Source organism: Rattus rattus, chromosome 10 (genome assembly GCF_011064425.1).
Source record: "Rattus rattus isolate New Zealand chromosome 10, Rrattus_CSIRO_v1, whole genome shotgun sequence".
Lineage (NCBI taxonomy): Eukaryota > Metazoa > Chordata > Mammalia > Rodentia > Muridae > Rattus > Rattus rattus.
The window spans coordinates 40411582-40483069 of NC_046163.1; the positions used below are offsets into that span (position 1 = coordinate 40411582).

The 71488-nt window shown below is 42.1% G+C and overlaps 5 protein-coding genes across 7 annotated transcripts in view; 2 read left to right on the forward strand and 3 right to left on the reverse strand.

Annotated features, from left to right (window-relative positions):
- Klhl20 (kelch like family member 20) overlaps window positions 1-17199 on the reverse strand; it is a 44327-nt gene extending 27128 nt beyond the window's left edge. For all 3 annotated transcript variants that reach the window (XR_004389315.1, XM_032914966.1, XM_032914967.1), the window contains exons 1-2: window positions 17081-17199; window positions 16110-16173 (exon numbers count right to left, since the gene is read on the reverse strand). Coding sequence is in view for 2 of the 3 variants with exons in the window: in XM_032914966.1 (XP_032770857.1) it covers window positions 16110-16132 (23 nt within the window). In the remaining variant the exon portion in view is untranslated. The remainder of the gene's footprint in view (window positions 1-16109; window positions 16174-17080) is intronic.
- Window positions 17200-34424: 17225 nt separating this feature from the next.
- Ankrd45 (ankyrin repeat domain 45) lies at window positions 34425-50368 on the forward strand. Its single transcript, XM_032915176.1, has 5 exons — window positions 34425-34635; window positions 37413-37752; window positions 41291-41458; window positions 47511-47605; window positions 50185-50368. Exons 2-5 carry the CDS (start codon window positions 37428-37430, stop codon window positions 50338-50340), a joined length of 744 nt encoding a protein of 247 aa, XP_032771067.1. The 5' UTR covers window positions 34425-34635; window positions 37413-37427; the 3' UTR covers window positions 50341-50368.
- Window positions 39514-39753, reverse strand: LOC116911274 (cytochrome c oxidase subunit 7C, mitochondrial-like). The gene has a single exon (XM_032915179.1). The coding sequence runs from the start codon at window positions 39751-39753 to the stop codon at window positions 39562-39564; it is 192 nt and encodes a 63-aa protein (XP_032771070.1). The 3' UTR covers window positions 39514-39561.
- On the reverse strand, window positions 43291-45833 carry Tex50 (testis expressed 50). Its single transcript, XM_032915178.1, has 2 exons — window positions 45510-45833; window positions 43291-43573 (listed from the first exon to the last, which is right to left on the reverse strand). The coding sequence occupies exons 1-2, from the start codon at window positions 45831-45833 to the stop codon at window positions 43328-43330; spliced, it is 570 nt and encodes a 189-aa protein (XP_032771069.1). The 3' UTR covers window positions 43291-43327.
- A 9540-nt stretch (window positions 50369-59908) lies between the features above and the next one.
- The window catches only part of Slc9c2 (solute carrier family 9 member C2 (putative)), a 64134-nt gene continuing 52554 nt past the window's right edge, over window positions 59909-71488 (forward strand). Inside the window, exons 1-4 of the mRNA XM_032914660.1 lie at window positions 59909-60044; window positions 62007-62107; window positions 64622-64750; window positions 65894-66059. Of these exons, the coding sequence (XP_032770551.1) occupies window positions 59909-60044; window positions 62007-62107; window positions 64622-64750; window positions 65894-66059 (532 nt within the window). The remainder of the gene's footprint in view (window positions 60045-62006; window positions 62108-64621; window positions 64751-65893; window positions 66060-71488) is intronic.

The following is a 71488-nucleotide window of genomic DNA, read 5'->3' on the forward strand; positions in this document are numbered from 1 at the left end:
GCTGGGACTTGGGAACGGTACTTGTATATAAATAACTACTGTTGAAGTCTATAAGCTGGGTATTTCCTGTATATTAAGTATGTGGTCCAAGCTGTAATTCAAGGACATCTGACATGCTCTTCTATCCTTGAGGACACTGCACACACAGTGTATATACAAGCAAAATACCCATACCAGAAAATAAAATAAATAAACCTTAAAAAAAAAAAAAAAGACAAGCTCAAGACTACAAAAATTACTTTTCTTTAAGATCTGAAAAAGCAAAAACAAAACCAACAAAAGCCCACCCCAAATCCACAACCTAAGTGGAGTGGGTCACATTTCCACCATTTGAAATAAAACACACCAGAGGCTCATCTAGAATAATACCCTCCTCTACAGATAAAGAAGCCACTTTGATTACTGGTGACTTTCCTTCTGAGCAGGTCTCCTGCTACCTTGGAATAAAGCCTAGTTTCCTTCTCAAGTCAGTTCAAGAGAGTGCCACCAGAAGGGCAAAGTTTGTAGGCTTATTTGCAATTCAAAATAAAGGAATAGTTATTTGTTATGCAGAGTTTGGCATCACTCTCTTTAAAAGCCCAGGAAACTGTACCACATCCAGATTGTTTTGATTCAGTCAAGGAGACCTGCACTAGTAAATATGGGAAGAGTCAAGAAAGCTGGAGAAAGAGTCCTACAGACGGATTTTAGACTCCGCCTAACAAACTGAGCTTAAGCTCTTCCTTTCCAGCTAAAAGTGAGGGAGATGATGTAAGATGATTTTTTAAAAAAATTTTTTTCATTAGTGTTATCTGTGTGCACACATGCACATGAACTGAACATTTATGTTTGGAGATCAGGGGATAACTTTCTGAAGCTGGTTTTCTCCTTCTACAGTGGATTCTGGGGAATAAACTTAGTTCATCAGGCTTAAGTGTCAAATGCTGGTAAGCTAAGCCATCTTGCCAGCCCCCACATTTCTTAGTTTCTGAAACATAGTTAAGGTTTTATTATCTTTAAAAATGTTACTTCAGTTAATATATGAGAAGCAAATTACATCTTATGACCTAGAAATAGAGGTATGAGTCTGGTAGATAAACAGTAGTTTAAATAACTGGCAAATAAATAGAATTAAAAATTTGGGTTTCATAATCATTATATTGTGAACACACAGAGAAACAGAAACTATCTCAGTTCTATAATACACAAAGCTTTTTGTGTGAACTGAAGAAAATTCAAACGTGTATCAAGAAGCAATTGAATTATTTAAGGTGGAAATGCATGAATGACCAGAAAGAGGGCAAAGAACCAGGGTTGGTAGGTTTGCGCTGTTCCCTAGCACTTGGAAGGCTGAGGTAGCAAACTGAGTTTGAGGCCAACTCAGTGACATAGTTCTGATTTCAAAACAAACAACCCAAACCAAGCAGACAGAACTCCAACCAAAAACATTTAACAGCCATCAACAAAACAAACATAACCCCAGCAAGAGGGGAAAGGGAAGGAATAAACCCAGATAAAAACGAGGCCCACACAAAAGCACTTTAGCTTAATAAACTATTATTTTATTATTTGTTTTCTGGGGGATAAGGCAAATGCTCTACCATGAACTACATTTAAAACAAAGTACCTTTTGGAGGTGATGGGACATAGGTAATGTGGTGATGGTAACCATGGGTGTGGTGGCTAAAATCTCGACTTACCGAGGAGACTCAGCCCCACCTGTGAACAATTATCTAGAAGAGGGTAACTAAGGTAGGCAATGCCAGTCCCTCGGCTGGGGTCCTGGGCTGAATTAAAAGGAGAAAGCAAGCTGAGAGTCAGCGTTCTTCACTCTATGCCTGACTGAATGCAATGTGACTGATAAACTTACCTTCAACTATGAGTCAAAGAACCCCCTTAGTTGTGTTTGCAGGGATTTTGTCATACCCATGAGGAAGCTAATACAATGGGTGTGTTCATATGTCCAGATCCATCAAAATGTATACATTAAATAAATGTGGAATGTCTGTATATTATACATCAGTAAATCTTATAGTTTGCAAAGGCAAAATATTGAAGTATTTGTTTCACATCACCCTTAGCAGTTTGGATGTGATAGATAGAAACTAATTACTTTAAGGATTTGTTTTGCTGCATAATAGGGATATTACATTGGGGTTTCCCATAATTTAAGTGAATTAGATCACTGCATTTCTTTTCTGGCACTATATGCATTTAGCCGTTCTTTGGTATTCCAAAGGTATTGTGCTACTTAAAAGGGGGATGGGAACCAGAGAGATGGCTCAGCAGTTAAGAGCATGTATTGCTCTTCCAGAGGACATGAGTAATGTTCACAGTACCCATACCATGAAGCTCACAACTACCAGTAACTCCAGCTCCAGGAAATTCATACCTCTGACTTCTGAGGGTGCCCTCATTAATGTGCACATACCTGCATATAGACACAAACAAATACTGAATTTTAAAGAGGGGGATAGGTAACTTGAGCATTCTGTTCACTGGGTCAGCCCTATTTAAGTCACAGACACCAATTATCTGTGACTATACTGAGAGTGTCTATTATCTGGTCTGAAAAAGATAGTCTAGCTATCAGTTTCTTTCCCACAAAGCTACAGTGCTGCTACAGCTCTAGTTAAATAAAGCAGAGGGTCACAAGAGTCTCCAGGAAGGAGAGGAGACAAACAGGGCACTCTAGGAAGCATAAGCTACAGTCCATGACAAAGGCAAGATACTGAGAGCATAGAACACGCTTCTTTCTTTCTCCACTAGCAATGATTGTTAAAATTAAGTAACTTTTCAGCTCGATCTTAATATTTTTGGTTGGCCTCAGTCCATAGGTGATTCAATACAAGCTGTTCATAAATATAAACCTTTCATAATTTCCAACCCCCGGTAGAAGCAACATTGTATATGCCTGACAACTTAAAAACTGATACTTAAAGCTGAGTGGTTAAAGGGGAATCTTGATGCACCAGGGTGGGGGTGGGGTGGGGAAGGGAGGCTCGGGAGGAGATTGCCCTCTCAGAGAGGAAGGGAATGGGGGAGGGACTCTTTGAGGGGGGACCAGGAGGGGGACAGCATTTGGGATATAAACAAACAAATAAACAATTTAATAATAAAAAGGATAACATGGCAACATAACAGTAGATTCAGAATTTCAAATCTGTTCTCCTGAAAACAAATCAAATTTTAATTATATAGTACCCTGATACTCCAAGGCCAGACATTATATACTACCACGTGGCTATATTCTAGGATGAACTGAGTCAAGTGATTCTCATGATCCCAAACAGTTGACAGTTATATCATTATAATATATCAACTCTTTTCTATCTGTATATAGTATATGCCATTAATATTTTGTATTAACTCTTCTTTTATTAAAATCTAGAAAATGTGTTTTATCAGATGGACTGAAACATCATATAGTCCATCTCCATGTCCTAAAATCAAAAATGTATGGTTAATAAGCAGAGACTTTAAAATAGGTCCTTATGATTTTTTTAAAATTTCATTTTTACATGTTGTAGTATCTCCTTTGTGTTTCTAATTATACTAATTTGGGTCTTCTATTTGCTTTTATTAAATTGGTTTATTAATTAAGATTGGTTTGTCAATCTCCCTAGGATATCAAATTCCTAATGATACTCTGCTTTAACTATAGATTAATGGGTTGGGGATTTAGCTCAGTGGTAGAGCGCTTGTCTAGGAAGCGCAAGGCCCTGGGTTCGATCCCCAGCTCTGAAAAAAAGAACCAAAAAAAAAAAAAAAAAACTATAGATTGATGCCTAGCCCAATTGTCATCAGAGAGGCTTTATAAAGCACTTGATAGAAACAGATGCAGAGACTCACAGCCAAACAGCAGCCAGAGCCTTAGCTCTGTGGAATCCTGTGGAAAAGGGAAGCTACAAAGGTCAAGGGTCTAGGGTCAAGGACACCACAAGAACATGCCCACAGAACCAACTATGCAGGACTCGCAGATCTCACTGAGACTAAACCAACAACCAGGAAGCCTCAATGGGACTGACCTAGGCTCTCTACATATATGCTACAGTTCTGTAGCTTAGTCTTCTTGTGAGAATCCTAATAGTGGGAATAGGGGCTGTCTCTGACTCTTCTGCCTGCTTTGGGGACTCTTTTCCTCCTACTGGGTCACCCTGTCCAGCCTCAACATGAGGAGAGGTGCCCAGTCTTACTGCCAACTTGATATGCCATGGTTGGTTGATATCCCTGAAAGGCATGCCCTTTCCTGAAGTGAAATGGAGGGGGATACAGAGGGGAGGTAGGAGAGGGGCTGGGAGGAGAGAAGGGAGGGGAAAGTGTGGTAGAAATGTAAAAGAAGAAAAAAAAGTTTGTCAATCTTGTTTATCATAAAACACTAGGGAGGGTCAGAGAAGAGTTGAGAGAAGAGAAAGAATACGATCAACCTAAACTGTATGTCAAGTAGCATACAGAGTAAACAGATTATATTTAGGAATACGTATGCATATACATGTACATATACATGTATGCATACAATAACAATTAGTGAGAAAAGGCCACGAACCTGAAGAAAAGCAGGGAGAGCAACATGGGAGGGTTTGGAGAAAAGGGAAGGAAAAATATTATTATATTATAATCTCAAAAATATTAGTAAAGAATGTATAAGTCAAAAGCCCAAGGAAAATAAATGAAAAAAAATAAAGACCTAGTTTTTGCATCACTTAAAAAAAAAAGGATAATCTCATCACCCATATAAACCATCAAAGAAGCTTCTAAAATATTTATTTATTTAATGTATATGGGTATTTGGCCTACATGTATGTCTGTGTACCATGTGTATGCCTATTTCCTGCAGAGACCAGAAGGAATCAGATCCCCTGGGACTGAAGAAATGGGAAGTTCTGAGCTGCCAGGTGGTTACTGAGAACCAAACTCTGGACCTAAGGAAGAGCAGCCAGTGCTCGTAACCACTGAGTATCCCTAGTATCCTCAACGGTCTTGTGTGTAGGAGGTGATGGGGAGAATAAGTGACATAGTTAACATTGGTACAAAGCAAGCTTCTAAAAGAAAAACCAAATCAACGTTAAAGAAGGAAGACTAACTGGAATTTCCCATACCACTGATATTAAATGTTAAAACCAAAGTGTTACTGTCCCAATTTTAATTATGTAAAATTAGGATTAAATTAATTAAATAAGATAGTTTTGTTGAACAAGTAAATATATTTTATTTCATCTAGGCATAATGTGGATAAGCTAATTTTTGCATAACTACTTTGTTCTATTAAAAGTATAGCATTAAGGTGTGGTGGTGCACACCTGTAATTGCTGCCTGAAGTACATAGCAAGGCCCAATCAACAAAATACATAACACCTGGCACAGTCTATCATGGTGTCATATATCCACACATACACTTTGTGTTCTGAGTACTGCATAACAGTACTTTTTTCTACAGTTTAAATGCTTTTCAAATTTAGAAAGTAATTCTTTGTTTTATTTTTTGAAACATGTTTTGCTGTGTAGCCCAGGCTGACCTCCACCTTATAATCCTCTTGCTTTAGCCTTCTACTACTGAAATCAAAGACATGCACCACCATACCTGAGTGAAAGAAACTCCTGAATGAAGTCATTCTCCAAAGTCCTATTCCTTAAATCTCTACTTTAGATAAACGTTTTTTGGGGAATTAATCTAACATAATAGTTCTTTCTTATCACCCACAAACAAATGTCTAAAGGGCTCCTATTTCCTACCTAGGTAATATCCCACTATTACTAAAATCAATTGATTCCCCCCTTTAAACTTCCCCAGATTAACAGAGAAAATTTTCATTCTTCCAGTTGCTCCATCCAAAATTCCTAGTCTCTTCCTGTCACACCCTCAAACCCAACCATCAGCAAACCCCACTAACATACCTTCAAATGGGACCCCACAGTTTCCCTCACTCTTCCTGGCCTGGCTTTCACCATATGGTTGGCTCTCCCCATTGTCTTCTCAACTAGATTATTACAACATCCTCATGAGTGTTGGCCTTGATTCTCCTTTTGTGGATTATGTTCCCTTTACCAAACAACAATCAAAGGTTCCTTTGGGAAAGTAAATCACATCTTTAGAGCCACTCCTGCACTCAAAATCCTTTTAGAAATGTTCAACAGAGGGGAAATGAAGCTCAGCAAGCTTTCTGGAACCTTTCTCCACTAATTCTTGGAACCTATCTCCTAATTTCTCCTTGTTCTCCAGCCACAGAATTTCTTGCTGGTTTGGGGACAAGTCAAGGCTTCTTTTGCTTTAGACCATTATTCATTCTTCCTGAAAGTTCTTTCCCCAAGTATATGTAGAGCTCATTCCCTCACTCCTTTTATACATTTGCTTGATCACCAGCTTCTCAGACCATCACATATGGAAAAATTCATATTACTCAGAACCATTCACCTTGTTTAATGTTTCTTCATAACTACATAATATATTGGCCCTCTCCTGCAACTAGATAAAAGCTTGTAGAAAGCAAGTGCCCCTGTTCTTATCTGCATGTGCTACACCCCATCTCTTTGATCAAGGGTCCATTAAAGAGCTGCTAATAAATGAACCTTTCTTGTCAAAATAAAGCATACCCTCCAAACATTCTCATCTAGTTCTCACCCAAGAACGCCGGGTTTGTAATTAGGCAAACACTAGTCAAAACTAGGCTCTTCACTTACTAGGCTTGAAAAATTACTTAACCTGTCCTTTCTTGGTGAAAGTTTCTGTGGCTGTGATGAAACCCCATAACCTAAGTGACTTGGGAAGGAAAGGGTTAACTGGCTCACACTTCCACATTGTACTCCATCATTGAAGGAAGCCAGGACAGGACTCAAATAGAACAAGAACCTGGAGGCAGGAGCTGATGCACAGGCCATGGAGGGGTGCTGCCTATTGGTTTGCTCCCCATGGCTTCCTCAGCCTGCTTTCTTAGAGACTCTAGGACCACCAGCCCAGGGATGGCATTACCCGCAATGGGCTGATATCTCCCCCAGCCCCATCAATCACTAATTAAGAAAATGCCCTACAGGCTTGTCTACAGCCTGACTTTATGAAGGCAATTTGTTAACTGAGGTTCCTTTCTCTCAGATGACTGTAGCTTCTATCAAGTTGACATAAAAGTAGCTAGTGGATGTCTCATCTCTATGTCCATCATATGTGAATGGGACAACTGTGCTTACTTCATAAAGACTGATGGCATTGAAATCTGTCTGAAGCAAACATATAGCTACATGACTGTATTATCTCGTTCTTCTAGAATAGGAGGGCATAAGAACAGGGCTCACTGGTCGGCTGAGCTATTATGTTTAAATATTCTGGAAAGTTGTACTTAACTCTACAAGTATTTAGCTCTAGAAGTTGATTTTCTTTTTCTTTTTCTTTTTTTCGGAGCTGGGGACCGAACCCAGGGCCTTGCATTTGCTAGGCAAGCGCTCTACCACTGAGCTAAATCCCCAACCCCCGATTTTAGTTTTACATAGTAGATCTGTTTCTCCTGTCTCTGCTATTTATTTCTGTAAATGTATTTAAAAATCTAATATCCTTCCTTAGTTTCATTTTCTCCAAAGAGTTTTATGGAAGAAAGCACTTTTTCCCTGTATATTTTAATGTTTTCTTAGGTACCTATGATGAGAAATTAGAAGAGACCTGGAAACAGATCGTGTTTATACCTTGCTCATCTATGCCCATGGCTTCTCTGTGGTGGGATAAATGTTCTAAACATCTGAGAGGTAAGGTGGCTCACTGGAGAGTAATAAGGTGTAGAGTTAAAACACAGAAGTGGGTCTTAGGCAGAGGGAAGAATTTTCTTTGGAGATTAATGTGTGTGTCACTTGTGGGCAGTCAGGAGGCGAGGTAACAGATCATGGGAGGAATGGATAAGGAGTGAAATATTTGCTGTGTAGAATGATGAAGCAATGACAAAGGATTTACAGAACTATTGTTGGATAACACTGTCAGCTAACTGACATTATATATCATCAACAGAGTAGCATGGGCTCTCTGTGGCTGGTTTTATTTGACAATAGCCACTACCCTAGATCAGAGAATACAAATTCCTGGATTAATCTAGAGTTGGGAAAAACATAACTACACTAACAACAATATCAATTAAGTAATCATTTTCTGTAAATGGCTAATTTTAAAAATAATTACAATAAAAATGTTAGAAAAAATATCTTTTCATTCTAAAGCACTTATAATCAAAGATCTATGGAGTGAAATGTTTTCTTAGACGTGTATACCTCTTCTTTATGCCATTGCTTAGCAGTGTAAAGTCCTGAGTTCAATCCCCAAGACTTCATTTTTATTTTTAACAATTTTTTTTTCCTTTTTTTCGGAGCTGGGGACCGAACCCAGGGCCTTGCGCTTGCTAGGCAAGTGCTCTACCACTGAGCCAAATCTCCAACCCCATTTTTATTTTTTAAACTTGGAAACAACCTGTATTTTAAGATTTGTTTGAGCTAACACTCACAGTTTTTAAATACACTTAAAAACACATCTGAACAGAGATTTGAATAAACAAATTCTTGCAGCATAAATAATATCTCACAGTGCTGGTTCTGCATAACAGGACACCTACTAAACACTAGGTTTCATATCTAATTTCAGGAAGCCTGGCTTCCTGTTTTAAAAAGATTTGTTTTTATTATGTTTATTAGGCCTACTGGTGTGTGTTGTGTATGTGCATGCATGCAGGTGCCTGCAGAGGCCACGCCATCCGATTCTCTTGGTGCTGGAGTTACAGGTGGGTGTGAGCTGCTTGACCTGGGTGCCGGGACCCACACCTGGGCTCTCTACAGTCCTCTACACACAGAGCAGAATGAACTGCTAAGCCACCTCTCCAGCCCCGGCCTGTCTTTTAAATTAGAACTAGGTTATGAATGTTTTAATCCCAAGACATCTTATCACTACTTACTGGATGACAGGAGCCGGGCAAGTAAACGGCCCTCCCTGTAAGTCAGCTCTAGGGCCCCTCAACCCTTTGTCCTAACCCTCATTAGAAGAAACCTGGGAAACAGCAATCTGCAAATGAAATAAGACTAAGAAACGAAGCACAATATCCACCTTTCCTGTGCTCCAGAAAGGGAAGAAGAGGTGTCTGTGAGCACGATACTGTGCAGTCCGTGCATGCCACCCCGGGACCAGTCTAATAAAGTACATCTGTCTGCTACTGCTTGTTTTTTCTAGTATAGCAAATTTTACTTTTAGCGCTCTGATCTATACACCTTAGCCACCAGAAACTTTTTTTTGGGGTGGGTCTCAAGGATCTATTTTATTTTATCTTTTTTTTAAAATTGGATATAATTCTTTATTTACATTTCAAATGTTATTCCCTTTCCCGGTTTCCTGTCCATAAGCCCCCTTTTAAGCAGACGTGCTAGAATACACATGAAATTGCAGCTAAAGACCTTTCTGTTTTAGAGTGTTTCCGTGTTTCCCTTTAAGTCCCACTTAACCCCATGGCACCCAGGGCTCCGCCCTTGCCGATACTCCTTTCCATTCCTCACGTGTACCCACAGCTTGAAGAACCTCCTGCATGCTGGCTGACTTGTGATTGATTATGTCCCAGCATAAATCTCTTTTCTCTCCACTCACAAGCCAGCTAGCTCTACTTGGCTCCTTCTTTGACACAAACTCCTAAAGTGTACAGGACCCTGCTGGAGGCTTATGAAACCGCTCATCTATCTCTGTATTCCTTCCTAACAGGGCGGCACTCAACTTTCTAAGCTGAAACCTTTGGAGCTGATGGTTCTCCTCAGCATAGATCTCCCCCAGTGAATCTTTCAGATAAACTACCAGAACTCTTTCATGTGCATTTACTACTATTTTCTCCTTTTTCCTGCCTAACTACCACATGCCTAAAAATCAGCCCAAACAATTCTGATCTGTAGGCTAGAGCTGGCTCCTCAAGTAACAAAATGAAGTCTCAGTTTCCAAAGTTTTTGTTTGTCTTTCTTTCTTCATATATCACACACTTAAGTTTAAGATGTACTTACCATGCATGTAACTCAGACCCTAATTCTTACTATCTCCTCCCTACAAGCCTTTCCTTCTGCATTCCTCCCTCATTAGTGTCCTTAATTACCCCTGCTCACCTCCATCCCACCATTTGCACCCCCACCCCTTTGTCTGCAAAGCTGGACTGAACCAAGGGCCTCACATATGCAAGGCACATGCTGCACCGTGGAGTGGAGCTATGTCTCCAGTTCTAGCGCCCTCTTTTTAAAATGTAAAACTGTACTTGTGGTGCCATAGTGCATCTGCAGAAGTCAGAAGATAACTTTTGGGGTTTGTTCTTGCTTTCCACCTCAAGGAAGGGTCTCTAGTCTCTGCTTTGCTGCATACGAGAAGCTATCAGGACTCTCCCATCTGCTTACCATCTCAGTAGGAATCTGGAGTTAAAGATGTGTGTCATAGCATCTAGCTTTTTGTGGGTTCTGAGGATTAAATTCAGATGTCAGGATGTACAGAGTGAGCACTTTTACCCACTGACCATCCTGCCTGTCCCCAATCCCCTCTTTAGAGTTCTTGGGGCAGGCAGATGGTTCAGCATGTGCCAGCCAGCCTGGTTCACTGGAAAGAGTTCTTTTGTATAGGTCCAGAAACTTGAGTTTGATCCTGGGAACCCATGTAAAAGTGGAAGAAGTACATGCTATGCTCATAGATTTGAGCAGAGATTACTCACATGGATGTTCACTATAGAATTTATTTAAATGGTGTGCATGAATGTATGTGAACTACATAAAAATAGAGAGGTTTATATGTACTGCTCACCTAAAAAGAAATAGAAACAAGGTCTTGCTGTATAGCCCAGGTTAGCCTCAAACTCAGAATGTTCTTGCCTCAGCTTCTGATTTTAAGGATTATAGGATGTGTGTTATCATAGTGGCTCACAGGTTAATTTGTAAAGTGGCAAAGAATTATAATAGTGTGCATGATATGTTGACCTTTTTTAAAACCAAATTCTTCCTTTCAGAACCATTTAGAATCCAGCGTCATCTCTAGTCAGTGCTACATATCAAGCTCTCAGAGTCTGCTCCATATACCCTGTACTCCTAAGGGGATAATAAAGGCCAAACCATTTCATGATTACAGTCTTGATTCCCACCATTTTGCTCTGCAGCTAAAGGAGGAGGAAGCTCAGATATTTGTTGTTGTTGTTTGTTGTTTTTTTGAGGCAGCATCTCATATAGCACAGGCTTCAAATTTCCTATATAGTTCAGTCACTTTATAATCACGTGCCACCTGAACTGGCTTATTCAGTGTGTTGGATTAAACAGGGCTTACCTATCAAACCTGATAGGTAAGAATTCTACCAACTGAGCCAATATCTCAGCCCTAATGTGTGTAATTTTATATATATATATATATATATATATATATATATATACATATATATATATTATTGTATTATATGTAACTATTATTTTACATAATATTATATATATTTTTAAGAGAATATACTGTACATATGCTTGTACATCAATTGCAAGGCCTTACAAATAATGCAGAAACTACATATGCCTTGGGAAAACCACTGGGGCCTGGGATCTGTCCTGGGAGACTTATGTTTCATTGCTTTTGTTGTTTTGAGACAAGATCTTGTATAGCCCAGGCTAGTCTTGTTCTGTAGCACAGGGTGGACCTTGACTTTCTGATTATTCTACCTCCATTTCTCACATGCTGAGATTGCAGGCATGCACTGCTATGTCAAATTTGAATATGCTATTGTTTATTTTTAATGTTATGTCATATACACATAAAAACACACAGGTAAAACTTTTGCTAATAAAGTACCAGTTGATTTTATAAAACTGAATTATGCATTATAATACCTTAAATATTTATATTTATCATTTCTTTGTGCTGGAAAGCTTTGAATTTGAAAAACCTCTTTTCTGGTTTTTATAAAATATTTGATAATTGTATAAACTTTAGTTAACCTATTGTGCTGTAAAACATTAGATCTTATTTTTCCTATCTAACTATATTTGGCAACCTATTATTCAGTCTTCTTATACACCATCGTCTTGCTTTCCCTAGTCAATATTCTATTTTCTATTTATCTGAAATCAGTTTCATTTCGTTTCTATATCTGAGAATATGTAGTTTTGTTTGTTTTTTAAAACTTTTTATTAGTTCTTTGTAACTTTCACATCATTTGACTCCTCTCCCTGTCCCTGTGTATCTGCCTTTGCACTTGCAAACTACCCCACCCCAAACCAAACTTCATGGAAGCTGTGGTGTGTCCCACAGTATACCCCTTTGTCCATACATCTTTATTTGTAAATGTTCATTGCAATGAGTCACTGCTCTGGTTTGAAGCATCTAGCTTCTGCTACATCATCAATACCTCATCAGGATATCCTGTTGTTGCCCTGTGTCAGGGAGATCCTGCAGCTTTGGATCTGCAGGACCAGCCCTTTTACACGCTCTAGCAGTTCATAGATGAGGTAATTTTGGGGTGAGCCAACTCAAAGCCCTGGATCTGGGCCTAGGTGATAGCTGAGTTGGTCAATGTACCAGCTCCCCCACACCTATACCACCAGGGCAAGCTCCCCAGTACTGCCGCAGCTAGTTCATCCAATGCTTCAGGTGGCAAGGGGCAGGTCAGCTCTCCTGCTCTCATGCTCTCAGGGCTGGCTCCCCTGAGTCCCCCCACCAGGCCCAGCTCTGTGTTACCTAGTCAAGGTGAGGAGTCCACTCTCCTGAGGTGCTGCAGCAGCAAGAGGCAGAGACAGCTCTCCTGCTCTCACACCTTCAGGACTGGCTCACCCTTGCCTAGCTGATGCTCCCCCAAGTGCTGCAGCCAGTGAGGGGCAGGATGAGCTCTCCTGTTCTCATGACCTGAGGTCTAGCTCTCCCTACAGCAGCAGGGGGCAAAGGACAAGGGGGCAGAGAACATCATCCCTGCTCCCATTCTGTCTACCTCATGGCAGATGAATGGTGGGGCTAGCTCTCCTTTGGACTACACCCTCAGGACTGGCTCACCTGCCCCAGAGTCACCCAAGTCCATTCTCTACTGCACACCACTACTACCTCTAGGTGGAGTACATCAACTCTGCTGTGTTGCCCAGGTGAGGTGCAGGGCTTGTTGTTCCGAGTAGAACAGCTGGTGCGGGGCAGGGTCTAGCTTTGTCTTTTTAAATCTGACTTATTTCACTTAACATAGTGATAACATACTTTAATCTAGGTTGCTGCAACTTATCTTAGTTTTTTTTTTTTTGAATGGCTAAATATTGGAGTGTGTGTGTGCTCTTCTAATTCCTGTATTCAATGGATACTTCAGGTGATTATATATCATGTCTGTGTGCTGCAATAAACATGGAAAGACAGGATCTCTCTGATACAATGATGATACACACACACACACACACACACACACACAAAAACATATGTCAATGCAGTAATGGGTTAGCAGTCAAGTGATAGACTTTGTTTCGTTTTTAGGAATTTTTTAGTATTTTCCATAATGGGTTAAAAAAAGAAACCCTTGTATTAAAAGATGAGTGAGTAGATTAATTACTTTGATTTGATCATTACATATTATACACATATATTGAATTATCACACCTTACTGCATAAATACATACAATTAAAAATAATGTTAAGGGTTGGAGAGATGGCTCAATAGCTAAGAACACTGGCTGCTCTTCTGAAGGACCCACATGGCAGCTCACAACTGTCTGAAACTCTAGTTCCAACACATATAACACCCTCACCCAGACACAAATGCAGACAAAACACTGATGCACGTAGTAATAATAATACTAAAATAAAATCATTTCAAAAAAGAAAAAACAATCAATTCTCTCTTTAAAAAGAAAAACATTAAAACTACAAAGGAATGCCTTTAATGAAAGCTTTCAATCTTTTCTTGTCTTAGAGCCTGCACCCCTGACCAAGGGAAAAATCTGGAGGAGCTGCTCATTCAGACAATTATTCAGTAGTCATCAGGTGCTACGCTGTTATGGTGCTATGCATTAGGTGCTATGGGTGAACTTACATCTGTGAGAGAGAATGAGCATGCATCCAAAAAGCCACAATAAAGACATACTTTCACTCAAAGTTTCTTCAGCAGCAGCTGAGGATAGATCCAGCATTGCCTTGGAGAGTTTACTTCCTGGGTTTTAGCAGCAGAAGGAATGGATAGGGAAATGTGACCATAGCTTAGTGTAGGCAGCATTAAGACAAAGGAGGACCAAAGAATAGTGGGTAGGCTGACCTCTGGCCAAGTATGATAATAAGAAACTATAACTCAACAACTGATGGCATTAGAATTATCAATATCATTTTAAAAAGCTGACACCATTATGTAATAAAAATAAAGAAAAAAAGCTCCTTGGATTGAGTGGTTGAGTGCATATTTTATATAGAAATTACCAATAAATAAAAACACTGCCACAATCCGACTTTCCTTTATAAAATCCCAGTACGGAGAAGGGGAACTAGGCACAAAGTCTCACTCCAACCAAGAACTTATTTGCAACCGAGAGTTGCTGAGAGAGGAGAATTCGGGTTTCACTGAGTATATCAACCACAGTCTAGGGCAGGCCCCAGGCCCAAGAGTGGCTAGCCAATACAAAACATACTCCATGTTTTTGTTGTCGTGTGGGTGTGTGGGGGATGTGTTTAAGAGGAAGAAAGAACAGGAACTCGAATGAGTGAGAAGTAGGGAGGAGCTGGGAGGAGTTGGGTGGAAGGAAAGAACATGATCACTCTATTATAAAATTAAAAATAAAATTTAATTTAAAAAAATTAAGTTCTTATTTTAGCAATTACATAAGACATGGCATTTATGGCAACCAAGGATGAGACAAAATCTGTAGCTTTTATAATCATTTTAGAGAATGAAGTGGTGAAGCACTTAATAAATGTGTGGTTAGTTTCTTGTAGTATGTTACAATCTAATACTTTCTACTATGGGGTAAGACAGAAGTAAGATGACAGAATGCGTCACCTCTATGACGTCTTCTCACGTGGCCATCTTAAAGCATCATTGAACACGTACTAATGCTGTATCATGGACACATACACTGGCAAAGTTAACAGGACAAGAGAGAGCGGAAGAGTTCAAAGCCGGTTGACGTATCAATAACAAATCTGGAAAAGGATCCTCAGATTCTCACTTGTGACCTTGATCTTGGGATCCTGCTGCCTCTGCCTTAAGGTGCTGGGGATGTGCAGGTTTGCTGGTCATAGCAGCTCCACTCCCAGTTCTCAGTCCTGTCCTTATGGTGGACTGCATGCCTCTTTCTATAGGGTCTCTGTGTTCTTTATCTCCCATGTTAAGTAACATACGACAAAACAGAGTTTGATAACCATAATACAAGTTTAAACACTGACTGAATAGAATTGACTTGTTTCAATAAAGATTCTAGTACAATTTCTCAGACAGATTGAGAAAAGGCGTTAGTAAATTCTAGAGGCTAGAGAGCCTACATACTTTTTCACACTTCTATTTTTCTACATCTATTTTAGTCCTTAATCTTCACTGTAATGCAGCTATTTTAGTAAACATATTATTGAACACCAGTAAAAATAATCAAACCATAACTAGGAATGCAGCACAGCGTCTTACAATATTTACTTTTACTTGGCAACAGAATCTTCTATATTGCACAAGGTACTAAATTTATAGTAAGCTCACAAAGTATTATAGTACACTTGACGGTTAAGTGTAACAAAAATTACTACGCAAAAAGTTAGATTTAAATATTAAGAACCAGAAAACCCAAACTCTTTAGAAATCTAACTCCTACATTCCATTATCAAGCTGTGGAATATGGTGGTGTACACCTTTAACTCAGCATTTGAAAGATAGAGGCAGGTGGATCTCTGTGAGTTCGAGGACAACTTGGTTTACAGAGCATGCTCCAAAACAGCTGAGACCACACAATAAGTTCTTGTTTCAAAACAAACAAGCAAACAATCCCCCCAAAACAAAAACGATACAAAACAACACCAACCAACCAAAGTTGCTAATTTCTGACATTACTAGTTTTGATTTACTTGAAACGAGAATGATAAATTCCAAGCAGGGTTTGTGACTAACTTTAAATGACGCACTGTCGGTAGACGCTAAATTCCAACCGCTGACATTAATGTATCTTATTCTTAAAAGGCTTACCTGCGCATTGGCTTTCCTTCCATGCACCATGAAAAGTATCCTTCACCGTATTCTAAAGCCGTACCTTCAACAAGAGAAAAGTAGTAGCTTACTAAAAACTGTTCGATTTCTCCAGCAACTTATATAAATCGTTTCGCTCATTTCGTCTGTAATCAAGAATCTCACATCCTAATATAATTTTCGCATCGATGCACAATCATAATGTAATGCCTTTAAGACGGCTATCGCTAACTAAAGATGCTAAGGTGAGAGATTATATGTGAATGTGAGGGTAAGTGGAAAAGCAGTCAGGATCATAGTAGTCATGATCGCTAGTCGGTGTTGTCTGTTCAAGATGCACTTGGGAGTTTTTTTTGGTTTTTTGTTTAACTTCACCATCAAGTATATTTGCAGAGTAATCACTTCTCACCCACAGCAGTACTAATTTAATGACTCGGATAGGAAACGCATTGTTTTAGCACTGGATCTGAAGGTTGTTAACTTATTCTGAAGTGACAGGCAGGCCGAGGCATTTGCCTTTAAAAACAACTCTACTTCCGACTAGCCCGGGCAGCTTGAACAAGGGCGGGGAAAGTACTTCTAGACTACAACTCTCACAAGCTCTCGTCTTAGTCGCAGAAATACTGTTCACCATCAGGATCCTACTGGCTTCCAAAGGTAAAATGGGAGGCTTAGTGCTCACTCCCTTGGAATTCCAAGTGAAGCTGTCCAGGATGCGGAGCCCTAGCGTCCCCAGAAAGCATGGCACAGGCTTCCCCTGGCTTCAAGACACCTTGACCGACCGGCAGTAGCGCAGTCTGGAGCCCTGCAAGGCCCGACCAAGGAGCCCCACAGTCCCTTTGAGGCGCTCACTGACAGGCAATCTAGAAAGCACTGACCCCACTGGGCAGTTCGGCAAGTTGAGATCATAGATCTGCAAAGCGAGACCTGGGACTCTGTTCTCCATCCCCTGCTCTAAGGCTCTCACTTACTGGCTTTGACACTTTTTTCTCTGCGGCACCCTTCTCTGCCTTCTCCACCCTCTCTGCCTCCACCTCAGGAGCCGATAGCGCAGGCAGGATGCGGCTCCCGCAGCTATTTCCTTTCCCTATACCCGCCCCCATCCAGAAACAGGAAGTGGTCCTATCACTAAATCCTTCCCATGGAACTGCACACGTTCCAGCAAGTGGTTCCGGTGTGGCTCCGGAAGTAGCTGCTCCTTTCGCTGAGCGTTTCCCAGGACTAGTAGTACTATTAGTCTAACTGATTTTTACAATATATTTAGAAAGCAAGCAAATTCTAGTTCTATGATAAACTTTGTCTTTTGGGCCAGTTTTTTTCTGCATATGTACCTGTGATATAGAAGTAATATGTGTACTAGTAACAGCAATGGATATTCCATTATCAAATACTTAATATATAACGTTGTGTATTAGTTTTTCAGTTCTAACGTCTCTCCTATTGAAGAAGGATTTATTACCATTTTTCCAAGTGGTGGTACCAAAGCATTATATTTCAGATAGTACCATTCCAGTTGATACCAAAGCACTATGTAACCTGCAAAAGGGCAAAGGGACCTGCAGAGCACCTTTTTAGGATGCATAGCATGTAAGGGTTAGAGCCACGACTTGATGCCACGTACAATGGTTCTAGAATCTGGCCACAATTATGTTGTGTCTTCCTCCAGAATGGTTCAAGGATTCTTGCTGGTCTATATTATTGGTACTTTCAACTTCAATATTTTTCCAGTCTGATGGTTATAAAATGATTTAGTTCCATTGAAATGGCATCTTATACGTGCACCTCTCAGGTTTCTTTTGTGTGGATTGTCTAAAAGTCATCATCAAAGCGACTCAGATTCTTCCAAAATATGAGTTATGATTTTAATTCTTTATCACTATACATCTCAATAACAAGGGCGTTATAAAAACATTAAGGACTGGTAGTGACTAAAGATGGGCTTTTAAGCCTATAGCCAGGGTAAAAGTGATATTGCCTATTTTTATCAACCCATTGATTCATTCTTAACCTACTATCTAGGTTAAGATAATCTGGATTGTGCTTCAACTACTCTGTTTCTTTTTAAAAGGGAGGAGTTTAATGTGAATCAGCTCTTCATAATTATGTCAAGACCTATCAAGCTATACCTAAAAACAAGTACATGGAAAACCTGACATTTCCAATTATTATAGAATTCCTACAGTCCCACTAAATCTTCATCTTAGGGGATCCTGAATTTCTAGTTGACAATATACTTAAGATTGGTTTTATAATGTATGAGACCGAGGCAATAAACAATATTCTAGGGGCCAATGAGTTTAACTATTAGACTTTCAATTAGAAATAGCATCCTATTTGTCATATATAAAATACATAGACCCCAAGGTTTAGTTGTAAACAAGACCCACGAGACTCTTTTTGCTTTGTCAAATCTTCATTCCTGAGGAAATAGACATTATAAAATTAAACCACACATTACATGGTTGTTTAATTACAATATCAGTACAACTGAGAGTGATGTACAGGATTAGCATTAAGGAAATATGTAGTAGGGAACCCATATCTGGTCTCAGTGATAGGGGAAAGTATGGTTGTCAGCACTTAAAATATTCCTCAGGGTTCTTTGTCCTCAGTAATTGGTACCCTATGCACGTAAGCCATCTCCTTTTTTGCCATTGTGATGTATTATAATATTATTTAGAAGATGGGGTGTGGTTTTCCAACATGAGATGCTATTTTGTTTGGACATTCCAATCACCAGAATGAGATCAACAAACTGTGCTTTATGAAGTATCTAGTCTTAACTATTTTGTTATAATAACACATAGATGTCTACGATGGAGAAACAGAAGGTCTTTGTCCTGGTGCTAACTCATGGTATCAAGCAAATACTTTATTCTAACCCCAGTTTTCCTACCTATATGTCGATATTTCACTCCTTACAACTTTCTGAGTAAAGAGTTATTTGTAGAAGTTGGGAATATAACTCAACTTTTAAAATGCTCATCTTGCATACATGAGTCCTGGTTTCAATCCCCAGCAAATTCCTATTGGAAGTTCTGAGGTTGTGTTGTGTAACAAAACTTTTCCTGGGGAGCTGTAACACATGTTATCTAATCACCCTAGACAGAGAACCCACAACAGACCATAGTATGGTTACCACCAAAGTCCGACTTGGTGAACCAATGAATTTTACTGGAATTACTTACAAGAACAGGGGTAAGGGGATACTTACAGGAACAGAAACAACAGCTGCACCACCAAGATCTACTCCAGTGTATAGTGCATGAGTGACAGCTCATAAATTTGGGAACCTAGAGCATACTACATAACCTACAGGCAGATCAACAAGTTGGAAAGTATTCTTTCCTAGGTGCCTCAATGATCTAAACCTTTTCCAGGCAACTAGGTTGATTTCTGCTGCTTCCAGACAGCTGGTTTGGTTTGGAGCACTTCTTTATAGCTTTTCTCCTCTGAGAGTCTTCTTTGCAACTTAGCTTGTCTAAGTTTTCTTAGCAGCTAGACTCATGTAAGGGTCTTCTTTGTAGTTCTGTATTCTTCAGTCTGAGCAGAACTCTCAGCTTTTTCCCTTCCTCTGGCAATGAAGGCCCTGGTGAATCTAGTCAGTTTCAGGGACTTCCTTAAGCTATGTTGAGTTGTTTACCTTCCTGCTTATGGAGCTTCTCTGCAGGATGGGATTTTTTTCAATCCTGGAGGAAACTGTTACACAACAGGTTGTAATGAACCTGTTAGAGGCCTCACATTGACATACTAAGGCTAGGTTATTATATCCTACAACATCAAATGTATTTGGAATATAAATAATGGAAGTGTACAAATAGAATAACAAAGGTAGATATATTTCTTGAGTAGAAAGACACCTCCTTGACCATAACTAAGTTTTTTAAAGGCTTGGAGAATGGGTAGATGGATCAGTGGGTAAAGTGTTCATGGTACAAGCATGAAAATCTAAGATATTGGAATGGATACTTATTCTAGGTATGAATTTACCTTTTCTGGACGCAATGCTGCTGCCAAACCTCCCATCCATGGCCATGCAAAGTTCTTCACTCATCGCCATAGTATTCCACCTAGAATTATTTCTTACCAAGGATTTCACTTGACAAAGAGGTATAGCAGTGTACTCATCAAATTCACTGTTGTTACCTTGTACTCCACCGTCCTGAAGCAACTGGCTTGATAGAGTGATGGAATGGCCTTTTAAAAACACAGTTACAGTGACTATGTGATAGCAGTAGCCTGAGAGCAGAGGGGGCAGTATTATCTAGAAGGCTGTGTATACACCAAGTCAGCATCCAATTTATGGTACTTTTCCTCCCATAGTCAGAATTCATAGGTCCAGGAATCAAGAAGAAGAAATGCCAATGACAGCACAGTCTGCATTAGTCAGGATTCTCTAGGGGAAGAGGAGTAACAAAATAAATATATATTACAAATCAGGAAGCAGATAGAGACTTGGTTATAATGACCACATCCGACCCCTGAGTAAGAAAGGACTGTCCTACCAACTTTATGTCTACAGTATAATTCATCCTGATAGAATCTTACAGTTCTAGAAGTTGCAGAGGTCCTTACTTTCCCCTCATTCATCAACACAGAATCCGAAGCATGTTTGGACAACTAGGTTATTCTTTGCCAAACCTCTGGTACCCAGTGGGAGGGGAAAAAGAGGACCTTGTTCAAAATCTAGGCATTGTCCAGCAGCTGCTGAAAATGCAGGACAATTAGAAAAGAAGTGGTTTTGAACTTTTCTTGCAAATAAAGGCACTGAGCTTCCTACTGAGTTCAACTAGGTGTTGGTATGTTAGTGTCTTAGTCAGGATTTCTTTCTTTTTTTTAAATTTTATTAATGAGTACACTGTTGCTGTTTTCAGACACACCAGAAGAGGGCATCAGACCTCATTATAGATGGTTGCGAGCCACCATGTGATTGCTAGGAATTGAACTTAGGACCTCTGGAAGAGCAGTCAGTGCTCTTAACCACTGAGCCATCTCACCAGCCCAAGGTTTCTATTCAGTACAATTGACCCCTTGTCAACTTGACACACAAATACATCATTATTAAGCCTCAACCCTTACTTTCCTATTCATCCCCAAGATCTAAATAACTTTAAGAGTCATATAGTCTTTACATATTAAAAGTTCAATCCATTTAAAATATCCAATATCTTTTAAATTTCAAAGTCTCTTAACTGTGGACTTCACTAAAATACTTTCTTGTAGAGGGAAAAATATCGGGGCACAGTCACAACAAAAGTGAAATCAAACTGTCCAATGTCTGGGATCCACCCATGATCTAGGCTCCTCCAAGGGCTTTGGTCACTTCTTCAGCTCTGCCCTTTGTAGCACATATCTTGTCTTCTATGCTCCAGATGCCTATTTTCCACTGTAGCTGCTGTTCTTGGTGGTCATCTCATGGTACTGGCATCTCCAAAACACTGCTGTCTTCCATTGCAGCTAGGCTTCACCAATAGCCTCTCACAGGCTCTCTTCATGGTGTCAAGCCTCAACTCCTTTGCATCATCCCTTCAGTCCTGAGCCATCGATTGCAACTGAGGGTGCACCTTCACCAATGGCCTTCCATGGCTTCTCACAGTGCCCAGCCTCAGCTGTTCTTCATGACCCCTTCATGCCTTCAAAACCAGTACCACCTGGGTGACTCTTACTCATTACCAAATCCAGCCACAGCACAAGGTACAACCTTGGCTATCTCTGAAACACAGCCTCTCTGTGCTCTCAGAAACATTTCCGAGAAGATTTCACCTCAATGATGCTGGTCTCTTCTTACTCACCACTAATGTCTTAGCTCCAGTTGACCAGCATCAGTAGTCCTAGTAATGCAAAGGATTTGATTGGTAGTTCTGGTATCTTGTTAATCACAGCTGATTCTTTAGCCCCAGCCAACCAAAACCACAGAATCTTCACAATCAAAACAACATGGCCCTGATAATGGTCTTTAATCTTCCCTCTGAAATTTCACAAGCCAGGCCTCCATCTTCTGCACTGTTCTCAACATTATTTTCCAAGCTCCTACAGAATCTTTTAACACCCAATAGCTCTTCTAGGTCAAAGTTCCAAAGTCCTTCCACAGTCTTCCCCAAAACATGGTCAGTTTGTCACAGGAATACCCCACTGTGCTGGTACCAATTTGTCTTATTCAAGGTTTTTATTCCTGCACAAACATGACCAAGAAACAAGTTGGGGAGGAAAAGGTTTATTCAGCTTACACTTCCACATTGCTGTTCATCACCAAAGGAAGTCAGGACTGGAACTCAGGCAGGTCAGGAAGCAGGAGCTGATGTAGAGGCCATGGAGGGATGTTACTTACTGGCTTGCTTCCTCTGGCTTGCTCAGCTTGCTTTCTTATAGAACCCAAGACCACCAGCCCAGGGATGGCACCACTCACAAGGGAGGCTGCGTCCTCCCACCTTGATCACTAATTGAGAAAATGCCTTACAGCTGGATCTCATGAAGGCATTTCCACAACTGAGGCTCCTTTTCTGTGGTAACTCCAGCTCGTGTCAAGTTGACACACAAAACTAGATTGATTTTCATTGTATCAAAGAGGCCCTTGACATCAAGCACATGGACAGTGCTAAGCACCACAGGATTTTATGTGCCATATACACAAGTACTCATCTGTTCATGAGGGCAGTACACGGATCTTGTGCAGCTCCGGGTGTGTTTAAAGCAACACACATTACATGACCAGGCGCTGTGTCTTCTATCCAGGCTTTCAGAATTGGTCTCGGCTATTCTTTCAAAAGATCCAGAATTCCTAAACTTGTTCTGGGTGAATTTTTAAATGCTGTGATCTTTAAGGGAAGTTAGACTTTTGTCTGATTTTTTTAAAAAATTTAGCCTAGTTCTAAGCCAAGGGCCCAGTGTATATTACTGTTCTGGTAGCTGCCAGACTCTCTTATTCTGTCTATTGGAATGCTGGATGTGAACAGAGCAGGCTGATCCCAGATCCTCTGAGAAAGCAGAGAGACAAGGCAGCATATTGTTTTGTTTTTAATTAGCTTAACACCTAAATCCTTCATGCCATGGGTCTCTGAGAACTCCAGATAGAACTCCACAATGAAGATCCAATGACCCTCAAAGTGAAATCTCAAACAAGAATCTATCAGGTGTACACAGAGCTCCTGAGTGACGGTCTCTTACTTGCTAGCATCAATTGACCAAGAAAATTTTCTTCAATTGAATTTGTAGATAGTGCACTTGTTTTACCAGTGTGATGTTTTGTATATGCTTGGTCCAGGGAGTGGCACTATTAGGAGGTGTGGTCTTGTTGAAGGAAGTGTGTCACTGTGGGGATGGGCTTTGAGACCTTTCTCCTAGTTGCCTGGGGGAGAGTCTTTTCCTGTTGGCCTTCAGATCAAGGTGTAGAACCCTCAGCTCCTCCAGCGCCATGCCTGCCTGGATGCTGCCATGCTTCCTGCCATGATGATAATGGACAGAACCTCAGAACTTGTAATCCATCCCCAATGAAGTGCTGTCCTTTATAAGAATTGCTTGGTCGTGGTGTCTCTTCCCCTAACTAACAACCAGCAATAATCCAGATTCCACACCCAAGCCTAGAGGACTCTCAAGTGTGCAGAACCTTTCTCTGCCACAGAAGAATGGCAGTGGTGAATGTTCACTTTGTTTTAGTGACTACCGGTTTGTTTTTGATTTTTGAGCTGTGTGCTTCTGGGTTCCTAACTTAGAAATGATCTTGGTGCCTCGTCCAGTTGTTTATATTCCTTCGCGCACAGGCTTCTCAGTCTTGTTTCTGATAAATTAAATGATTATAGCTATATTGGTACCTACCTATCACCTATCCAATAGATGTCTGGAATTGGGCAACTTGCTTTGCTGACATAACTGTGGGGATCTAGCAAAATTGCATTTGCTTTCCTTTTGATCTCATGATTCTGTTACACCATGGAATTAGTTGCAGAAAGAAAAGGTGAATGTGAAAAGAAGTGGGAATAAAAGATTAGGCATAAGGTTATTCACTATAGGACTCTAAGAGATAGCAAAAATAGTAGAAACAGCAAATACAAGCAGCCTCTCAATAGGGGACTGATTAAATAAACTGTGGGATATCTCTGCCATGACCAGGTACCATAAAATAAGAAAAGAGAAAGATCTATTAATACTTTTCAGGTGTATTGTGAAAACCAAACACTGTGCTCAATTAACCTCATTTTGGAGGCTGGGGTGAGGGAGCCTATCACGGTGATGTGACTTGCTAGTGTGACACTTCTCACCTCATGGCTTGGAAACAATCGGCAGGTCTGAGCAGGCAGAGTACCCTCTTCAGGAGTTTGACCCCCTCCCTCCCCGACCTAATCATCTCCATTATAATTAGTGAACTCCATTGTGTAGATGTACCACATTTTCTGTATCCATTCCTCTGTTGAAGGGCATCTGGGTTCTTTCCAGCTTCTGGCTATTATAAATAAGGCTGCTATGAACATAGTGGAGCATGTGTCCTTGTTATATGTTGGAGCATCTTTTGGGTATATGTCCAGGAGTAGGATGATGTCATCATGCAGCAAGCTAGGTCCAGCCTATCATTGGATGAGAAGGACGAGTAGGCGGGGAAAAGCCTAAGAAGGAGGAGGAGGAGGGAGAAGGGAGGAGGGAGGAGGAAGGAGGAGGTGGGGGGAAGGCAGGGCGTGGTGGGGGGAGGAATCAAGATGTGGAGACAACGGAGGAAGATGATTCCGATTCAGGTGGACTAGGTCAATTTTATCTTGTCTAGGTGGGCGATTTCTACTTTAATTGGCAGTGAATTTATTCTGTGGATGTATTGTGGATTGGGAATTTAGCACGTAAATCTAATTGCTAAATTACAAGTTTCTGGAACTTTGATTTACCAGGCTACAGAGGACGGTGTGTGAAAGAAATGGCTGAGAGGCAGTTGGAGCGTGCAGATCTGGTTCTGCACAGAGTGAGAATGTGCAGGGCCTGCAGAATGAGAGAGAGAGAGAGAGAGAGAGAGAGAGAGAGAGAGAGAGAGAGAGAGAGAGAGAGAGAGAGAGAGAGAGAGAGAGCGCCAGGCGTGGTGTCTTCTGCCTAGGAACCATGCAGAGAGGGCAGCTAAAAGGGAAATAGCCAGGAGAGGATGGCTTGCAGACCGTGTGGTAGAGTAGCAGCCAGAGTGAACAGAAACTGATAGAAAACTTTCCTTTCTAATTATTACCCCAACACCCAGGAGTGGTATAGCTGGGTCCTCAGGTAGTACTATGTCCAATTTTCTGAGGAACCTCCAGACTGATTTCCAGAGTGGTTGTACCAGCTTGCAATCCCACCAACAATGGAGGAGTGCTCATCTTTCTCCACATCCTTGCCAGAATCTGTTGTTAGCTGAGTTTTTGATCTTAGCCATTCTGACTGGTGTGAGGTGGAATCTCAGGGTTGTTTTGATTTGCATTTCCCTGATGACTAAGGATGTAGAACATTTCTTTAGGCACTTCTCAGCCATTCCATATCCCTCAGTTGAGAATTCTTTGTTTAGCTCTGCACCCCATGTTTAAATAGGGTTATTTGGTTTTCTGGAGTCTCAGCAATTAAAAACAATGACACGAAATTCATAGGCAAATGGATGGAACTAGAAAATATCATCCTGAGTGAGGTAACCCAGTCACAAAGGAACACACATGGTACGCACTCACTGATAAATGGATCTTAGACAAAAAGCTCGGAATACCCACGATACGACTCACAGGCCACTCACAGACCATATGAAGCTCAAGAAGCAGGAAGACCAAAGTGTGGATGCTTCAGTCCTCAGAAGGGGGAACAAAGTACTCACAGGAGGTAGAGGATGGGAGGGACTTGGGAGGAAGAGAAGAGGGGGAAGGAAAAGGGGGGGGCAAGATCAGGTGTGGGAGGAGACTGGGATGACATACAGAGGGTCAGGAAATTGAACAGAGGTGCGTAGCAATGGGGGATGGGGAACTGGGGTAGCCACTGTAAAGTCCTAGATGCCAGGAATGCAAGAGGCTCCAAGGACCCAACGGGGATGACATTAGCTGAAATTCCCAACAAAGGGAGGGAGAACCTGTAGAGACCATATTCAGAGGTTAGGCAAGGCCCCCAGTTGAGGGATGGGGCCATCCACTCATCTCCAAAATTTTAACCCAGAATTGCTCCTGTCTAAAGGAGATATTGGACAAAGTGCGGAGCTGAGACTGAAGGAAAGGCCATCCAGAGACTGCCCCACCTGGGGATCCATTCCATCTGCAGCTACCAAACCCAGACACTATTGCTGATGCTAAGAAGTGCTTGCTGACAGGATCCTTACATAGCTGTCCCTGAGAGGCTCAGCTAGAGCATGACAAATACAGAGGTGAATGCTAGCAGCAAACCATTGAACTGAGAACGGGGTCCCCATTGGAGAGGTTAGAGAAAGGATTGAAGGAGCTGAAGGGGTTTGCAACCCCATAAGAACATCAATACCAACCAACCAGAGTTCCCAGGGATTAAACCACCATCCAAAGACAGACCCATGGCTCCAGCTGCATATGTAGCAGAGGATGGCTTTGTTGAGCATCAACGGGAGGAGAAGCCCTTGACCCTGTCAAGGCTGGACACCCCCAGTGTAGGGGAATGTCAGGGCGGAGAGGCAGGAAGGGGTGGGTGGATGGGTGGGGGAACATCCTCACAGAAGAAGGGGGAGAGGGAATGGTATAGGAGGTTGGGGTGGGGGGGACCTGGAAAATGGATAACATTTGAAATGTAAATAAATATAATATTTAATAAAAAGTATTCCTTTATTAAAAAATAATTAGTAACCTCAGTCCTTAGCTGCATCTCCAAGAATCTAGCTGGTCTATTAAGAAGAGCCGAGCTTAGCAGTGATTCCAGTACAGTGTGGCCTGGCTGTTTTGGTAAAGGGACCACCATGCAGAATATGGTTGTCTTGTTAGTCTTCTGCTCGCATAGTACACTGGCCCTAGCCTACTTAATTCTTTGAGCCTTTAAATGCCCTCTTCTACTTCTATAGCAACCCCGGCACCCACCTCCACCCATTCACAAATCATCACTTTCTTATGTTTACAGAAGCAATTCTAGGGGCACATTTGCACTGTGGTCAGATCCCACATCCCAAGAGAATGCCTCCAGAGCAATTAAACTTATTATTTAATTTTATATTCTGTCCCTCTTAATCCAGCATCCCTATAATGTATAAGCTTCCAGATCCTCGGCTTCTCTGGGAAGCAATCTCTATTATGGACTGAATCATGTTCCCTCAACCCAACAGTCTCTCTGTTGACATCTTAGCTTTGGGTACCTCAGGATTATGTTTAGAGGCAGGCCCTGGTGTAGTTGACTGGCGTCCTGACTCACAGAGGGATTCTGAACAAAGACATAGGCATAAAGGTGATATGTAGACACTGGAAGACGATGCCATCTAGCCCCCAGGATAGATCCTACCCTCAGAGCCTTTGGTCTGCTAACACTTCTTTCTACTACTTGCTATTAATTCTTTTACTTTGGCTTGCTACTTTTACTCACTTATTGAAAACTCAGGATCTTTTTATTTATTGGAGATCATTTTCTGTATGGAACAAGGTGTCAATAGATAGAATGTTGCCCGAGGTCTGGTTTGCAGAGGATCCAGTAGATCCGTGAGATTTTCCCAATACCATTTCCCCCATCCCTGACTGTATAATTGGATAGACATACTTCAGCATTTGGTGTGATCTTCACATTGGTTCTGTGGGCAGCAGACTGACAGAATGACCATAGTTGGGAAGGCTGAGTGGAATTCCTTCCTATAGCCTAGGAGTAAAACTAAAGCATACTGCGTCCAGAGGAAGAGAAAATGATAGAAATTTGTATCACTTAAAGACCCAATGGATACATGGATCCTATAGTCTCATCTCACCTGCCGGGTTTATATCCAGACTTCACAGTAGGCAAATGGATCCTGGAAGATGGACATGTACTGTGCAAACTCATCCATGCAGCAAATGCTGTAGCTCTTATTGCAACATGGCATTGTTATAGGATATTAGCGGTGTTGGCATAATCTCAGGAACATGGACCTAGCTATCATCGAAGAGCTATTTCTTCACTGGAGGAAGATCAGAACAGTTTATATTCATTTGAAATGGACAAGCACAAATCTTTACAGTCTCACACTTCTTCCTGACACAGCATAATCAAACCCAGGTCTTCTAAAGTCAGTGCTCTATCCTTGAGTTTATTGGCTTTCTTTAACTCTAACTCAAAATAGCATGACTTTCTCACTCCTCTTTTTTTTTTTTCTTTTTTTCGGAGCTGGGGACTGAACCCAGGGCCTTGTGCTTCCTAGGCAAGCGCTCTACCACTGAGCCAAATCCCCAACCCCCCCGCCCCCCCCCACCTCCTACCCAACACCTCTCCTGTCCTATTGGTTTTTTTTTTTTCTTCAACTTTAATAAAACTATCTTTGAGCTAAAAAAAAAAAAAAAAAAAAAAAAAAGTCGTAGTGGGGTGCAATGAAGGAAGATATCTCACACTAAGCTCTGTCCTCCATTTAAACATGGAACACACACACACACACACACACACACACACACACACACACACACACACGCATGCACGCACACACACAGCAGTAATAAGGCGATAAGGCGATTTCTGTGGAAAATTTGTCATATTCTAGTGGGTAACATTAAAGACCTTTTTATTAATTAGTACATTATGTTACATTAGGAGCATCTTTCTTGAACCAGCTCATCAGAAAAAGTAATTTGGTTTCTGGTTTTCGAGGTTTCTATGTCTGACTTTCTCTGGACTCGGGCAAGGCTGGTTGCCATAGCAGTGTACTGAAGAGGTTGCGCATCTAAGGGCAGTCAAGAAGCAAACAGGCACAAGAGGGGGCTATGAACAACATAAACCCTTCCAGAGTGACCCCCAACCCCAGTGACTTACTTCCTTCATCTCTATTCCACTTCCTGTTTCACGCACCTCCGTCAATGACATCACGTGACAAGTCCATTGAGGGTCAGAGCCCCAACAATCAGTCATTTTGTGCTGTTTTGCTCCACCAGCCTTGGACCAGTCTTTAACATTTGTATTTTTTTGGGGGGTAACACTGCATGGGAGTGAGTCTGCTGTACCCCGGCTGGCTGTACTTGAGCCACAGATCCCCTTCATCATCTATTTCTAGCCCTATCTGCCTAAATGCACCACACAGTTGCTACTGACATGAGCTCAACCAGAGACCAGGGTTCAGTGGCTTTACACTTCTCAGATCCATTAGTTTCTGGTCTCCTATATAGTGCTAGCATTCAGAGCATTAAAAACAATCTTTGAGAGACTGGGGCTGGAGAGATTGCTCAGCATATGCTGCATTGGAATAAGATCTGAGTTGTGTCCCCAGCACCTATGCCAGGCTGCCCACAACTGCCAGAGACTCCAGCTCCCGGGGATCTGACACCCTCTTCTGGCCTCCAACGGTGTCTGCACTCATATGCACATACCCCAACCCTCAGCTCCTGACACACAAATACATATAATTAAAATAAAAATACACCTTAAAAAAATCTGTTTAGAGCCAACTGTCTATCTGTAATCCCATGAGATCAAGGCAAGATTACTGCCCCTTTGCTGCCCGGGTAGGCTTTCATAGTGAGTTCTAGGCATAGTCTGGGCTGGATAGGAAGAGCCTGTTTCAAAAACCAAAGGCAGGGCTGGCACGGTGACTCGTCAGGCGAAAAGGTACTTGATGCAGAGCCGATGACCGGACTTTGACCCTTTGCACCGGCATGGTGGAGAGAACTTGTCCTGCAGGCTCTCCTGTGACCCACACACGTTGTGGCAAGAGGGTGCCACCTGCTCCAATAAATGTATAAAAAAATCAACTTGAAGCAAACAGCAACAGTGAAAAACTCTGGCTTTTACTTAGCTCCACTTAAAGCTTTTCAGAAGTATTTATGCTTGCAAATTCTCTGCAGCCTCTAGAATATTAATTAAAAAAAAGTTGCATATGATTATGCATTATGTCACATTTTATGCAGATATTAAAAACCAACAGACCTCCCTTAGAAAAAGACCGCAGTGAAAGCAGAACATATTAAAATGATGTGTTCAAACCTAAGGCGTACCTGGCTTCTCACCACCAACTTCTGTGGGAAATGGTCTTCCAGATCTGTTACGTGGTGCCTATAGGAATAAGCCTGCAGCTCACAGAGCATCTGTCTTTTGTCTGTTTGTAATGTCACATTCTAAAATTCTGACCACTATACCTTTTTTGAATTAAACAAAAACCTTCACATTTAAAAATTAAGATTTCAGCCAGGTGGCGGCAGCATGTGCCTTTAATCTCAGCACATGAGAGGCAGAGGCAGATCTGTGAGTTTGAGGCCAGCCTGTTCCAGAACAGCCAACGCAATATAGACTGCCTCGAAGAACAAAGCAAAAGGAAATTTGAGACTTTCTCTTTTTTTTACATTATAGAACTCCAGCTTGGTAATGGTTGATATTTTGCCTGGGCCTTAAGTCATGCATTCATTTTAATTTTTACTTTATTTTGCTTGTTTTTGAGACAGGCTATCACTGTCTAGCCTTAAACTAATAACGATCTGTCTTTGCCTCTGCTTCCCCAGTGCTGGGATTAAAGTTTTGTACTACTATACCCTGAAAACACTTATTTATTTTTTATTTTTTTAATTTTGTTTCTAAAGGCATGATTGAGTTCATCAAGTATTATTTACTTATTTTAACATTTTTATGATTTATTTTTGTGTATTGCCTGCATGTGAATATGGAGATTTGCCTAAGGAGGCCAGAGAGTGTAGGTTCCTTGAAGCTGGAGTCTGGGGCAATTGTAAGCTGCCTGCTGTGGGTGCTGGATTTGAACTGCAAGAATATGTTCTCTTAACCACTAAGCCCTTTCTCCAGGCTTCAAACATTGATTTTTAAACAGGTATTCATCTTCAGTGCAAATGCTGAGCCCTTCAGGAGTATTGCCTCCTTTTTAATGATCTTATTGTAGAAACAAACGATATTTCCCTTCACACTTGACTTCAGAACAAAACTTCCTGGGTTTCTCTCTGCCAAACACGTGACTATGTATATTGCTTAACAAGTAAGGTGGTACTTCTCTGTTGGTTTTTCTCCAATTTTCCCGTCGTCCTACCCACCCTCAGAGATGTTTTGGATTTTACATTTCCGAATTAAAAAAGTATCTAACACATATAATTCCTATGTTCCTTCTGCTCCTACCTAGTTAGCATTTGTGAGTTGCCAGGAACAGTCTAGAAGACACTAAGTTTAACTATATGAGTTCCCCCAAAAACTAGAAAATTAAAGGGGTTGGGGATTTAGCTCAGTGGTAGAGCGCTTGCCTAGGAAGCGCAAGGCCCTGGGTTCTGTCCCCAACTCCGGAAAAAAAAAGAAAAAAAAAAAAAAAAAAAAAAAAAAAGAAAATGAAGCAAGATGTTTAGTTGATTTTTTTTTATACTCTCATATGTTCACACACACACACACACACAAATCACTTAAAGGCAAAAGAGATCATCAAGGAACATGCAAGGAATTTAAAGTGGTTAAATTCAGACCTATTACAGAATTTTTACAAAATAAAACACCTTCATACTACCATCAGAACACTGATTTTCGTTACTCGGAAGAATTCCTCTAGCTTTTCCACTCTAAAGTCTTGACAATCCTTGACCTTCCCGCTCAGCCAGAACCTGGGCTAGGCGCGGCTGCGCGAAGTGCGCCGTCGCCATGGTAACCGCGGAAGCCTGGGCCCTGGGTGAGGTGAGTAGGAGTCCTGGAGCTGAGGTCCTGGGTGGGCGATCGCGGGTGCATAGACCCGCATCGTCGTTACGGTGCTGGCGGCCAGAGCTGCTGTGGTGGGCGTCATCCAAGGTATCCTCAGCTTTCGTGTGTCCGGTGGGCTTTGTGCATCCTATCCGGGCTTTGATCCTCCCGCCGCAGCAAAAGGGCAGGCAGAAGGTCGAGGGCGATTTCCGCGGAAGGGAGAACTCTCAAGCCCCTCAGGGAATTGCCTCAGGGAACGTGCTCTTTCCACGTGACCGGGTTAGCACAGAAAAGCTAGCACTCCATGTGAGGGTCCCCAGGCCTTCGCTCTTCATCGAATCCTGGGTGCTTAGAGGATCAGGGACTTAAAAATCCCCATTATCTTTTTTCCCCCTTTAAAGAAAGATTTCAACTGGGTCAAAGCCTTTGGGGTCAACTCCACTACAACTTCGGGAAGCTTCATCTGCGTCGTTGCTCTTTGTTTAAAGGATTCGGATATCATCACCATTAAGCCTCCTTCTACCCTGTTACTCAAGTATCACCCCCTCTAGGAAAGCCCTTCTGGGACCTTGGACTCCCAGGTTGCTCTCGCTGCCCTTCCTCTGTATAAGCTCAGCTATAGCCCTTGCATCCTGTTTCTCTGCGCTTGCTGGTTAGACTGTGGGTTGGCAACCTGGCCTGTTGTAATTGTCTATTTTTGGTACTTTGCAGCCTCTCTATTTTCCCGATGTGTAGTCGGGAAGTTTCTGGACCTCCCGGAACCATTTAGTAAGTCAGAGCAGGTTATATCCTCACTTCAGAAAATTAAATAAAGAGCTTTAAATCACTGACATTCCGCCTTCATCGGTCCAGCTCCTCCCACCCCTCGATTCTCCTGCAGCCCGTGGAGCTTATGTTTCATATTGTTATGTATGTGGGCATAGAAAACATAATTTGTTTTGTGGCCTTGAGAGTAGGCTCGGAAAGCTGTGACCTGGGATTGCTTAATCCCGCTATCCATTTCATAAATATTTTTGCCACAGACACAACCATTTATTTGTGTGACGCCCGCGATCACTCGCCGACTACAGAGGGAGGAGTCATGTGATAGGCCCCCACAAGCCTACAGTGTGCCATTTGGAATGCACTGCCCTCCTGAGGCCTTCACTAGCCTTAGCCTCTGCCATCCTGTGTCAGCATCCTCTCCCTATCCCTCCCATTTTAAGTTTTTCTCCCTCCTCTTTCCTGTTATTTCCTTGTTCTTCAAGTTTGTTACCCATGGCAATCTAAAATTTCTTCCCTTTGTTTCTTGCCCATATCCATAAGCACCATGATTGGAGGGGACCTTGTATTGGAAGAAACTTGGTAGGCACTGTCTTCGTGAGTGAGTAATTACAGCCCGTGCTCTCTTAGTCTGAACCTCTGCAGTACTGGTACAGTCAGCCATTCTTTTTTCCCCTTCCTCTCTGATTTGTCGAATGCTTGATGAATCAACTATATTGAAATCATCCAGTTCCTGGCTTATTACTTATTGTCCAGCATCTTTTGGTAAATATCCTGAGTCTTGTGAACAATCTAGCTTTGCTTCTCTTTCCTTCCACGCCCCCTCCCTCCTCCTCTTCCTCTTCCTCTTCTCCCTCCTCTTATTTCTCCTCCTTCTTTACTTCCTCCCCATCCTCTCCTTCCTTCTTGTTTTTGAGACATAATAATAAAGAGGAAGGCAGGAGCATCCTGCCTTCAGAGGTCCAGGCTCCTTTCTCCTCTCTCCGCCTGTACCATCTGTGAAACTTGTGCTTCCCGTGTATATGGGCAAAGAGAACATAATTTGTCTTGTCTCAATTCTATGACCGGTGGGTCTTTATCTGTTTGCAAATACCACATTTGCAAAAGTAAAGTCTTGTTGTCTAACCCAGATCAACCTTGAGTTTGCAATCCTCATGCCCACCCTCTCAAGCCCAGGGATTACAGGTGTGATCCATCAAGCCTGCTGTCTCCTGTCTTAAAAAGGGTTTCTGGGGCTGGGGATTTAGCTCAGTGGTAGAGCGCTTGCCTAGGAAGCGCAAGGCCCTGGGTTCGGTCCCCAGCTCCGAAAAAAAAAAAACAAAAAAAAAAAAAAGTGTTTCTTAGTTACTTTTCTATTGCTATGCTAAGTCACCATGACCAAGGCAGCTACTAGAGGAAAGAACTTACTTGGAGCTTACAATTTCAGTGTCCATGGGCTACCATGGCAGGGAGCACTGGCGGCAGGCAGGCAGGCATGACACTGACGCAGGAGCCAAGATCTCACATTTTGAGAAATAAACATGAAGCAGCTAACTGGGAGTGGCATGGGTTTTTGAAACCTCAAAGCCTCAGTGACCCACCTCCTCCAATAAGGCCACACTTCTTGATCCTTCCCAAACAGCACCACAAAGTATTTAGATACTAATCAGGGAGCCTGTGAGGGACATTCTTATTCAAACCACCACTGAGTGTAACTGAATCTATTTGCATGCTTAGAAAGTCATTTTAGCTTTGTTTTTAACATACATTTATATTTATTTATTTATTTATTTATTTATTTATTTATTTATTTATTATAAGTACACTGTTGCTGTCTTCAGACACACCAGAAGAGGGCATCAGATCTCATTACAGACGGTTGTGAGCCACCATGTGGTTGCTGGGAATTGAACTCAGGACCTCTGGAAGAGCAGTCGGGTGCTCTTAACCACTGAGCCATCTCTCCAGCCCGGCCTTCATTTTTCTCGAAAGGTGGCTCTCTCCACTGTGTGAGGAGAGCCAGGACGAAAAGGTAAGCCACAGTCTATTGAGGTCCAATCATGGAAGCATCATACCATTAGCATACCATTCTAGCTGCTGTGACTTCATTAGAAGCAAGTCACTAAGTGGAGCCCATGCTGATGGTGACGGGATTAACAAAGGCGTGGGCATCTGGAGGCAAGGTGGGGCGTTGTGAGCCAGGGCAGAAGCATCTTGTGATTGGTATATTGCCCTAATTCAGTCCATTCAACTGCCATCTATACTTTTCTTTTAAAATTAGTTGTTTTATTTATATGTGTGCATATGAGGCTGCATACGTTTATATAGACCAGGTGCATGGAGGAGCCTAAGGCAGCCAGAAGAATGTTTTGGAATCTGGGAACTGGAATTAATTATAGGTAGTTGTGACCTGCCGTGTGGGTGCTGGGAACCAAACCTGGGACCTCCGCAGTCACAGGGAGCACTCCAGACTTCTCAGTCATCTCTTCTGTCCCCAAGCGTGGTTTCCCCTTAAGGCTTTTGCTGCTGTGAGTACATAGTGATGTTATAACATTTGGTGTGTATGGTGCTTTTCCCTGAGTCATTTCTTATTTGACATGTATTATTCCATCAGCGTGAGCACTGGTAAGACTTCTGTAGATGACTTTAATTAACTTTTCCTTTCTAAAATCCCATAGAATATTTTTTTATTAAAGTCCTCACCACACGTCACCTTTTATTACATATATTTTATCTCATATTTTCTCCTATGGAGTATATTGTTGAGGGCAGAAGATAAACTTGTTGGTTTTAAGCTAGATACAGTATCTCATACCTGTAATCCCAGCACTAGTGTGGAGGCAGGAGAATCACTGCAAATTCAAAGCCAGTCTGGTCTACACAGCAAGTTTCAGGCCAGCCAGGGCTACCTAGCAAGATTCATTCTCAAAACAAAAACAAAAAAAAATAAGTGTTTGTAATTTATATAAACATTTAAATAACACAGTAATAATCCTTTAATAAACAATAAGTGAATAAATTGTTTGAATGAATTGTTTAAAAATCTAGTGCCTAATTTTTAAAGTTTTTATAATTTATCTCCAATGATCTAACTATACTTTTTAATGCTCCCCAACAAGAGTCATTTTAGTAGATAAATTCTCTTTTGATTTCTTTCCTAATGAATTTAGTTCTCTTTGATCTCTTGTCTGTCCCTACTGAGTATACTATTCATATTATATATTTAGTATTTTATCATATACTGAGGCCATGTGTTTACTCACTGTAGATTTTATTGATTGAAAGGGTAAAGTAGATTATTTTATAACTATAATTGTTTTCAAGTACATATTTTTATTTCATTCATATTGTCAGTGTTCGGACTGAAGATAAATAAGTAGCCCAGTGTGCTTGCATACACCTTTAATCTCAGCACTTGGGAAGCAGAGGCAGGTGATCTCAATGAGGTCAGAGGCAGAAGTAGGAATCTTGATGAGTTCAAAGCCAGCTGGCTTATACAGCAAGTCAGACCAGCCAGAACTACATAGTGAGACTCCCCACTCAAAAAATAAACAAGTGTCAGGAGTCATCTAGGATAGACTCTGTCAGGCCACCAGGTGGCCCTCCTAGAAGTGGTCCACCATTTTGCATGGTTGCAATGGGTGATCTCGATGAGGCAAGAGACTTCACCTCAGGATTGCTTCTGGCAGCTGATGTGCCTTTCCTGTCATTATTAAATTAATATAATAATTCCTGATTTGATTCAAATAATCTTTGGAAGAAAATTTTAGGAAATGGTTTTAGTCTTTTTACCAGAAAGGTCCATTATAGTTAGAATCAAGAATAGAATGTGCTCCCTCCTCGTAATAGTAAGTAAAGGCTGCATAGTAAGAAATACAATGAGCTTTCATAATTGCACTAGAAGAGATATAGGCTTGGAACAAATTTCTGTTCAAGGAAAAACATTCAGGTCCAAGGATAAAGTCACAGGTGTGCACTATGATAAGACAAGGAAATGTGAAACTGTTGCTCTGAACTTATAATGAGCTTATAGAATGAAACACTGCTTTAAATTTAATATCAACACTCATTTGTAACTCCTGTTTTTTGTAACATCTTATCTATGAGGTAATTTTAAAGAACTTCTGTCTAAAAAGATATAAAAAGGCCAGAGGAAAGAAATAAAGATGTGGTGATATGGTATGGTGTGTGTGATGGCTTATAGGGGGGCTCTGCCTGCCTCATCCATCTGTCCATCCAAATTTATATATGTATATGTCTGTTTGTTTATATGTAGTTGTGTGTGTGTGTGTGTGTGTGTGTGTGTGTGTGTGTGTGTGTGTGTGTGTGTGTGTAAGCATGCATGAATACTTGTGGAATTGAGACAGATGGTTTGGCCTGGAATGTATACGTGTCTGTGCAAATTCGCCTGTGTAAAGGATCTTAATTCTTCTCCTTTCCTTCCTCTCTGGTTCGCAAAGAGTTAACCAGCCCAGCCAGTGAAAGGCTTTTGGCTGCCTGGCCAGAAAAGGGAGCATTAACACTAAATCCTTTACTTACCCTCTCCTCCATTAAGCAAAAGTTGATAATTCCTCTGAAGCCATTGGCATCTGGCCTCAGTAAAACTAAGAATCAAAGAGAGTAAATACTATTAATACTAAGCAACCTTTGCACTCAGAAATAAAACCCAAGTCCCCCCACCTCCCCTGCGTGCTCTGTCCATTATAATACCTTCCAGAGAGGACCCAGCCCAGGGCAGGCTCCCAGCAAACAAGTAAATAAATAACCACTATCCCACTAATATGTTTGAATTACTTTTTTTTTGGCTAGGTATTTTTGGAGTTAATGGAGCCGGAAGAAGCTCTAGAATCAGAGTGTTCAGAAAAGTCACTATTTTCCTCACGGCAAGACTATGAAGAATCCCAAGAAGCAGATGAAACAGGCCCTGAGAACCCCCTCCTGCAGCCGACTCTCACCGGGGACGTAGAAGGTTTACAGAAGATTTTTGAGGATCCCGAAAATCCTCACCATGAGAATGCTGTGCAGCTGCTTTTGGAAGAAGACATTGTTGGGAGAAATCTGCTGTATGCAGCTTGCATGGCTGGCAAAAGTGATGTAATTAGAGCTTTGGCAAAGTATGGGGTGAATCTGAATGAGAAAACTGCCAGAGGTATTTCATCTTTTCGATATTACTTGTGACCACCTAAAGCTGTTCCTCACTGTCTTTATGATTGGGTAGCTTTGATGTGCCTGTTTTATACTTTAAACAACCATTTCAAAAACATTTTAATTTTTAAATTAAAAGTTAAACTCATTTTCATCAAGGCCAAACTTATCTGTCAGCTGTGTTTATACCATGACTGATAGGTGGTTATAATGTTAGAAAAGACTAGTGTAATTCCCTATATTAAGAGATTAAGCAAGCATGGGTTGGGATGTAGCTCAGTTGGTAAAACCTGTACAAGGCCCTGGGTTTGAGCCCCAGAGCTGCAGACATGGTGCTACATGCCTATGATTACAAAGGAGGAAAAGGCAGGGGGATCAGAAGTTCAAGGTCATTGGCTAAGCTACTTAAGGGGTTTGGGCCAGCCTAGACTACATGAGAATTTGTCTCAAAAAAATTTTTTTAAGAGAAATGTGAGCATGTTAATAAATGTAGAAAGATCATTTAAAAGAAATTCATGATGTAAATTCTTAGGGAGATAGGAATATAATAAATCTCTTAAAAGGCTGTCTATCGGTTGGGATTTAGCTCAGTGGTAGAGCGCTTGCCTAGGAAGCGCAAAGGCCCTGGGTTGGGTCCCCAGCTCGAAAAAAAAAAAAAAAAGAAAAAAAAAAAAAAAAAGGCTGTCTATCAAAAATTATAGGTTTTAAAATTACTGAGAGGATTTCAGTCAAGATTTTATTTCTGAAACTATATTTATTTATTATTTATTTATTTAGAGACAAGATCTATGTGGCTCTGGCTGTCCTGAAACTCATGATATAGACCAGATCACTTTGGATTCTTTATTAACATTTCATTATCCCTTCTGGTCACAATGGTTTACAAATTGGTCTCAGGTAGGCCCAGGGCTGTGGCACTGTGGTGGGTAAGGAGCTAAAAGATTTCTAGGACAAGTAGAGATGAATTGTGTCTTCCTTTTTTCCTAGCTCAGCCAGAAATTAGCCCATAGGTGTTTCTTTTCTTCACAAACTCTTTATAGAAACTTATCCAGGTTTTAATCTTACTTTGGCTACAAACCACCAGTGTGACCTTGGGAAAGGAATGGACTTCAGACCTTCCCTCTCTATTATAGACTGTAGTGAGGCTAATGCCTTCCTCCTGGGACTATTGCAGACTAATGAAGTGAAGGACACACAGAGTCCTGATACAGAATAGTTTCAGCAGGGCAGTGCTTGCTCACTTCTCTTTGTCTCTCTGGATGTTTGAGGGAGTCATAAGTACCCATAATTCTCTCTGGATGTTTGAGGGAGTCATAAGTACCCATAATTCTCTCTGGATGTTTGAGGGATTCATAAGTACCCATAATTCTTAGGGGTACATGTAGTGAATCATTACAATTTATATTGACTCAGCATCTCTTGAAATTTTTCCTACCAAAAGCATGGCGCAGTCACCTTTGATACCAGGTCTACACCACATCCAAATGGCCCAGGCTTGTGGTCAGTGATAATACTTTAGCAGCATCTCTTCTGCCAGCAGAGTGTGTGTGTGTGTGTGTGTGTGTGTGTGTGTGTGTGTGTGTGTGTGTGTGTGTGAGAGAGAGAGAGAGAGAGAGAGAGAGAGAGCATGAGTGCATGTGTTTTCTCGATGTTTTTTGGGCCATTTGGGAATTTGCCACAAAATTTTTTTTTAATTTATATCATTAGTTTATTTATAATTTTTTCTAGTGTAAGAGTTCAAGAGTTTAATCCAATTTTCAGATCATATCTCTTACACTTTCTTCATTCTGTTAATGGGATGAATTAAATATCTTTATTTTTTAAGTAGCTGGTGCCTTACTATAAAGAAAGGAGCAGCAAATCCAGATCCAAAGTACACGGTCATCATAGCCAATAACCGCCACTTGTTTTCCACTGAAAACGGCAAATTCTTCCCCGGACCCTCCTCACAGTGACTGCGACGCACCACGGAGGTGGTGAACCTCTGGATACTCTGGCCCAACATACACTGCTGGAAGTTCTCCGAGCATGGCAGAGACGGAAGGCAGAAGGAATGGCCATACCACCTCATCCTACTTTCTTCACCACTTGCCCCAAATTTAAAGTTATAATCTATTTTCCTGTATCTGCCCTTAGTTGCCACATTTTCTTCCTCCTTTGAGTGACCTGGGAACACAGGACTGACTCACACTTTCCCTCAGCCAGTATCTAGAGGTTAAGTCATGTCCCCATTAATGTACAAGTATCTTGAATCTGCAGCTTCTAGCCGACAAACCAGAGGTCACCTAAAGCCAGGCTTTTCCTGGAAGCATTGAGAAAACAAGGTTGGGTTCTTAAGACAAGTGTGGGCCAGGTGGACACTGGGTATAAGTCAGATGAGGGCCACCAGGTCACCTCCCCCCCATATGCATGTTTCCTAATGTGAGGGACTTCCTGGTTGTGCATTGGGCAAGGCATGGGACTTGTGAAAGGCACACCATGAGCCCCACTCCTAAGGTCTTCTGATAAGAACTGCCACATCTTTGGTGTTGGAACCCCATTCTAGATCACTTCTAATTGCTTTCTTGAACCCAGGACTTTGTACATGTTAAGCAAGAGCTATGCCATGGAGCTGTGCCCTCAGTCCTGGCTCCCCAGTTTAACTGAGGCCTCTCCAAACAATTTATCTCTGATCTTTGACTTTTATAAAACTCTGAAAAACTCTTGACAATGGATCCCGTGTTTCCGCCTCTACAGTTGCACCTCAGGAAGTCTAAGAAATGACTTTTTAATGTGTTAAGTCATACTTAAGCTTTAATTCAAAAGAAATTTCCAAACCAAAGCATACACGGCTATAATGATTTTGATGATTGTGTTAACAATAAAGGTAGGGTACTAAGAGTTTGATGAAAATTCCTTAAAATCATAGGCTGACTGTTCCGAAGTGCAGGTGGCCGTCATTCTTAGCAGGTGAGGAGGGACTCAGGAGTCAGGCTGCCCGTGTTGGTATCTTGTGTTCGTCATTACTGGCTGCGTTCCTTGAGCCAAGTTTCTTAACATCTCTGAGTTTTAGTTTCCTTGTCTGTAAGATGAGGATTATAATAATTCTGATGCTATAGGGTTTGTAAATTCAACGAGGTTACTAGGTAGAACACTGAGTGCCTGTCTCTTAGCTATCATTCAGTACTTGATTGTGTTTATGATCTGCTACATAGAATAGTCTGGACTAACACACAGATGTACCTTGACTTATGATAAAGTGATGACCCCATGGACCCATTATAAAGGACTGTAAACAGAAGCATGCATTTAACACAGCTAGCCTGCTCATCATAGCCTAGCAACACTGTACACATGCCAGCATGCCAGGGCGGTTTATTCCTGAGGTCACATGGCTGCCTAGGAGCTGTTGCTCACCGTTACTGCTCAGTATCTTGTCAGAGTATTGGAACACATATTACTAGCCTTGGGAAAGACTGAGCATCAAAGTTTCCAGTGCGTTTTAAAACTGCTGTCAAGTCACCCCAAGTCTGTTTGACCCGGCTGTCTTTACTCTCTGTCAGGGTACACACTCTTACACTGCGCTGCAGCCTGGGGCCGCCTGGAAACTTTGAAGGCCCTGGTGGAACTGGATGTTGATATAGAGGCTTTGAACTTCCGGGGAGAGAAAGCTCGAGACGTTGCTGCTCGCTATTCTCAGGCCGAATGTGTTCATTTTCTGGACCGGGCAGGTAAGGAGCACAGATGGTATGAAGATGATTGAGGCCATGGAGTGCTATGAATGATATTTCCACCTTCCAGCTAGGTGATGTGCTTTCTGTTGTCAATAGTGTATAAAGACTGCCTTCATTTCTTTCTTCTTTTACTTTACTATTGACCGCAAAGCATTGCTCTTAACTCTCTGCCTCTGCCTCTGCCTCTGCCTCTGCCTCTGCCTCTGCCTCTGCCTCTGCCTCTGCCTCTGCCTCTGCCTCTGCCTCTTTCTCTCTCTCTCTCTCTCTCTCTCTCTCTCTCTCTCTCTGTGTGTGTGTGGTGTGTGTGTGTGTGTGTGTGTGTGTGTGTGTGTGTGTTTGTATCTTGTTGATTTACCAATTTCTGACAATTTAAGCAACAAACTTTCCATGGGACTCTACATACAATATATGTTCAAGGTTGTTTTTTGAAAGACCCAAACAAAGTACACTATTCCACATATATATATATATATATAAATACCAGCATATTTCAGTAATATATTTGACCCCCAGAAAGGAAATTTGCTGCTGAAAATTAAAAATATTTTCCTAGGAAAAGTTAACCTATGGTATCAGTAACCCAAATCATAATTACCCCATAGCATGGCAGGACTTCTGAGACCTGTCATTTTCCTCTCAATTTGGCTGCTGGTTACATGGATATTTTACTTATGAAAGTTCATTTGAGATGTACCTTCAAAGTTTCAATGTCTTTTATAAATATTCTATCTCAACAGAATCCAAATTATATTTTGTGCTGCCTTGAATTTTGTTTACATTTTGTTCTCATTCCTCAGGTCTGTATTATATAGCCTGAAGAGACTTTAGGAATATGTAACTGTGTGACTTGCTGTGTGCTTATAGAATTTAAAATGAAACCATTTTATATGGCTGTCTGCATTGCCATGCTCAGCAGGTTCTTATGGAGTGCCCACTACTAAGCATGCTAATACTGCTGTAGGCATGGCATACAGCAATGGTTGTTTCTTCCCTGTGGGGTTTCTTTTTAGGTGAAGCAATCATCTAGAAATCAGTTGGCAGGGGGTTGGGGATTTAGCTCAGTGGTAGAGCGTTTGCCTAGCAAGCGCAAGGCCCTGGGTTCGGTCCCCAGCTCCAAAGGAAAAAAAAAAAAAAAGAAATCAGTTGGCAATTATCTAACAGTATCAGAAAGATGTGAGTATTAAGAGAAAGAGGGAAGGTAATAATTAGCAGGAAAGGCAGTTCATGCCCTGGGGTAGTTAGAGAACCTGAAGAAAGCTTATTGGGGTTCAACTGGGCCTTACAAAATGAACAGGATTTGAATACACAGTGGTAGAGCAAAGAGCATAAGCAAAACATTAAATCTGAGAATGAAAGGAACATGCTAGGGGACAGGGACAAGACCCTCTTACTGGAGCCCTTGCCATAGCTTCCACAAGGAAGGGATAAGCAGGTTCTCTGGAGGATGTCTGTGTTTGAATACTACATAAGCATGAGCAGGGTACACGTCTTTGTACCCTGGTTTCCTTTCTGATAAGCGGGGCTAATAATAGCTCCTTCCTCTTGAGACTTGTGAGGGCTAAATGATACAGTGCAAAGCACATAGCAACTACCTGTCATGTGGTCAGGCTGGAAAAAAAATGCTGTTGCTATAATTACCACCAGATTATACCCTGAAGTGCCAGTTAAGGTGTTTTCAGTTTATTCTGGGAGCCACATTTGTAAGTGTGGATTCTTTTTCAGTCGAATGGAAACCCAGACTTGTGTGAAAAATTTTCAGTAATGATTGGGGGAAAAAAAAAAAAAAAAAAAAAAGCAAGCCCCCAAAGAAACCTTTGTCTCCTCAGATAGTCCTTGCAATAGATTTCTTTCGTACTCTCCGCCAAGCTACATTTGCATGTGCTTAAGGTTAGTGATATTCTTTTGCTCCTCTCCTCCTTTACTCTTCTTCCTCCTTAATTTACGTTGTTGCTTAACTTTCTTAACAGAAGAATGGTGAGACACCTGCTTCAGGAACTTGGTCATCATTGACGTGGTGGCCAGCAGTCTGCAGAGTATTTGTTCAATGTCATAGATGGAGGGGCTCAGGTCTCGGTCGTTAGCATGCTTCTCTAAAGAGGCTTGCTTTTTCAGCTGCAAAAGCAAAGCAAACCACTGAACCCACATTCTGGATAAGCAAATTTAAACAGCACTAAGATGTATGCATCACATATTTATGCAAAAAGAGAAGGTTACTATAGAAGGCCCAAGCACAGAAGAGAAGCTCTTCCTTATGTACAACACAAGACTAGACTGACTCCCTGTCATCCTGGGCAAACATTGGTCAACATTTTCTGAGGTTAGAGAACATTTTGCCAGGAGAAGTTAGGGTGTCAACAACATGTTTTCCTGCAGGACATGGAGAAATTGAATCAGTATGGACAGATGACGTCCTCCCTGCCGGCTAGCTCTCACAGTATTAGACAGTGCCTCCCCTGGTCCTACTGAACTGTGAACTCGGTGAACTGTAGGAATGACTAGCATGGTAAAATGTGTCCATGGGTTCAACCATGGCACGAATATCATCACAAGGGCAACCAACTGCCTTCTGATTGGATTTAAGACCTGTTCCACAAGAGGAACACATGCTTGTTACTGCAGATCTGGCCAAGAACTCTTGGTTGGGGAGCTCACACGTCTCATTGGTAAACTTTTACTAATGTTATTTTGCTAAATGGGCATAATGTCAAACTGCCCTCTAAATTTGTCTCTCTGTACTAAGATTAGTTCAACTCTCTGACCTCATCAGAGAAGTCTCTGTGCAGGTGATGGTGGTTCATGCAGAAACTTGCAACTAGTCAAAGTGCAGAGACTCTGGGCATGCCCAGACGTAAATGAGACATCTATATCATTGCCACTTCCCCTCAGGCATCATGGAAGGCGGGGCAGGGAGTCTGAAGAGCCAAATGTCAGAGGGGACTAGAGCAAAAAAACCAGTATCTTCTGATCAGGACAGAAATTCTGCACTCGTGAACTTAACAGCACTTGTGATTGCCTGTACATGATCTGTACAAGGTCAAGTCAGTTTCATGCCAGAATGGAGTGGGAAGGGGTCATAAACCCTTACCCCTAAATGAATAGTTTTGCACTTGACAACTTCGGGGAAAGGGAGAGTTAATTTTCTTTAAGTGTGTGGTTCCTGGCAGGTTAACCTGAATAAATAAAGCTCGGCAGTACTTGGAGCATAAAATGAGCCCTTAAGACTGTGGTTAGGGATTGGGGATATAGCTCAGTGAGTTGTAGAAAACTTGCCTAGTAGGTAGGAGGCCCTGGATTTGATTCCCAGGACCAAATAAACCAGAAAAAACATTTCCCTTATTAAGCAGCATCACTGTATAATAAGTACATATTTTAAAAACAAGAAATCATTTATATAGCTAGGTCATGCTGATGGGCAAGGAAGTGTGTGTACTTATGTGGTTAGCAGAATTCTTAATTGTCTCAAATTATAGCACCGTCTATTGGCAAAATTGGGAATTAAGTGACCTGTTTCCCACTAAGTCCTAACATTTAAAATCAGTTTACAGTTTTCTTGGGAAGCTCATGCTAACCTCTGTAGTGATCTTTCATAGGCTCACAGATTCTCCAAGAGACCCCTTGTTTCAGATCATTTTATGGGAAGGCTAAGAGCACACGACTTCCCTCACTCCTATAGTCCTATCTACCACATCTTACTGTTTTGTTGTGTTTCGTAACTTGAAGTAGAGGTTGGAGGAGACGGTTTTTTTTTTTTTTTTTTTTTTTTTCTTTTTTTGGAGCTGGGGACCAAACCCAGGGCCTTTTGCGCTACTAAAGGCAAGCTCTCTACCACTGAGCTAAATCCCCAACGAGGAGACGGTTTTAAGACCTTCTGATTAAACATTCATCTGTGGAACTCTTAACCATGGGCATGTCGCTGCTAGCTGATGGTGGTGGGGTGAGTGGGGAGCAGGGAAGGCGGAGGAGATGGACAACTTCAAAGGTCTGGATAACCTTGAGCTGTGTGCTCTTTGAGATTCTATAAATCCTCCTATTTGCATCACAAATTCACCTTTTTTTGGTGTCTTGTCCATTTCATCCATAGGTAATGCACAGATAGAACAAACAGGATTAAGAAGAGAGCTTGTACTAAGATATAAGTGAGGTGTAAGGAACTCTGTAATAGGTCCATGTTAGCAAAGTTGCAGCAGAGTTTGTCCAGAGGGAAAGGCAGGCAGCGGGATGGGGGAACCTTAACTTTCAGGTAGTGCACTTCCTCTGGAAAAATCTCCCATCCGACCTTTGTCCAAGTTGTTCCGTCACAAATGCAGGAACTCTCTCTGACGAAGCAGAAGAACAGAAGGGGAGAAAGCATAGATAGTCTTTGATTAGACATCTTTTTTTTTTTTTTTTTTTGTCTTAACTGAGAAGAAAATCTTGAGGTAAAAAATTGGTCAGACAGAGCAAAAGATGCCTCAAGCACTAAGGTGGTGCTCCCGTCAAAGCCTTTCAGATAGTCCTGTTAGTCAGCCCCACACGCAGCAAAGTACACAGTGCCCGCCATTGTTACATCGTCAGCCATAGTGACTCAGGGGCATGTTCAGTGACATCACTAAAAATGCACTGGGATGAAAAGGTGTACCCGGCTAATCACCCTAGGATTCTTGAAATGAGCTATTTGCTGTTTTGCGGGGGAGTGTTTTGCAGTATGCTGTCAAAAAAAAAATAAAAATGAAACCCCATGAAAAAAACAAAAAACAAAAAACAAAATGAAACAAGCCCTCAAAGGTAGTGGCGTCTCGCAGTGGGGCAGGAGAAGATTGGCTGTTTTGAACTCTGCCGTCATGTGAAAAGGAGCCTCAGGCAGAGAACTTGGATACTTGGGTAACATTTCCAAGCCAAGTGTTGAAGGCCTAGCTGGTCTTTTTCTTGCTGTCTGTAGTGAAATGGGAAAGGAAAGGGATACATTGAGGGGAAAGTGCTTTATCACGTCTAATGTGATTTGGGACTGATTTCTCTCAGCAAAGTGTACTTTTTAAACACATCTTGGAGGTGTGTGTGAGTGTGTGTGTGTGTGTGTGTGTGTGTGTGTGTGTGTGAGTGTGTGAGCCCGCGCACACATATGTGTTTGAAAGCTCAAGAAAAGAAAAGCAATCGACAATCTGCCCACTGGGAATATTTCTCTGTTGTTACTCTTTTCTCCAGAGGGAACATTTTGGCAGATGTGGTTCACGGGACCTGGTGTCATGTTTTGTATTTCTTTGGTTCTTCAAAAGTCCTATCATAATTCTAGGAACACACTGGGTGTGCTGAAGCGATGTCCCCGAGTGTTGGGAAACCTTGCTATTTAAGGTCACAGTCTACCATATCCAGACAGTGTCTCTGAGCTCAGCACAAAATGGAGGACTCCCTTTACCAGCAGGCTTTCCTCTTCTCGGCCTGACCTTATCTGGGGAGTCTGACCCCAACATCCTCCACCTGGGGAAGGCCACATAGTCCTAGGCAAACCTACAGGTTCAACTTCCTCTTTTCCCATTCAGAGTCTGCTCAGCAAGTCCCTGGGCCTCCAGGAATGCCTCTTCATGCAAATGAGGCATTCCCAGTATGTTAAGCCCCAGCCAATGAGTTACGTTCACCCTAAAACTCCTTCCCACTCTCCAAGGTTTGTACTTAGCCCTTGTCCACCCTGAATAATGTGTATGTGCACAAGCCGTTTCACCGAAGACTGTCGAAGGGAGCTGTTTAAACTGAGTGATGTTTAAGAGAGAAGTAACACTACAATCCTTGGAGAAGGCTCCCCTCCCCAACCTCCCACACTCTCAGTTGGATTGGGATCCTGCAGACAGGCGCCCCTCCCCCCACTCCAGGCCAGTGTGGAGTGGTGCCTGGATACCTGAGGGAGGAATCGGAACTCGGAACTACACCTGAGTGCTGTTTTTCTGAGTTCCTCCAACACTGACAGTGAACCTTCTACACAAGTCTCCTCGAGTTTTGGCTGTGGGATGGGCAAGCAGGTTGACTTACCCTCTGTTGTTGGCCTTATTTCTTGTTTTTTTTTGTCCTGTCTTTTCAGATGCAAGGCTGATTCTGAAAAAATTTATTACAAAATCCTCTCTCATCGTTACTGACCCAGAAAAGACACCAGGGAAACTCTTCAAGGAAGATAAGGTACTGTGTTGTGATTATTTCCTGTCCTGATGTTTTAGAGGTAGATGGTTCTCCTTTCTCCGTCCTCTCCTTCCCCTCCCTTCTTGAGTAAGCTTCTGATAAGAGATGAAATGATAAAGTAAATAAATGATGTCCATGTTCAAAATATCACACCTGACCACATAGATGAAAGTCAGAAATGTTGTGCTGAGTGAAAATTTGGAAAAACAAAGCCCAAGCCTGCAAAGATTTTTATAAAGCCAGCTCTCCTAAAGCATATCGTTAGATACCTGTTTTAGTAGTAAAACTGCAAAGAGAAAAGCTTTCTGTTCTGTTGGAGTACTATGCTCTTCTGATACTCAATTCTATAGTTTGCTTCACACCTTAAAACACACATGATACATGTTAGTATGTATGCACTTGTATATACTATATAAATATGCACACTATACTCTAGTATACGTGTGTATATTACATGTACAAATCTTCCATAATGAAAAGTAAAAAAAAATGTTAAAAAAATTTGTAAAGTTAAAAAAAATTGATTGGATATACATTGAAATTGTGCCCATTAAGCTGGGCATAGTGGCGTACATCTGTGTTCCAGCATTTGGAAAGCGCAGGCAGGAGGATTACCTTTAGTTCTAGGCAAGTCTGGTCACACTCTGAGAACCAGGCCAGCCAGGGCGGTGTAATATGACCCTGTGTTTAAAAACTAAATATGTTCCGGGTATTAGATATGTGCGTTGACTTTGAATTGTTTTCTGTGTGCCATGTGGAATCCCTGCGAATTTATTTGATATTATTTGATGAAATACAGTTAGCTGCTCCTTAAAGGGTACCAGCAAAGCTCACTAAGGCACACATTGAATTGGTACCTATAAACAACTTTACAAAATTTCTTGTGAAAGAAAACACAACACGTTCAATTAGAGCAGGTACTAGGGCTGTTGACCTGCAATTTACAGGTTCTTCCCATGAAAGAATGGTGCTTTGTTAACTGATACTAGAAAAACCTTCAAATATCAATAAAAAATGTCATAGGCACACGCCATTAATTAGAAGACAAAGAAACATCTAGAACAAACTTAACACTCCTTTCACTTTTGGTCTTATTACCCCTGGAATTCTAATAACAGTTTTGAGATTTCATTTTCCCCCTTTAGTTACAGATACAGGTTTGTCAGGAGATATTTCTACTATAAAAGTGGGATCCTACTGTACTGGTTACTATTATTATTAACTTGCTTTTTCCCTCCCCTGGTATTTTATGGACATGTCTGAGTCTTTTTTTCTCATACATCTGTGTCTACGGCTTACTCTTCAGCACTACGGAAAGAACAATCAGCAGGTTGTTAATCTGTGCTCATTATTATCAACCTTACCAAACAGCTTTTTCTTTTCTACTTGAAAAAGTTTTTGGTTGACACATTCTGTCTGTATGTATAAGGCACATGTGAGAACTATCTTTTTGATTTTTAAAGATTTATTTATTATATATAAGTACACTTTAGCTGTCTTCGGACACACCAGAAGAGGGCATCAGATCCCATTACAGATGGTTGTGAACCACCGTATGGTTGCTAGGGTTTGAACTCAGGAGAACTATCTTTAAACAGACATCAGGAATGTGCTGCCAGTGTGTGATCAGATGGGAATTTTTTTTTTTGAACTTTCTCCTTTAGACACCATTTAGAGGAAGTAAATAACTTAGTGAGTCTCCTGTAGCTCATACAATCCACCATTTTTCTAAAGTTTTACTTGTTTTGATTCTGTGCATGAGTGTTTGTCAGCACGCATGCATGTGTGTACCATGTGTGTGCAGTACCTGTGGATGCCAGAAAAGGGCACAGGATCTCCTGGCGCTGAAGTTACAGATGGTTGGAACTGCCATGTGTATGCTAGGAACCGAACCCAGGTCCTCTGCTAGAACTACACGTGCTCTTAACTGCTGAGCCGTCTCCCCAGACCTATTCTCTCCCTATTCTTTTTCAACTTTTGCAAACACTTCTCTCATCAGGGGGGCTCAATAAAAGCAGAGAATCAGGGAGAAAAAATCGACTGGTTTAAGGCTTCTCAAGTCTCAGTGGTGAGTTGTGTGACCTCTCCTTCTACCACTGTTAGATGGTTCAGAAGCCAGAAGCCATTTGCTATTTCAAATTTACTTATCTAAAATGAGGTATAATTTCAAATTTAGTTCTTCAGTCACATTAGCCAGATTCCAGGTACTCAAGAGCTAAATACACCTAAGGGTACTGGATTGGGTGAGTTTCTGCCAGATAGCACGTAGCCTTAGAAACACTCCAGTTTGTAAAAACAATGTGACATTTGCTTATTTTGTATGCGTGTGTGTGACTGTGCATGTATGTGCACGCATGTGCACATGTGTGGATGTCTTGGCATTCACGTATGTTGAGGTCAGAGGACAGCTTGGCTGGATCTCTTCTCCCTTACACTGTGTGGACTCTGTGTATCAAACTCAGGTTGTCATCTTTGATGAAAGCATTTTCAGCCACTAAGCTCTCCTTCTGACCCTAGAGATTCTATAGCCTTATTTTTCAATCAATGAGTGGAAGTAAATTCACAGTTTCTGTCCCCAGAATGCCATCCTCAACGCATGCCGCATGAAAAACGAGTGGTTGGAAAGCCACCCGGAGGCTTCCATCAGTGAGCTTTTTGAGCAGAAACAACAACTGGAAGACATTGTTTCCCCAATCGTAGCAAAAATGTCTACACCACGTAAGTTCTATGTCTGAATGTCAGGAAGTAGAATTGTTATGCTCAGTGTTGTTGTTGTTTTCTGATACACTATGGTGTTTACTATCTTCACCTCCCTAATCATAACTGAATTCCTGTCATAAGACATGCCTGATCCTGGTCTTGACATTACATTTTCAGTTGCAAAAGTATATGTTTGTAACCTATTTTTTTTAAAGATCTGTTTATTTTATTTTATGAGCGTTTTTCCTGCATGCATGTGTGTTCACTGTCATGCATACCTGACACCTGTGTCAGATTCCTCAGAACTGGAATTACGGATGGTTGGGAGGCATCGTGTGTTGCCGGGAACCGATCCCAGGGCCCGTGTAAGCACATCCAGTCCTCTTAGCTGCCGATCTCCCTATGCACGCCGTTGAGGTTTTTCTGATACCGAGTTTTGCGAACGTGGCTCTCGTTGCCTGTGTCCTCTGAATACCTGCATTGCACGTACCACCTGGCTTTCATGCCATTGATTTTTGATCAGGGATTGTCACCCAGGAAAGGACGTTCTTCTGGGAGACAGGATGGCAGAGTCAGGGAAGGGTTTTCAGTATTATCCTTCTGGTTTTGGTTGGGGAAAACAACTGTGGAAATAATATCCTGAGGTCAGAAATGCACACATCAGAATGTCAGGGGCAGGTATACCTAAGATTTAAAAATGGCAGCCTTATCTGTTTCATACTGTTTTCATGAAATTCAACCCCTTAAAGGCTCCAACCAGTGTGTTTCAGCATATCACCAAGTTATGAAATCATCATCATTTCTAATTTTAGGTCACTTTGCTCCCTCACAAAGACACCCTACACTTATCAACAGGCACTTTCTGCCCCCTCTCCCAAGCCCTGGCAGTCATTACTTTACTTTCTATCCTCATGGGTTGGTTGGCTTGTTTGTTTGAGTCAGAGTCTTGCTATGTAGTCCTGCATGCACTGGGACTTGTTATGTAGACCAGGCTAGCCTCGAATTTGCTGTAATCCTCCTGCCTCAGCCTGTCGAGTGCCAGGATTACAGATGTGAGCTCTCATGCCCGGCTTGGACCTGGCTGCTCTAAACTCTTCACAGATAGGATCACAACGTACACATTGCCCTTTGCGATTGGGTTCTATCCCTTGGCACAATGCTCATCTCGTTCTTTTTAACGTATTGACACTTAATAAAGATGAATAACCTTCCATGGTATGGATACAAATTTAATCCATTCATCGACCAGAGTACACGTTTGTTTTCACTCTTGAGCCAGCATACACAGTGCTCCTATGAGCTGTTGTGTATATTGCCGTATGCTTCCTCTTTTCTTTGGGATGTCAACGGGAGAGGAACTGCTTCGTAGTATGTAACTCTCTGTCAAGCCTTCTGGGAAACTGCTAAAGGTGTTTTCTGTTCCCATTCTCATCAGTGGCATCTGAAGATATCAATTTCTTCATGACTTTATTGATGTTTATTGCATCTTAGACACACTCAGTGGATGTGGTGACATCATGCTCTGATTTGAATTTCCTTGATCCCTATAATTATAAGTATCTTTTCTGTGTTTATGGGTCATTTGTCTAATTACTCTGGAGAGCTTCTCATTTTGACTATTTCAAATTTTAAATTTGAAGGGTCTTTTGCATAGCTCGTTACAGAAGTTCTTTATATGTTTTGGATACAAGTCTACTATGAGAAATATGACACTGAGCTGGACATGGTGATAAGTGCCTGCAGTCTCAGCACGGGGAAGGCCGAGTCAGGAGGATCATGAGTTTGAGGTTACGTTGGACTTTTCATGATCCATTGATGACAACAGGCTTCATTTCTATGTTCCCTGAGAGTTGAGGGAAGGATGGGTTTGAAAGAGAGAAGAGCTGGGGCCAGGAATACAAAGAAGGGATTCATCTTGTTAGGCTCCCGTATAAATCAGTCATTGGAGAGATAATGTTTTAAATGCCCAAAGAGACTCCGTGGAAGTTTCCAGACTTCTCCAGAGACCTACTTCAATAGGACAGAATAATCAAGATAAAAGGGACAAGTTGTCTAACTGCCCTTATCTGCTAGGGTATTCCTCGAGCAAGCAAAGGGCTCTAACTGGAATTATCCCCACCCTACAGAAGAAGGAGCTCATCCAAACTGCAGCTAAAGAGAAGAGGGAAGTGGGTGGCACTTGTCTGTGTTATGGCTCAGTTAATGAGAGCCAACCATACTCTGTCCACATAGAGTAATGTGTGTGGTCCTGGGAGGTAATAGAACCCACAATTTTGCAGGCATCTTTCCAGTCCTTTTTTGGTTATTAATCAATGTTCCTGAGGTGGCACTGTCTGGCTATGAGTCTGCCTTCATTTCCTTGACTTTGTCTTTGGTCAGTGTCATTGCTGACGTGGAGCTACATTGCCTAACGGGAGGTTACCAAGATGTAGCCCATGTTTTTCCTGAGTTTTATAGCTTTGGCTTGCATTTCATCCTGTGATAAGAGTTACTTATTTTGTACTTGGTGTGGCGTGTGTTATTTATTACCTAAGCTTTTTATGTTTTTCAAGAGGGGTCATGTGTTTTAAGAGGTTGAGACAATCAGGATAATATAGGTAGTATGGGAGGCCAGCCCTTGTCCTCTTTGTAACTAATGTCTGTTGATTAGATAGGTGGCAAGCAGCCCCCTAGGTACCTTGTGAGCGGCAGTCTTTAGAGTACCCCACCTTAAACAACTCCTCATGCAGATTGTAAGTAAAGCCTGGAAAAGGTAAACTAAGTTTAGAGAGGCTCAGAGGAAAAACGAGAGAGCATGAGGCAGGAGGAATTGCCACCATGAAACCAGGGTAGATCTTGATAGTTTCAGATTGAAAGCACAGGCTCCCGATGGACGGTCCAAATGAGGGACAGAGGAAGTGGAAGGCTCCTGTTTTGCTGACTGGTTGTCCTGTCAAGGCAGGGTAGGAAACAGGGCTGTAGTCAGTTTGTGACCATTTTATTAAAACTACTGAAAGAGTGTCCAACAGCTTTAAGCTTTATTTTATGGGCAGTGGGACATCATTACAGAGCTTTTAGGTCTAGAGAGAGCTCAGTCAGGAAAATGCTTGCCTCACAAACATGAGGATCTGAGTTTGATCCCTAGAAGCCACAAATATAGATGAACGAGATGCCATATGCTTGCAATTTCATTGTTGTGGTGGGGACAGGCAGATCTCTGGGGCTAACCGGCAGGCCAGCCTTGCTATATCAGCAAGTCACAGACCAATGAGAGACACTGTCTCAGAAAATACTGCGGCATGTCCTGAAGCAGGACACTTGAGACTCTCCTCTAACTTCCAAAGGCATGTGGATTCATGTGCTTAGCACACTCGAGTTCACCTGTACACCCCCCCAACACACACATACACACATACATACACACATACATACACACATACACACATACACACATACACACATACACACACACACACACACACACACACACACACACACACACACACACACAAGGTGTTTGGTGTTGTGTGTCTATAATCCCAGAACTTGAAAGGCTGGAGCAAGAGGACCATGAGTTTGAGGCTAGCCTGGGCTGCATAGCAAGACCCTGTCTCAAACACACAAAGAAACAAACCTTTCAGGCAGTAGAGAAGTGGGAGAATAATCTGTCTTTCTTCATGAAAATGGTTTGGAGGGAGAGGAACGTAATCAACGTCAAGTCCTACAGTCCAGAAGCAACATGATTATACTAATTACTGGTTAGAGGATCAGCATCCTCTCGGCAGTGGTCCAACAAGTACCAGGAATAGCAAGCATGTGGGAAGTGTGTCCTCTCTGCTTTGCACACTACAGGAAAGGCAGAGGCTACTGGAACCTACGTACCCCAGTGTCAGGGTTTAATTAATTAGCTGATTCAGGCTAGGATGTTCTGGTGTATTCTATGCCTGTTGCTTGAAAAACTATGTCATGTTTCATATCTCAAACTAATGAAATGTCATTTAAGAATCTGCTTCTTTCAGGTCAAGTGAAAAGCGCCAGATCCGTAATTTAAGCCATGGTCAGCAGAGACGTCATGGATGTGCCTTCTACAGATGCCACATGGTGTAGGAGGCTACATTACGTTTCTATGTTACATAAGAACAAACCTGTTCCTGCCAAATTCAAGAAATAGATCCGGGGTTTTGCAGAAATGTCTGGGTACAAATGCAGTCACCTGGCTTTGTGTTAGACTGGTCAGAATACTCACGACTGGCTCAGGGGCTGGGCCTCAGCTCCCCCAAGCACTGCTCCTCCTGAGTCCTCCAAGCACCGCTCCTCCTGAGTCCTCCAAGCACCGCTCCTCCTGAGTCCTCCAAGCACCGCTCCTCCTGAGTCCTCCAAGCACAGCGCTTTTGAGAGTTTCCGTGTTCCTTCAGAAGTTAATAGTTTTCTGTGTAACTGAAGCAATAAATTTCTACTTGACTAGGGAATTCCATTTTTAAAAGATGCATTAAGCCATTTGTAAAAGAAAAGCACTGTTTCCTCTCTTTCAAAAAGCAAATACTAAGAATTGTTTGGGGTTTTAGCCGTCTGAATTAAAGTTCACCTGGAAAGGTGGGATATAGTTTCTGAGAAAAGCTCACAAATCTGTCTGTCTCTTTTCCCCTCTCGGGGTTTGGTAATGTACTGTAATAGACACCAGTCTCTTTTACATTGCCTGTGTTTTAAAGTCATGGTTACGGAAAGGGTCTTCAGAAAGTACTTTGCTAGTCAAGTCATGTCAGGACCCTGAACTTCCTAATACTTTGTGACTTTCTGGGGAAGCTTTTATAAAAAATAATATATATATTTAAAAAGGGAGAGAATCTTTTTATCACTTTCTCCTCTTTGTCTTGCTATGCAAACTATTTTTCACTTTAGAGGATAAAAAAATCAAGGGAGCCATTCAGTTATACTCGTCAGGCGATGTTCTCTTGGTTACAGTATTGAGGCCATCTTATTTTAAATGTTTCCCCAAATTGCCATGTTTTCTTTCTACGAGCAATTACCATTTGGCTTCCTTCAGCAGAAACACGAACACTAGGCCGTCTCTGTGACACCGGAGTGTTCACCGCTTACGGGAGGCAGAGACCTGTGCGGCCCTTTTAGGATGGTATCTTTCAAGATACTTGGTGCACATCAGCACTGAGATCATAAGAAAGAGCCTTGGTGTCATATGTGTCTGTAGGGTTGGGGGTTGTTCTCATTTTTATTCTGTCACATTCTCTGAGCCTTGATCATGAATACAATGATGTTTTCTAGGCCTTTGCTCCTTATAAGTAGGAAGGGAGTCTGAAAACTCATTTTTATTCCCAGGTAAGACAGAGCATTCTTAACAACCTATTAGAATAACTTCTCTCTCCCTCTTTACCTCACAATCTTTGTCCTCAGCCATTTTATAGTCTTTGATACACTTGCTAACACAGTATTTGTACAGTTCCTTGAATTGGCACCTTTATACCAACTTTCTTAAAATCTCCTTTTCTAACTCCCCACCAGCTTCTCTTCTTGACCCTCATTGTCAGAACCTCTCAGGATTCAATTCTGGTTCTTGGCAGGACACTGGTTCTTCCTCATCCCATGACCACCCCTCATTCTGTGTCCTGTGTAACGAAGCCTCATTCTGTGTCCTGTGCAATGAAGCCTCATTCGTATCTGTAACGAAGCCTCCTTCTGTGTCTGTAACAAAGCCTCATTCTGTGTCTGTGCAGAGAAGTCTCATTCTGTGTCCTGTGCAATGAAGTCCCATTCTGTGTCTGTAACGAAGCCTCCTTCTGTGTCCTGTGTAATTAATTGCATGCTTCTCTCTCCATGTGAATGAATATGGATCTTTATGAAAGGACCTTTTGTTGTGGCCTTCCTCATCCCTAAAGACATTGTAAAATAGTAAGTTGGTAGATAAAAGTTGAATTGACTCACTTAGTATTACCTTACTCCCAGTACCTAGCACTGCTTAGTACTTCCTAGTACTCTTAGAACTCATCCCCTCTTCATTCATTCATAGAGCTTGATTGCCATTATAGAAATGCTACCAACCTTAGCTTATGCCCTGCTTATGTCAGTGTGCCACTGGAATACCTACTCCTTCAACAGACAAGCCATACACACAGCAAACACTGTGGCTCTTTGTCTGCCCTCTCCCCAACTGTGTATTCCTTAAACTTTGGTCTTGAATGTCATGGACGTGGTGATTCCCCTGGGATTCATGGATCTTATTTCAGAGACTCCTTTTATGCGGGGTCGTATATCTGTGTATGTGTACCTTCTGTTTTGTGAGAGGCGATGTCAATTATTACCTATTGCACTGACTTGTAGGTAGATCAATAGGAGATTTAGATGCTCTTATGCTGTGAGTTTGATGTTATTTCATTAGCTGCATGGTGTTTTCTGACCTTGCATTGATTAGTTGCTTTTTAAAAGTATGAGCCAACAGTTCAGGAATGCCTCCACAGTATTCAAAAGGGAAGCAATTTAATGTTATGATCAGTTCTAGGTGGTAGTTCTTTAGATTTTGTGTTTCATTGGTCATAAAAATGTAAAACAATGTAAAGGTACGATATTAATATAACTATTAAAATAACAACTGCTGCCTGTTATCACTGTCATGTAACAAAAGATGTTTTAACTCCAAAAAGTAGGGGGCTATGTGGTGACAGTATGAACTGAATAAACTAAACGTTGTTATAGAACTTTATGTTAGATGTACTCTTCTCATTTTGCCTCGTATGATAGAACTTTTATCATACACCAGAACTGACCTAGTGTCTAACTTTCGACATCTACCACCGTAGATGTCAAACTGGCATTTGTTTTAACATTAAACCTTGTAAGAGGCTGGCAGTTACTCTGGTGTTCATCTAATATGCAGCAGACTGACATTTATTTTAACATTAAACATTGTAAAAGGTTGACATCTAGTGTTCATCTCATATGCAGTAGCTTATATTGTACAGGCGAGGTAGTAATCCCCCATTTCACACACTCCTCTTACCGTGTGGTCCTACCATTTCTAACATAGCAATGCCAGTTTCTGGTCTCTCTTGAATCCAGGGAGCCCATGACTGTAGTTCAAAATGGTCCTGTGTCATTTCCAGTGCTAGGTTATAAGAGGTTGGTTTGGCTTCTGCCACAGTCTCTTAAGATCCTGCCCTAGAAGCCAGTCTGTGGGGAGTCCAGCAAGGGAAGGAACTGTTGCTCAAGCCTGCAGCGCTGGCTGTGCTCTGCCCAGCTTAGCCACTGCTCTCAACCTGCCCAGATCATGAAGTCATCTTGGAAATGAAATCTCCAATCAAACCCCTGTTTGATGTTATGTGGAATGGGGACACACTTTCTCTGCCAAGTTCTACCAAAATCATGAGCTTCTGAGATAAATAAATGTTTTTGTTTTAAGCTACACAGTTTTGTATTTATTGGTTATACAAAAAATAGAACATACACATGTTAGAACTCAGAAATATGAAGTGGCACAACAGGGCCCAGAATATGTGGCTTTGTTCTAAAACTGGGTGGTGGGTTGAAGCTTCAAAGGTCTGGTGGGGAAACTCAAGTGATGGCTCCAGGCCTCAAGTAGAAACCCTCAGATCCTCTAAGGGGTTACTAGTGGGAGGAGTGAAGTGTCCCTGCAAGCTAGAGAGAAAGGCTCCTATTAGGAGGTCCCAGGAGGTTTTCCATGACGTTTAAGTAAAAAAAAAAACCCAATGATTCAGTGACTGTGTCCCAGCTCTGCCCCAGTGCCACCTAGCCTTTTCTGAGGTGTGAAAAGGAACACACCAACTTTCAAGTAAAATTGGAAAGAAACGTGGCAGCAGTTTGAAATGGAAGTGTCTCTCCATTTCCCAGTCTCTGTAGGTGACGAAAGTTATTAATCCAAAAAATGACTTCCGGGAAAAGATAAAATGTGGGACAGAACTACGGGGTATCTGTAAAGAAATCAGAAACACTTAAGATGGCACTCTTTTAAGAGGCACTGAGCCTTTGGCATTTTTCACGTGGCTGGGTAGATGGTTTTCTGCCTGTTCTAAAGTGATCATCACTGCTGCACTCTGACGGCAACAGAACTGCCACATCTCCGTTTCCCAGCAGCGGTACTTGTCAGCATGAGGAACTGTGATACATCTTTCAGAGTTAAGTGAGTTCGGGCTGAACTGGATAGAACCGGCATAAGACATCATATATAGTTTTTAATGTATGGGTTCTGTCTAGTGCATAATCTTTGACCCTTTCATGTGTTAACATCAGGCAAAGGAAATCAGTTAAAAAACAGTTGTGGGCGTAGGCAGAGTGTGGCCATTAAGCCGTGCGTGTTTCTTTGCAGCTCAATAACTCCTTTTGGATTGGAGGTGGGAATAATGAGCGCAGCCAATCAGAACAAGAGCAGTCCGGCAAGAAACCAATGGGAAGTCAGTATGGAAACAGCTTTTGCTTTGGTATCGGTTGGTGGTACGGACCCTGGCAAACAGCACAACTCCGCAGAACTGAGCCCTGTTCTTTGAAAGGTTGCATTTTGATTTCAACTCGGAGCCAGTTTAGACTGGGGAGGATCTTGGTTTTAAGGTCATTAACATGGGGATGAGGGTTTGGAGATCAGGACCGGAAGGACTGCTTGAGGATAGGGGCTAACTTGAAGATGTAGTGGCCACCTCCTCCTTTATATTAGAATCTTTGTGACTGGTAGCAAACAAGTATAAAACAGGGGACAAAGGATAAAGTCTGTCCCGAGGCTACTCCAGGACCCTTTAGGAAGTCTTAGGTTAAGACTAGCTATAAGGAAAAGCAAAATACTCAAGTCCTTCTCAGGACCTTCCCATACATTTATAGGCTATGTCTCACTCAGGACACCAATCCAGGGGGAGCATCAGGAACGAAACCCAGGCTTTTATTGCTAAGACAAGCCATGTGCCTGTTGTCAGGCTGCATGACCCCGGGGGAGAGGTACTTTTCCCTAATTCAATCAAAGGCGTCACACAATCAAACCTCAAATCTTTTCAAGTTAAAAAAAAAAAAGTGTTTATCCCTGTCCTCACTGCAAACCTTAACTGATCTGATCCACACTTTAACTGATAGGATGCAATTTACTTTGTTTCTCAGTCGCTGAGAGAGGGACAATCAATAAATTTTGAGGTCTGAGTAGTGAAGTGGAATCCCAGAGTGATTTGTACTGGTGGGAAACGAGGAGTGTGATGTTTGCCTTCCGATCCTTTCCTCTTAAAAGATTCCACTCCATCAAATGGGTATGATGCACCGGTCCTGTGCCGCAGACTGTTTACAACCTTAAGGAAAATCAAAATCTCAGTCTCAGCCTTTGAGAGACTCGCTGCTCCAGGCTCGCACATGAGCAGTGTCCTCACGATCCACTCCTTCCCGTGTGTAGGCAGCACCGCGTGGATAAGACACCAACACCAGTGTCCCTGTAAATATTCCTGGAGCATAAGGGAGAATGAGTGGTATTAACGTGCTCAGAGCTGAGTCTGCTACCCCCCTCAGGTGGGCGTGGATGAACGGGATCCGAGCAGGCCTCACGGTCTGTTGGTTTTTGTTTTTTGTTTTTTTCCCTTCCGTGTTACAACAGAATAGTCTGCCATAGTGCAAGTTAGTCCTGGAGAAGCAATGTCGAACAACAGTTTTTCTTTCTGGGTGGCAAGAAATGACAACAAGCCTGATCTACTGTGTGGGAGGCCGGCTGATTACTTTGTGGTCCAGAAGCATTTCACAATTCTTATATGTGCCACTATTGTTTTGGGAGGTAAGTGGCTATGTGAGACTCTCCTCTGTCCATTGAACCTTTTCTCATTGTAGAGGATCACAGCTATGCCAAAAGTGTATCCAATGGAACTTCAAGCTGTGAATGAAGGCCGTCCACCCAGCTTCATTTAGTTTTTAAAGAGTGTCCGTGTGTATCCATTGCTTTATTCTGTCCCACTGGCTGAGCCTGGGAAGGTGGCCGGTAGATCAAGAAGCGTGAGACTGTCTGCCATCATGGAGCTTCCTCCTGGGGGAGGGAGGCAAAAAAATATTCATGAGGCAATGTGCTACATGTAGAGATCATGTCAGGATTCTCTAGAAATGAGGAGGGAGACTCTGATACTGCCAAGATGGCCAGGCCTACCCTGATCAAATTATCTGGGAGAGGAGAAGCAGCTCGACAGACAGACAAAGATCACAGACAAACCACCCACAGTTTGCATAGTTGAAGTCATTAATCTTGTGTATTATGGCTTCTTTAGATTTTATCCTCTAATGCCAGTCAGAGGCAGGCAGATCTCTGAGTTTGAGACCAGATGGAGTGAGTTCCAGGACACCCGGGGTTATACAGAAAGACCCTGTCTCACAGAAAAAGATTCCATTATGTGTAGGAATGCTTTTGCCTGCATATATGTCTGTGTACCATGTGCGTGCAGTGCTCATGGTGCCAGGAGAGGGCATTGGAACCTCTAGAACTGTTTAGTTATGACTGCTTCTGAGCTGCCATGAATGTTAGTGCTGGGGACCGAACCTAGGTCCCTCTGGAAAATCAGAAAGTGTGCTTGACCACAGAGCCATTCCTCCAGCCCCCATGATGGCTTTTGATGGGATTTTTCTTTACTCCACCCACTTTGCCCGCCTGGAAAAAAAAATTAGAGAGGGCTTTGTAAATAAAGGTTTCCTGAACGTGGATTTCAAATTCAGCAGGTGTACTGAATAGTGTTCATAGAGATAAAGTAGCCCAGTCAAAAACACCCCTGTGATGAGAGTTTCTAGGTCTCTGATGCCGGCTGCTCCAAAATCTTCTGGACTTAGGGAGATTCCCAAGGACTGAATAATGAAACAAATACACGTAAAGAGAACTTTCACTTTTCTGTTCATCAGGGAGGGAAATTGCTGTGTCTGGGCCTTTTGATACACTCACTAATGACTTTGGTTCCTTTCAGTACCCACAATGGTCAGATGACCATGAGCTTTGATGGCTCTAGATACACCCTGAGGATGTAAAGAAAAATGGTCAGGAGCAAAGGGCATTGCAGAAATAATGTCAAAACCATCTCTTTACCCAGACTTGAGCCTAAGAAATATTCAATAATTCTTTACTGCTCTGGTTCAACCTCAGTCTGGGAGGTAGGAAGTACCAAATCTAGGCCGCCAGTGAGCCTTGCTTTCTGCCGTTGGTAAGATGCCTGTAGAATGATCCTGATATGTTCCAGGGTGAGCAAGTGGGAGGCTGGTGAAGCCTCCATATTTTCCATAGTCTCCTGTGAGGGATGCCAATTATGTGTACCTTCTACTTAACAAAATGCATTTGTGGGCCAGTGAGTTTCAGGAAGTAAAAACACCTGTCTTACAAGCCTGTCCACATGAATTCAATTCCCAGAACCCACATAAGGTATGTAGAGTCCTTGACTCTCTCACACACACACACACACACACACACACACACACACACACACACACACACACACACTCCCCAAATCCAAACACATTTGTAATAATTATTAACTCTTCACACACACTATGACTCAGAAAATGTTGAAAATTAAATAACTAGGCTGAATATCAATGACACTATTTTGAAAATATAAACATCTATCTCTTTCAGGAAGGTTTATTTTTAGTATACACACACATATGCAAAGGGTTACACTACAGGTTGACACAGGCATTAACGCAATGTATACCGACCGAGTAGGATAGTTATTATTTTGAAACTATAAGTTATATTTTTATTTTTTAGGGTTTTCAAGGATGGTTTTAAAGAATTCTGAAGTCTTTGTCATGATAATTCTCTCTTTGTCGGGATTTGTGACAGGGCGACTGGCTTACAATTTTATTGAGGTACTGTATATATAATAAGTTAGGTCAAACACCTCAAACAAGATCTACTCCTAATGTGCAAGTTTTTCTTTAGTACAGGGGATCAAACTCAGGACCACACACATGCCAGGCAGAAGCACTCTCTCAATTTTGTGCACCTCCAGCCCTATGAAGTTAAAAAAAATGTGAACAGATATTAAGATAATTTCATATGGTGCTGAGCATTTTTGTAAAGAAAGACACATAAGAAATACAATAAGAGGGCTGGAGAGGTGACTCAGAGGTTAAGAGCACTGACTGCTCTTACAGAGGTCCTGAGTTCAATTCTCAGCAACCACATGGTGGCTCATAACCACCTGTATGCCCTCTTCTGGTGTGTCTGAATATAGCTACAGTGTATTCATACATAAAAATAAAAAAATCTGAAAAGAAAAAGAAAAAGAAAAAGAAATACAATAAGAGAGTTGTAAGTTAGGAAAGCTTCAAATGAAGCTGTAATTTGGAAGTGAGGGCAATTCATGTGCACTGGCAGGTTCCTTGTCATTCTTCTCTGAGCCTTACCCTTTCCGTCTTGTTACTCCTTCCAAATTCCTCTTTCTTTCTTTTGTGGGTACACTGGCTTATTCCCTGATGTTCACTTTAAACATGTAGAGACTTGATACAGAAGGCAGCATCTCTTTTTTTTTTTCAAGATTTATTTTATGTGTATGGGGCGTTTTGCCTCCTGTAAGTGCATTGTGTGCCTTTCTAGTATCCATGAAAGCCAGAAGAGGGTGCCAGATCCCCTGGAGCTGGAGTTACAGACAGTATTAGCCTCTGTGTGGGTGCAGTGAACTTTACCTGGTCCTCAGTAAGAGCAGCAAGTGCTCTAACCACTAAACCATCTTTCTAGCCCCTGTAGCAGTTCTTTTCATGATAAAGCACATTCTCTCTTTTCTCTCAAGAGTAAATATGAAATATGCACCACACACAACCTAACCATGAGAAACTACTCCTTCATTGTTTCAGCTTATTACTGCCCAGTCTTAACAGCAGTACAATGTCCATCAACAATTTGTCTCTGTTCAATGTTTCAGGTTTTTAGGATGGGAGATAATACCTAAGGTCTATTTATCTAGGGCTGTGAAAGCCTATCAGTCTCCCCAAGTCTCACCACTCCCACTGGCTAGCATCATTTGAGTGTTTACTATGTTCCACACGCATTTTTTTTTCGGGGCTGGGGACCGAACCCAGGACCTTGTGCTTCCTAGGTAAGCGCTCTACTACTGAGCCAAATCCCCAACCCCTCCACACGCATTTTTAAGTGCTCTGTACTTATGAATTTACCAACTCAATAACCCTTGGGTGGAGCCATTCATTCTTGCCATTCATTCATTCATGGTTAGTACTCACTAACCACTTTATAGATGAGGAACCGAGGCACTGAGAAGTTAGATAATGCGGATGTTAAATTGGAATATTCTAGAAAACACTTTTAGAGGAGAATAATTGCAGCACTTGGACCACCACTGTGTTTTCTATTACTTTATGTGCACCATTCCCCATCCATGCCCTATACAGATTATACCACCATCTAAACAGCATGCTTCTCTACTGACGAACTGGGATTTTTCTTCAATTTAAGCAAATCTCTGCAAATCCACAAATATCTATGCAAGAGTATGTAATAGATATATTAAACTAAATATCTAATAACATAGTTAAAATACTTTTCTGTGGATTGGGTAGCATTATCTCAGGTGACACCAATGGTAAGGGATATAATTTCTGTAAATACCCATTATAGATTATAATATGTAATACTGTATATATATCATATATATGCAATGTTCATGTAAAATACCTTATCAGAGAAGACCAGTTTAAAAGGAGGAAAGAATGGGAAGGAAGGGGCTAGAGAGGCGGCTCAGTGGTTAGGACACTTGGTTCTCTTGCAGAGGGTCTACATTTGGTTCCCAGCAGCAACATGGTGACTCACAACCCTTTGTAACTCCAGTTCCAGGGGATCTGACACTTTAACCTGGCCTCCTGGGGTACTGAAGGCATGTAGCGAATATGCACAAATGCAGATGCAGCCAAACATAAGTTATTCTTCAAAAGGAGAAAAGATGTATTTGGGCTCATGGTTTCATACTTTTTCAGTCCTTGGTTGTTCAGCTCCATGGCTGTGATTTGTAGGGAGACGGAGCATCAACATCGTGACAGAGGATGGGGCAGAGCAAGGCTGCTCACCTCATGACAGAGAGAGCTAGAAAGAAACGCTCTAGGACAAGATATGCTCTAGAATGCCACCTCAATGTCCTTCCATTCAGTACCCATATCCTAAAAGCCCAATGACGAGATTTGCATTCTCATGATCCAAAACCCAGCAGCACCACCTGTTGGAACCAAGCCCTCAAACAAACCTTTTCAAGGCCTTGGAGATGCAGCGCGGTGCCGGTGCGGGTGTGGGTGCGGTGCCGGTGTGGGTTCGGGGCCCACGCTTCTAAACCACCAGAGTAACAGGCTAATATTTCCTTGCATTTGCTACTTTAGGTGCACCAAATTGTCTACCCTCTTCTAAAAACGCCAAGCTTTTCACTGTATTGTTATTTTTTACCTTTAATTGTATTCGTGGCTGCTTTGGACGTGGACTTTTATATAGTCAAGAACGTGTTTTGGCAGGTAAGCATTTTAAAACAGCTAACCGTCTCTGCTCTGTAGGGCTACTAATTTAGAAGAGTGGCAGGGTTGGGCAGGGTGGGATTAATGTTTGCTGAGGCACCACCAAGTTTAGGATCCGAGGAAATAACATCTCAGTTTTGCCCATGAGCCACTGAAGCAGAGTTCACAAGAGGATCCGGAAATACGTGGGTCTGGGTTCCGGTCTAATCCAATTTCATCTCGACTGTACAGGCCTTTCTTTTATTGCTAGAATTGTAGTTATTTATCTTTTCTCTTTTTCCTTAATTATACTTGTTGCATTTTATTTCTGTTTTCAGAGAACATTTCCCCCGTTTTGGTTTAACTCTGTTCTTTCTAGCACCTTGAATTAAAACGAGTTGAATTGTAGCATTTTAATGGTATTTTGTATATGCAGGGTGTAATTTTTTCCCCCTTTAACCTGACTTCATGTTTTGTCTTTTAGTGTTTCCATTATTACTAAATTCCAATTTTTAAAAAGCTTTTTGGGGGGCAGGGATACATTATTTTTTAGTTAACTTATATGTAGAACAGGCTGACCTTGAGTATACAAGGTTCTGTCTGTTGGGGTTAAAGGTGTGCACCACCAGGCCTGCAGGGTGCAGGTAGTGTTGCAGTAAATAGAGATGTGCAAGTGACCTGTGGTGTGTTGGTTTAGAGTCCTTTGGGTGCCCTGTAACCGCAAACCCCAAACAATGCCAGTTAAAGTAATAAAATAACGGCGAGAGACATGGCCCAGTCCGTAAGACACGGGCTGTTCCTCCAGAGGACCTGGATTTGGTTCCCAGCACACAAACGGCAGCTCACAATCATCTGTAACTTCAGTTCCAGGGGATCCGATGCCCATTTCTGGCCTCCATGGGGACGGGTTATACAAGTAGTCTAAATGCCACGGATATACATGCAGGTAGAACGCCAACACCGTGACATAAAAGAATAAAATGGTGATTATGGCCAAGATACATTGTGTATATGCATGAAATTCTCAAAGGATAAATTAAAAATATTATATAATTAAAAGTAATACTGTAAAAAGAGTCGATAGTCACAGATGTGGGTCTTGAACGTCAAAGCCGTCAAGTTCTCTTGGGATAATGTAACGCCGTGTGGTGAATTGCTTCACAGGTCTTGCTAACGGGACTGATCAGTTTTGGCACAGCGTTTGCTACTATTTCCTACGTGGTCCTGAAATTCCACGAGGACAAGTGGGATCTGCAGTGCTGTCTGCTCTTCAGCATCACGCTGTGTATCATAGACCCTCTGCACTCCGTCAACTCGCTGAAGATGATCGGTAGGCCAGGCTCCCGCTCCTCGCTTTGACGACAACCTGCCGGAAGTACTTCCTCCCGTGGTTTGTGGGCTCAGCCGAGCAGGGCTTCGTGCTTTATTTTCTCAGGGAGAATCAAATTCTGAGTAACCTGGTATTTAACCCTATCACTCAGAGCTCATGGGGAGGCAGGCATCCTAGTACTTTACATCCAGATTAAACACTGGAAAAACAATTACAACAAAAACTATAAATATACCTAGCCTTAGGAATGACAATAGCGATAATAGGGATGGTGATAATATCTCAACTGTATATTTTCAATTATTATTGTTTCAAGACCCTGAGGTGAAAAAAAGATTATCCAAGTCCAATTTTTTGATGATGATGGTGGTGGTGGTGGTGGTGGTGGTGATGATGATGATGATATTATCAGTTTGGGTTTTTTTTTCCCAATGGTTTATATTAAATGATCACATTTATTTTGTTCTTCAGACAGGGTTTCCCTAGGTAGCTTTGGCTTACCTGAAGCTCACTACATAGGCCAGGCTAGCCTTGACCTCAGAGATCTGTCCGCTTTTGCCTTCTGAATGTGGCCTAACAGTTGCTTTTGAAATACAGGGTTATGAAAACCTGTCTATCAATTTGTATTTGCATTGGGCTACATAGTGTATACTACCATAGGTCATAGCTTCTTAAGTTTGGGGTTCATGTGTCTAAGTAAGAGAAGACTAAGGCTAGTAGGCACATTACAAACTCATCAAGGCTCACGCTCTAGAGAAACAGGAGCTGGAGTTACCTTCTGAAAGAACTAAAAAACAAAAACAAAGACAAAACTGGACAGAGAACAAAATAAAAGAAAAAGAGAGTTACCAGTGAGACAGTGTACGTAGGTCAGTGGGTCTCGAGAGATGGGGAGAGGAGGGAGAGAGACAGAGAGACACAGAGAGAAACAGGCAGGCACACAGACAGTCAGTCAGTCAGACAGACAGACAGACAGACAGAATAGCTCTTTCTTTAGCTTCCCATCTGGAGAGAGAAAACTTAAGGCGGAGCTTGGAGGTTTCCTTAGAGTTGAGCAGCTCCAGGCCCTACAGAAAAGTCGCTGCAGAGAAGAAAGCTGCTTGAAGGAAGCAGGGTGAAGGTCTGCGTTTTGGATAGGACATCATTACTGCATGTGTGTGCAATGGCCAAGGCTAGAGGAAGAAAATACATGAAAGAGCAAAGAAGTAATTTCCTTCAGATTCTCTACGTTCTTCGTGGAAAGCAGCCTCAGTTCACGGTACATCAGATAGAACACGCAGAATATTACTGCCTCAGTGGGCTGCAGTGCTGTGGGCCAAGGAGCCAGGTCCTCCTGCAACCCTGACTGGGAGGCCAGGGAATGAAGAAAGGACAGGCACACACACACACGCACATATATGTGTACACACATATAATAAACCAGGATCAGGGGGTGTTTTCTCAGCACGGGGGAGGGGTTAGCTAGTTTGGTGGGTGGCTGCAGTTGCTAATCTTTGCACAAACTAATCAGTCATTCATAAACACCTAAACTTCGACTCCCGAGGAAAGCTTTGCCGTGTCTCTTGAACCTGGGCGATGTGGGTAAGCTTTGACATTGCCCTTGACATGACTGAGCCCACGTCACAGCACCCACACACTCACTCAGGACCTTAATCACCCAGGGCTTCCTCCACGTGCTACGCCAGACTCAGCCTTAGTTAGATGGCTGTTCTGGTGTTACACAATGAAGCTTAAAGCAGGACTCACCGGCTGGTTGTGGTGATGTACACTTTTCAATCCCAGCACTCCGGAGGCAGAAGGCAGATGGATCTCTGTGATTTCAAAGCTAGCCTATTTACATAGCAAGCTCCTGACCAGCCAGGGTTCTATAGTAAGACCCTAGCTCCAAGTAATTTAAGTGGGTTATGGACCATTCTTGTGATGTTTGGGTAATTATGTCCTTGTCCTTGACTTTATGAAGTTGAACTGAACTTTTTCTTTATTTTTTCTTTTCTTTCTTCTCTTTCCTTTCTCCATTCCTTCCTTCCTTCCTTCCTTCCTTCCTTCCTTCCTTCCTTCCTTCCTTTCTTTTTTTGAGCCAGGGTTTCTCTCTGTAGCTCTGACTGCCCTGGAACTTGCTCTGTAGACCAGGCTGGCCCTCAATTCAGAGATCTGCCTTCCTCTGCCTCCCAAGTGCTGGGACTAAAGGTGTGCACCACCATTCCCCACCACAACTCACCTGTCTGTCTTCCTCTCCCTGTCTCTGTTTCTGTCTGTCTTTCTCTTTCTGTTCATTAATTGAAAATAATTTTTTTTACAAACAATATATTCTGATATTCTGTTCACAATTTCTCCTCCCCCAAATCCTCCCAGATTCTCTCTACCCTCCTGCCCATCCTTTCTTTCTCTCTCATTAGAAAACAAACAGGAAAACAAAACAAAACAAAACAAAAACCCTCAGGACAAAACAAGGGCAAAAGAAGCAGTGCCATAGAAAAAAATCACATAAAAATGCAAAATCAGATCATACTATATAATCAAAAGACCTGTATGGTTGTTTTTTTTGTTTTTTTTTTCTTTTCTTTTTTTTGGAGCTGGGGACCGAACCCAGGGCCTTGTGCTTGCTAGGCAAGCGCTCGACCACTGAGCTAAATCCCCAACCCCGACCTGTATGTTTTTAAAAAAAAAAACTATTGTTTTTTTGTTTTTAAACCAAAAAGGAACCAAAAATACCACTGGGTTCCTTTTGTGTTAGTCATCTACTGCTGGGTATGGGGTCTGTCCTTAAGTATGGTTTGTATACCCAGCGAGACTCCTTCGGAGAAAACAAAATTTTTTCCTTTGAAAATACTTGTCATTTGGAGATCGTTTTCAAAGGAAAGGTTTGGGGTGGGGGTTGTGTCTACTTCCCCTCTCAGTGCTGGAGCTCCTCTTGGCTTAGCCTGTGGAGGCCCTGTGAATGTTGCCGCAGTCTCCATGAGTCACAGACGTGCCAGCCTTGTTGTGTTTAGAAGGCCTTGTTTCCTTGGTGTCTCCCACCGGCCACTGACTCTTACACTCTCTCTGCCTCTTCTTCCTCTAAGTTCCCCGAATCCGGAGGATTTGATGGAGATATTCCATTTAGGACTGAGGGTTGGGCAAAGAGATTTGCAGACAGTCTAAGATTGGCTCTGTCACATGGTCACTAATAGTCACTCTTTTGAGGGCCTAAATGAAAGAGAACAAGCAGAGGAAAAAGAAATACAAAAAATGTACAGTTTGAGGGAAGAAGCACTAAGGTAATCTTAGAGCCCAGGCTTGTGCTGAAGGAGAGGCCTGGTGAGAAAAGGGAGGAGACCTCAGGGTAAGACCCTCACCCAGCTAATCCTGCAGTTGGTGAAAAGAAAGTCAGAGGGATTTTCTGGTCCTAAGAAGCAACAATAAATCAAAGCTTATGCAGATGTAGTTCAAGGAGGAAGCCAGACTCTATTCTAAGCAGGCAGATGAACTTGGCAGTGTTGGCCATGTGGTTCTTCTGACTTTAGAGCCACGAAGGATACATGAGTAAATGGGTTCTGGAATTTTCCTCCAAGGTTAAGGAAAATTGCCATGGATAGGCATGTGGCAAGGGACTCCCTGTGTGGCCCTGAGAGACCTGGGTTGTTGGAGTCCCCAAAATGTTAGAGGTGCCAGAGCTGTGGGATACTTGCCGAGGAGAGCTGTATACAGGAAGCAGAACAAACCCAAGAGACGGAGTGTGTTGCAGTCAGCAATAGTGGAACCATCTAAGTCCTTTGACATCAAGTGTCAGGTTTTGGAGTTTGCCCTGCCACGGTTTGGTCTGAATTTGGTTCAGTATTTTCACACTATGCCTCCATTCTGCCCTTTTGGAATGGTAATGTATAGTTCTTGTAGTTATGTGTTGGAAGTACATCATTTGCTTTTTTATTTTACAGGGGGTTACAATTAAGAGATTGCCTTGCATCTCAGCAGAGACCACCTTGGATGTTGGATTTTAAACTGTTTTGAGACTGCAAAAGACTGTGGGATCTTTTGAAGTTGGACTAAAAGCCTTTTTTATTTTGAGCTGGCCATAGTATATGGGGGCCAGGAATGAGGTGGATTGAATAAGAAATACTCCCTTAGGCTCATTTATTTGAATACTCGGTCCTCAGCTAGTTGAACAGTTTGCAAAGAATTAGGAGGTGTGGCCTTCCTTATTGCAAAAGGTGTGTCACTGAGGGGAGGACTTTGAGATTTCAAAAGCCGGGGCTTGGTGGTAGAGCGCTTGCCTAGCAAGGGCAAGGCCCTGGGTTTGGGCCCCAGCCCCGGAAAAAAAAAAAAGAAAAAAAAAAAGAAAGAAAAAGAAAGAGATTTCAAAAAGCCCACACCTTTCCCAATTATCTCTCTGCCTTGCCTGCCTGCCTGCTGCCATGTTCCCTACCATGATGGTCATGGACTCGCCCTCTGAAACTGTAAACCCAAGAAAAACTCTTTCTTCTGTAAATTGCCTTGGTCATGTTGTCTTATCACAGCAATAGAACAGCAACCAAGATTCAGACCGACTAGGAAGGGGGAAAGGAGAAAGCCAGTTGAACGTTATCATTTCCTTTTCTCTGCTTCTTGACTCAGAACAGGAAGCCCCGTATAGCCCTGCTATGAATTCCTCATTGTGATGGATGCTATCCTCAAACTGTGAACCACATTAACCTTTCTTTCCTTGATTCTTTTCTTTCTTTCTTTTTTTAGTATGTGTGTTGGAGTGTGTAGGTGTATATGCAGCAAGTGCGTGCAAGTGCCCTAGGAAACCCTGAAACTGCAGCTATAGGCAGTTGTGAACTCTCCAATTTGGGTGCTGGGAAGCAAATGCAGAGAGTTACAGACAGCTGTGAGCTATCATGTGGGTGCATTTTGAACCTGGGTCTTCTGGATGAGCAGTCAGTGCTCTTAACTGCTGAGCCATCTCTCCAACCCCCTTAAATTGTTTCTTGTCAGGTATTTTCTAACAACAATGAGAAAAAGTAACTAATTACAAGTGCTCTATTTTCTGACTCTGGGCTCACCCTACCATCCCAAGGGGCCTTATGCTTCACTGTGGAGGCCTTCTGGGGGCACCAGGAAAATCCAGCTTGGAACCCTCCCCCACCAATCCCTTGCCAGTCTGGTCCACCTGGGGGACAGCCAGCAGAGGTGAGCTGAGTGCTACCTTCTCACCTCTATTGTCTGGACCATGCCTTCCAGAGAAGCCCTGATGGCACCAGGATCATCCAGCCAACACCAGCACCAAACAGATGGCTACAGAATAGTGTAAGAACATAGTCCACAAGAGCCAAGGCACTATGGCAACACCAGAGCCCAGCTATCCTACTACTGCAAGCCCTGGGTATACTAACACAGCCAAAGCATAAGAAGATGACCTTACATTCAACCTTATAAGGATGATGGAGGCCTTTACTTAATGCATCCCTTTA

Bases quoted from the DNA above. Each gene is read 5' to 3' on its own strand.
- Ankrd45 (XM_032915176.1), top strand. From the start codon at position 37,428: ATGGAGCCGGAAGAAGCTCTAGAATCAGAGTGTTCAGAAAAGTCACTA. The intron at 37,753-41,290 runs GTATTTCATCTT...ACTCTCTGTCAG, and splicing joins GAATGAGAAAACTGCCAGAG to GGTACACACTCTTACACTGC. The intron at 47,606-50,184 runs GTACTGTGTTGT...TTCTGTCCCCAG, and splicing joins AACTCTTCAAGGAAGATAAG to AATGCCATCCTCAACGCATG.
- LOC116911274 (XM_032915179.1), bottom strand. From the start codon at position 39,753: ATGTTGGGCCAGAGTATCCAGAGGTTCACCACCTCCGTGGTGCGTCGC.
- Tex50 (XM_032915178.1), bottom strand. From the start codon at position 45,833: ATGTCTAATCAAAGACTATCTATGCTTTCTCCCCTTCTGTTCTTCTGC. The intron at 43,574-45,509 runs GTGAATTTGTGA...TTGCTTTTGCAG, and splicing joins GGACAAGACACCAAAAAAAG to CTGAAAAAGCAAGCCTCTTT.